This window comes from Malaclemys terrapin, chromosome 1, assembly GCF_027887155.1.
Source record: "Malaclemys terrapin pileata isolate rMalTer1 chromosome 1, rMalTer1.hap1, whole genome shotgun sequence".
Lineage (NCBI taxonomy): Eukaryota > Metazoa > Chordata > Testudines > Emydidae > Malaclemys > Malaclemys terrapin.
Window position 1 is genome coordinate 161,957,423 of NC_071505.1, and position 53,937 is coordinate 162,011,359.

At 43.2% G+C, this 53,937-nt stretch overlaps 1 protein-coding gene and 1 long non-coding RNA gene across 2 annotated transcripts; one reads left to right on the forward strand and one right to left on the reverse strand.

The window, feature by feature from the left end:
• Positions 1-13,366: 13,366 nt before the first annotated feature.
• PLCXD2 (phosphatidylinositol specific phospholipase C X domain containing 2) lies at positions 13,367-42,447 on the forward strand. The gene is made up of 4 exons (XM_054045668.1): positions 13,367-13,888; positions 32,128-32,588; positions 34,052-34,293; positions 41,560-42,447. Exons 1-4 carry the CDS (start codon positions 13,804-13,806, stop codon positions 41,720-41,722), a joined length of 951 nt encoding a protein of 316 aa, XP_053901643.1. The 5' UTR covers positions 13,367-13,803; the 3' UTR covers positions 41,723-42,447.
• LOC128846521 (uncharacterized) lies at positions 32,496-53,258 on the reverse strand. Its single transcript, XR_008446792.1, has 3 exons — positions 53,153-53,258; positions 36,366-36,508; positions 32,496-33,122 (listed from the first exon to the last, which is right to left on the reverse strand). It is a non-coding gene; the product is annotated as an uncharacterized LOC128846521 (long non-coding RNA).
• Positions 53,259-53,937: the final 679 nt, after the last annotated feature.

Sequence of the window (53,937 nt, forward strand, 5' to 3'; positions counted from 1 at the left end):
TAAAATGCAACCTGCACAGCAAAAACAGTAATAATTAGATGTTGCAGTTTGCTACTTGTATTTGTCTGTATTTACTTTTGTACGTATATGATTTAGGTACATCTAGGTCATGCCCTAGATATTGTTCTTCCAAAAAATGTGTGCCACATAGGTTTAAGATCACCGTACTTTGAAGCCATGCAGCTAGGTATTTATGTTAATGTATTTGTTTACTTCCTTTCAAAAGAATAAAAAAATTGAATGTTTGAAGAATAGAAAAAAGACAAGAATCTCTGTTTAGCTAGAGACAATAAAGATAAGTGCAAAGTAATTCATTTAGGAAGGAAAAATCAAATGCACAACCACAAAATGGGAAAGAACTGGCTAAGTGATGGTACTGCTGAAAAGGATCTGGAGGTTACAGTGGATCACAAATATAATGAGTCAACAATGTGATGCAGATGTGGAAAAGGCTAATATCACTCTGGGATGTATTACCAGGAGTGTCCTATGTAAGACACAGGAGGTAGTTGTCTCACTCCAGTTGACATTGGTGAGGCCTCAATGGGAGTGTTGTGTCCAGTTCTGGGTGCTACACGTTAGGAAAGATGTGGACAAATTAGAGAGAGGCCAGAGGAGAGCAAGAAAAATGATAAGTTTTAGAAAACCTGACCTTCGCGGAAAAAAAACCTGGGCATGTTTAGTCTTTAGAAAAGAAGAGTGAGGGGGTGACCTGATAAGTCTTCAAATGTGTTAAGGACCATTATAAGGAGAACTTTGATTAATTGTTCTCCATGTCCACTGAAGGCAGGACAAAAAGTAATGGGCTTAATCTACAACAAGGGAGATTTCAGTTAGCTATTAGGATCAACTTTTTACCTATAAGGATTGGAGGTTTTTAAGAACAGGTAGGACAAGTGCCTTTTGGGGATGGTCTACTTGGTCCTGCCTCAATTCAGGGGGCTGGACTTCATGACCTCTCGAGGTCCTACAGTCCTACATTTCTATGGTTCTATGATGATTGTATCTTCAGTATTTAGGGCCTCATCCAGCACCCACTAAAGCCAATGGGAGTCTTTCCAGACTTTAATAGAGTTCGGCTGGACCTTCATTACAGTTGCCACTGCCAGGGCCGGCTCCAGCTTTTTTGCCGCTCCGAGCGAAAAAAAAGAAAAGAAAAAGGGCCTTGAACGCTGGTGCCTAAAGCCGCCCTGGCCACTGCCATTGTATCTCATTGCTGTGCTTAACAAGACTAGATATTTTTCCCTGATCTCATTATATTACTGAAAGCCACCTGTTGGGAAGCCTTCCAGCCTTCTGTCATGTAGAGCACACAAAAAATATATTTCCCAAACCTTTCAGTTGTTTCCACAGATCAGATAGGGACTTTTGTGTGAGACAGCTGAGAGCTTAGAGGACAATCTGGCTATTGTACAAATGATCCCAACAAGTGTTAATCCTCTTTTAATACCTTCTGCATCACTCTAAATTATATGCCTCTCAAATGGATTTCAGCGTGACATCTAAAAGGCACCTTTTTTTACTGTAGGTAAATTTAGACTTGGATTGTTGGTTTAAAAGGCACCTCTATTATTTGTAACATGTTCTTTGTCTTGTAAATCATTTAAACTTATTTTTTCTCAGGCTGCCTGGAAGCAGCTTGTGGGAGAATGCAATCTGGTCGAGAATCCCAGAGTTGGATTAATAAGTGTAATGGTTGCTGCTAATTAACATTATCTCCTGAAGAAATAGCCCATCTTAACATAGATCTAGAAAGTAACTTTCTATTTTAGCTAACACTTTCTTGTTCCAACAGTGTCTTAAAGCCTTTGTTTAGAAATTACTTTTGCTAAACAAATCCTAAAGAGCACATTGTACTGAATCTCTTATGAGGCCTTTTCCAGAATTTAAGCCTTCATTTATCAGAGCAAGCAAACAGACATTGGAAAGAGTCACGTGTACTGAAACCACAGGAGGAGGCGCATTGAAAAGAGAAATCAAATTGGTGTTTGGTCGGGAAAAATACTTAAGTTAATGTGGACTGTGACTCACTCATTGAGTTTTGTGACTTCCAAGAGCCTTATGGGCAGTGACCCAAGAACAGGTTTGCCTATGAGTTCTGCAGAGGAATGTTATTAGCTAAATGATATAGAAATATGTTCTAATATAGTTTTTAAAAAATCACACCGTATTTAAAATTATTCCTTTAGGGACTGATCCAAAGCCTTTGAAAATCAATGCCAGTCTTAATGTTGATTTAAAGAATATAGGATTAGGCCTTTAATCACAAGTCCTCCATCATCCGGTGTCTCTCTCTGGTTGTTGATTCTCCGAGGCAGATTCATCCTAATAAGAATTTAACCAATGGAAAAAAAAATCCTCTTTGTGTCTTGTTGGTTTACTAATTTTCAATAGGAGTTCTTTCTCCATGGAAACTGATCACAGCATGAAGTATAACTGGAAACATTCTCATCTGGTGTAAATCCTGTATTTAAAGGGAAAGCACTGTCATGTAGTTGAATCCCAAACATTAGGTTTTGGTTGAAAGAAAGGAAAATAAAGGATGTACACTTAATACAATTAAATAAATAGAAGTAGAGAGCATGAATGCAAAAAAAAAAAAAAAAAAAAAAGTGCCTATACAAAAAACCAAGATTGTTATTGACATTCACAATTGCCTTTGCAAATAATTGAGTTTCTGTGATAGTCACAGTATTTTTCTGTTTTGATATGTAACAGGGACTGAACGCAGTAACTTGGTCTACTGTAATTGAAGAAGCAATATTTTAAAAAAATCAATGGTGTCTGCTATGCATTATGAAGGACTGTATCTGATATTCTTAAATATGAAATAATAATTCCATTGCACTCAGTGGTGAAAATGGTAATGAACAATTTAAAAGACTTCAGTATACTTATATGAATTGCTGAATCCTGCTTTTTTTCTTTTAAAGGGTAGCAGTGTCCCTTTAAATCACTGGGATGATGCAGAAGCCAGTTGAATAATCATTTTTGATCTATTATCTGATGATAAATGCATGTAAAGATTTGGAATTAACATAGTGCTGTGGAGTTAGGACTAACATGTAAATCTTGAAAAACGATGACTGAAAGCCCTAATAGCAGCTATTCATTTCATTGAGTAATGGGATGTGTGTTATAATGTTAGTGTGACAGAAAACAATGAGGGTAGGGTTGCAGTAGCTCAGGGGTAGGCAACCTATGGCATGCGTGCCGCCTTCGGCACGCGAACTGATTTTCAGTGGCAGTCACACTGCCCGGGTCCTGGTCACCGGTCTGGGGGCTCTGCATTTTAATTTAATTTTAAATGAAGCTTCTAAACATTTTGAAACCTTATTTACTCTACATACAATAATAGTTTAGTTATATATTACAGACTTATAGAAAGAGACCTTCTAAAAACTTTAATATATATTACTGGCACGCGAAACCTTAAATTAGAGTGAATAAATGAAGGTTCGGCACACCACTTCTGAAAGGTTGCTGACCCCTGCAGTAGCTCTTCCATTAGAAACCCTTATTTTCAGTAGCTGATAGACTTTGAATTTTTCATACTTTTGGCTTAAATTTTTCACACTTGGTGTCAACCTGGGGGTGAATTTTACTTTTATTTTATTTTTTTATTATTTATTTATTTACTTATTATTTTATTATTTTTTCTGAAAACTTGAGTACAAACCATTCACTTTTTTTTTGTTAGGCAATGGTGAAAAACATACATTCCCGTTACTCTGAATTAGCCCCAGCCTGATGACCTTCAGTGTATGCTGCAAAGCTAATCTTTTTACCAGGCATTTGGGGTGAATTGTCGGAGAGAGAGAGAGAGAGGAATGGAGGTTTAAGCTTTTAAGTTGCCTGGCTTGCTGGTGATGTAGAGTTGTACTGCCACCCTTTGCGGGCACTAACCTATGTCTAGGGTCGCCAGCTCAATGGGGATAGGTATCCTTTTTTTAGCTTTTGTGTACATCTCAATTCAAGCACTAAAGCCCTGATAATCTGTGGCACACTGGATATAAATTCTGTCAGGAGGCCACCCTGGTTTCTGTTGCACACAGTGCAGCTGAACGAAAATTCCATAGCAGCTACAGAAAAAATAAAAAATCCAGGTTTTTACTGAACTTTCTGCAAAAATGGCTAGTGCAAATCAGTACAATATCCCTAGTAATGTTTGTTTAGGCATCAGTCCTGCCAACACTTAAACATGAGTTTAACTTTAAGCACTTAAAGTCAGTGAGACTAAGTTAAGCATGTGTAAGTGTGTTTGCAGGACTGGTCCTTGGAAGATGATGATGATTAGTTTTTTAACTCTGGCCTAAATTTATAAATGTCACTACTGCAGGTTTTTGTATTGAGCACATGCAATTAAATTTAGAAGTCTTCTGGGGCGGAGGGAGCTAGCAATTTTGGCAAGGGAATAGGTCACGTTGGGCTCTGGGCATCTGGAACAGTGTGGGAGGTTTGGTAAGATGGTCTATCTTAGGCCCTGTCTACACTGGCAAGTTTCTGTGCAGTAAAGCAGCTTTCTGCGTTGTAACTCCCGAGGTGTACATATTGACAAGCCACTTTGGCCTGGTCTACGCTGAGGGGAAGGAGGGGGATTGATCTAAGTTATGCAACTTTAGCTACGTGAATAATATAGCTGAAGTCAACGTACTTAGATCTACTTACCGCGGTGTCTTCACTGTGGTAAGTCAACGACTGATGCTCTCCCATTGACTCTGCCTGCACCTCTTGCCCTGGTGGAGTACTGGAGTTGTCGGGAGAACGCTCGGCGGTCGATTTATCATGTCTAGACTAGACACGATAAATCGACCCCCGCTGGCTCAATCGCTGCCCGTCGATCCAGCGGGTAATATAGACAAGCCTGTTGTTGAACTGCTCCTTGCTTCTGTCAAGTTGCCCTGTGTATGGCTTCATAAGCCAGAGCATTAAGGGGTAGGCGGGGTCTCCCAGGATCACAATGGGCATTTCGAGTTCCTCGCTACCCCCTCCGTCTTCCCACAACTCTTAGCGGCAAAAGAGAAAGAGGTTCTCTGTGGGATAGCTGCCCAGAGTGCACCTCTCTGAATACCGTTGCAAGTGCCGCAAGTGTGAACACACTATTGGATAGGCAGCTGACAGTGTGAACACACAAAAGCAGTTTCCCTTCAGCGCTCTGAATAGCGCTGTAACTCCCGGGACTGTAGCTCTGCCAGTATAGACATACCCTTACTCCCCTTAGCCTCTCATGTTAGTTGGTTTGTACTGTTATTCCTTTACTCTCCCTTGGTGTGGAAATTGCACCAATTTCTACTCAATTGTACTGACTAGCTGACACCTGGAGGTGTGATTTACAACTTGAGGAGAAATATCTGCACTAGCTCTGGTCAAGCTAGGACACCAGAAACAGAATGCAGTTGCGGCAGCGTGAGGAGCTAGCCACCCTGGCTGCATACCTATCTGAGACTTTAGGCATGTACTCCGGGCAGCTAGCCCCTCCTGCTGCTTGCACTGCTATAGCTACACTCTATTTTTAGCATGCTAGTATGAGTATGTGTCTCCTTGAGCTGGAAATTATACCCCTAGCTTGAAATGTAGCTGTACCCTAAATATTACCCTATATCTTAATGTCTGTGGACAAAGGGGAAGAGTAAATTGACAGCTGCAATCTTACTGTTCACATTTCCTGATTTATGAATGAATGCTGCAGTAATGTAAGTACTGATTCTGCTGTCATTTTGCTGTATGTTGGGGTAACTCCACTGAATAGAATTACAACAGTGTGAGTAAGATCTGATTCAGGGACATAGCTTTTTTGTGGATACAGATGGAATCCAGTGTATGTGTTCATATGCACGCACACACAACAGGTGTGCTGTATGAGCAAGCATACAAGAGGCTGTAATGTGATAATTGCAGGCCTTGAGGGCATGCAGAAATTCACACTGGCTCAGTGGATTTTAAATTTCATGGCAGTGCAAATCTAGAATTCCTATTTGGTGCCAGTTGGGGTAAGATTACATCTGACTTCTTGCCAGCAAGTTAAAGTAGTATGGGCTGGATGAATGGACTGTAAGGTGGACAGAAAGCTGGCTAAATTGTCAGGCTCAATGGGTAGTGATCAATGGCTCCATGTTTAGTTGGCAGCCGGTATCAAGCAGAGTGCCCCAAGGATTGGACCTGGGGCCGGTTTTGTTCAATATCTTCATTAATGATCTGGAGGATGGCGTGGACTGCACCCTTAGCAAGTTTGCAGATGACACTAAACAGGGAGGAGTCGTAGATACGCTGGAGGGTAGGGATAGGATACAGATGTGACGGGTTGGATCACAGAAACCCCCTTGGGAGCTGCCACCTAATGTGCCAAGACTACCTCTGCTCCAGTTTTCCCTGCCAGCTCAGGACTCCAGCACCCTGTCTTGCTGAGCCAGACACTTCTGTCTGCTCCAACAAAGACCCAGGGTTTGAATTACTTGCCCCAAAGCTGCAGGTTTACCTGCAAACAGCTCACAGAAGTGTGCTTGTCTTTAGCACTCAGATGTCCAACTCCCAATGGGGTCTAAACCCAAATAAATCCGTTTTACCCTGTATAAAGCTTATGCAGGGTAAACTCAAAAATTGTTCGCCCTCTATAATACTGATAGAGAGATATGCACAGTTGTTTGCTCCCCCAGGTATTAATACATACTCTGAGTTAATTAATAAGTAAAAAGTGATTTTATTAAATACGGAAAGTAGGATTTAAGTGGTTCCAAGTAGTAACAGACAGAATAAAGTAAGTCACCAAGCAAAATAAAATAAAATGTGCAAATCTATGTCTAATCAAACTGAATACAGATAATCTCACCCTCAGAGATGCTTCAGTAAGTTTTTTCCTCAGACTGGACATCTTCCAGGCCTGGGCACAATTCTTTCCCCTGGTACAACTCTTGTTCCAGCTTAGGTGGCTCTCCTCCCTCTGTTCTCTTCCACCCATTTATATATCTTTTGCATAGGGCAGGAATCCTTTGTCCCTCTGGGTTTCCACACCCCCCTCACTGGAAAAACACCAGGTTAAAGATGGATTCCTGTTCAGGTGACATGATCACATGTCACTGCAAGACTTCATTACCCACTTGCCAGCACACACAGGTATACAGGAAGACTTACAGGTAAAACACAGCCATTTGCAGACAATAGTCCTAGTTAATGGGAGTCATCAAGATTCCAAACCACCATTAATGGCCCACACTTTACATAATTACAATAGGCCCTCAGAGTTATAGTTCATATTTCTAGTTTCAGATACAAGAGCAGTACATTTATACAAATGGGATGATCACACTCAGTAGATTATAAGCTTCGTAATGATACCTCACAAGAGATCTTTTGCATGAAGCATATCCCAGTTACATTATATTCACTTATTAATTTTTTATAAAACCATATAGACTGCACAACGTCACACCCTCCTTCTGAACTTACTGCCAGAGACTTGGACACTGACCATGGCGGAGGCAGTATACCTAAAATTTGTTTTTGGGCTCCCCTATGGGGCAGACACTCCTGTATCCCCCAAAAGGGAAAGAGACCCTGATCCAGCTGTAGGCTCACAGCTACCAGCTATGACAGACCTTTCGCTGGCCAGCAAAATCCCCCCCCCCCCTTTAACTCAGGTTGGGTTTGCTTCCAGCTAGAGTCCTTGGGGTTTGTTCCCACCGCAGCAGTCACCAGCACCCTAACTTCCAGCTCCAGGATACATGTCTCTGTGTACCTCTTCCAATCCATTACAGCCAGTTCATGCTTCTGGGTCTTAATTGCTTCGTCTCTTAAGTCCAGGCTGGTGGGCAGCTTTTTCTTTTTCCAGGTCAGCCTGGAAATTATTAAATTTTTATAAAACCTTATAGACTGCACAACACCACAACAGAAGGACCTAGACAAATTAGAGGATTGGGCCAAAAGAAATCTGATGAGGTTCAACAAGGACAAGTGCAGAGTCCTGCACTTAGGACAGAAGAATCCAATGCACTGCTACAGACTAGGGACCGAATGGCTAGGCAGCAGTTCTGCAGAAAAGGACCTAGGGGTTACAGTGAACGAGAAGCTGGATATGAGTCGACAGTGTGCCCTTGTTGCCAAGAAGGCTAACGGCATTTTGGGCTGTATAACTAGGGGCACTGCCAGCAGATTGAGGGATGTGATCATTCCCTTCTATTCGAAATTGGTGAGGCCTCATCTGGAGCACTGTGTCCAGTTTTGGGCCCCACACTACAAGAAGGGTGTGGAAAAATGGGAAAGTGTCCAGCGGAGGGCAACAAAAATGATTAGGGGTCTGGGACACATGACTTATGAGGAGAGGCTGAGGGAACTGGGATTGTTTAGTCTGCAGAAGAGAAGAATGAGGGGGAATTTGATAGCTGCTTTCAACTACCTGAAAGGGGGGGGTTCCAAAGAGGATGGATCTAAACTGTTCTCAGTGGTACCAGATGACAGAACAAGGAGTAATGGTCTCAAGTTGCAGTGGGGGAGGTTTAGGCTGGATATTAGGAAAAACTTTTTCACTAGAAGGATGGTGAAGCACTGGAATGGGTTACCTAGGGAGGTGGTGGAATCTCCTGAGAGGTTTTTAAGGTCAGTCTTGACAAAGCCCTGGCTGGGTTGATTTAGTTGGGGATTGGTCCTGCATTGAGCAGGGGGTTGGACTAGATGACCTCCTGAGGTCCCTTCCAACCCTGATATTCTATGATTCTATGACTCTGCTGAATCCTCCCTGATTTGATCACCACTTCCTCTTTGGCCCAGCCCATGCCCAGAGACCGATGGATCTTGTTCCAGTTCTGTTGTTGAGCCAATGCAGAAGAGGAACCAAAGTGTTGCTTATTCCTATTGCTATACTGTCTGGACATTATTTGACCAGTTGTGGGGCAGCGCTGTGTGGGGTCAGCTTTTTTTCCACATGCAACTGTTTCCCTTGCTGTTTGACATTGCAATAGCAGAATGGTCAGAAAAACATGCAGATGTTAAAATGTACTACATAAGAATGACTTATTTTTATTTAGGCTGCAGCTACCATTGGGGCAGAAGGAGGAATCAAACAGTAAGGGGAAGCAGGCACGTTGTGCACTACTTTACTAAGAGACCAAATAATAGTAACGATCACTGTGAAACTTCTATAAAACAAGTTTCTAAGTTGTGTAAAACACAACTTTGATCCAGGAAGTAAAGGTCCTGCTTTCTACTGATGCCTGATTAGGCCCATTTTTACAAGCCGGCTTTGCAGGAGAAGCGTTTGGGACTCTGAACTGTGGGATCTGACTTCTATTTTGTTCCTGCTGTTTGCACAGAATAAGAAAACAAAATCCTACAACATACTTGCTCGAGCATCTGGGTCCTGCTGCATGAGGAGTTAAATCTGTCAGATTTGCCAAATGTGCATCTCTATGCAGATTTCCAAATATGCATAGAGCAATAAATAAGTATATAAAAAGGCAGAGATGAAGCAGAATGCAAGTACTTCACAAAGACAGGCACCTGGCTGACCGCCAAGATGCCATGACCAGCACCAATGAAAAAAATGTAATCCTTGGGGTTCAGATTTCAGAATTCAGGCTACGTGAGGCCTTTTAGGAGCCTCTGTGGCAACACGTAAGACTACGACGAAGAAATGGTGACAGATCTCAAAAGCTACTAGCTTTAAGTGGAGGAACTGCAGGATTGGCCTAGTGTCTGGAATATAGAGAATGTGAAGCATTATGTAAGTATTTTTAAGTGAACCTCAACTCCCTCCCATGATGATGGGTAGGTACACACTATATCAGTGATACAGACACAGAAAATGGTGACTTGTCTGAGGTCACACAGCAGTGGGATGGTAGAAAAGGCATTAGAATCAACAATCGGTGAATTCCAGACTGTGCTTGTTCCCTGGAGGCTATGCTGCTTCCCATTTGACAAAAGGATAATTTCTTGAGGGGAGAGCAAGAGTCTACTTCGATGACTTGTACAGTGAGGAATAATACAATATTTCGGATTTGCCTCTTGTTTTGGAAATAGTTTGCTTTATCACAGTCCCAAGAGAGTCTCTGGGAGGACAGCCAGGAAGGGTATCTAAGACATGTGGCAAGAACTCCATTGGATCTGAAAATGAGAGAGCCAACCGGGATGGCTAACAAGAAAGATATTTCTTTGTTACCTGGCTTATACAGCACAATACTCTAACACAGATTCATATTAACAGCTGCTAAGAAAATTGCTAAGGATTTAAATTTAGCATGTACTTTAACTGATTGCACTATGATCTGAGTTATCTGGAGGTATGTTTTATTGTGCCCACAGAAACGACAGCTTTCTTGAAGTCTGAAAAGATTTATTGTGGCTGAGGCGGGGCTTGAAATGGACATGGAGGCCTTTGTGACCATATAAGCCTTGTTTTCATTATTAAAAATGTATGCTGTTAGTAAACAATTATGAAGAGTTGAGTTTGCCAGCACAGTGCTGCTCATGACTTTGGCACTGTAGACAGTGTTGTCAGCTAGTTGTGTTGCATGATACTAAACACAGGTTAGCCTACTCTATGCTGACCTCAGAGTCCTTATCAGTATCATGCGAGTTGATTCAACTTTGCACAGTTGTGTTGTAACCATATAAAATTTTGTACTGAGGACAAGCCAATAGAAATTATATAAAATGATTTGCTATGTGCTTTTTCTTATAGGTGTACGGGGAGACTTTGGCAAATGAGTAAAGTGCCTGAAACCACTATGGCTTATTGTTAAAGACAGCCTAGTCAGAAAGCTGTTAAAAGCAAATCTCAGCTTGACCAAGGCAGGAGGGGAAGGGGTTTTGGGGTGCCACGGAAGGGGCAGCTTGACCACCCGTCCTTCCTGATAAGAATTGTGTTGAAGTTGCTGATACATGCATTTTAAAAGAGCAGGAATATCTATTGGGGTCTCAGAGCTGCAGACTCTGGAAAAACCCACACCTGGTTAATCAATAATCAGAAGGGGAAACCGCTCTTGCTTGAAACCGCTTACTTGACAAGTTTTCTTTAAGGGACATGTCATTGTATTACTAATGTATAAATAAGGGGAAAAGCTTGAGATAGGTGGGACTTGTTTGGGGACTGGTCTCTCCCTCTGGATGCATCTTGTGTTCCCCAGCGGCAGACGGGCTGCCGCTGTGTCACTCGAAAGCCACACTCAGCTTTGGTAATTATCAAGGTTTGGGGGTGTTTTACTAATCTTGTTGCAGACGTGTGTAAGTGCTTGAGACTAGTAAAGTTCAGCTTTAAGTGAAAGCACTCTTGTGTTGTCCTGTTTGTGCCAGCCATCTATCGCTCGGACGGCCGTGTCTCCCCTGATTTATTTCCTGACACCTCCTCGCACAGAGTAAAAGTTACCAAGAGCTTTGGGTTGAAAGAACCCTGGGTAACAATAGGTTTCCCATTCCCCTGCCCAGCTGTGTAGCAGGTGAGTGTGGTTTGAGAGAGGCTCTGAAAATGAAAAGTGTGGAAGGCAATGTTATTGAGTGTGGGGCTGCCTGTAGCCAACTCTGATCTTAAGGATGCGGGTACTGCTTTGTGAGGGCTCTGGCTGCATTAAATAACTGTTGTGTGTAAGACAGTGTGGTCTTGCCTTATTCATTCCCATTCTCCTGAAGTTACAAAATGATAGTCCAAACAGCCCTATTACTGCACATATGTACCAATGTACCTGTTTGATATCTGAATATAGTACATTTGAATTTTATATGAGATGGACTATTTCCTGCCTAGTAAGTTGATCTATGCACATTTATTCCATCTTTGTTAGGTTTTTGGACTCCTCAGATAGTTTGAGTGGGTTTCATTGTTGAATATTCAGAGGATAATAACTGTGCGGGGGGGAGGGGGATGATGATAAAGGGATGAAGCTTTTGGTGAATGATGGACCAAAGGCCCTTGGCATATAGTACCTGTAAGTGATTCTGATCCTGATGTCCGTATCAATAGGTATTTACATTATGGCAGCCTGTGGCTATACCTACCCTGGATTGGGAAATTTAATTCCAAAAGCAATGTAAAACTGTGTCAGATGCTCTTCCATGAGCTAGATGGATATGCTCACTTCAGTTTGTATCTTGAATGTGTCTGCATCTATTTCACTATTTAAAAGAAGGATTAATACTTTATTATTTGAAACTGCAATGAAAGTACAATTTGACATGGGACCATGTAATTTGTTTTCCCTTGTTATGATGAGAGCTGGGCAAGATTTTCTATCCTGCAAAAATTTGAGATTCCAAATATTTTTTCTTTCTGCAGTGGGATGAAAGAGAGCCCTCTTGCAGTTTGTAATGAAAAATGAGAGTTGGAGGGAGGAAGAACCAACCCACCCCTGAATAGCCAATCGCTCAGGGTTAGGCCGTTCATTTGGGAGGTTGGTAGGGTGACCTGATGTCCCGATTTTATAGAGACAGTCCCAATTTTGGGGTCTTTTTCTTATATAGGCTCCTATTACCCCCAACGCCCTGTCCTAATTTTTCACACTTGCTGTCTGGTCACCTTAGAGGTTGGAGATCCAGACTCAAATCCCTGCTTCACGTCAGGGAACTGAGCTTGAGTCTCTATCCTTCCTCCTACTACCCTCTGTGAGTGCTCTAATCACTGGGTATTGACCAGGGCTGTAATCCCTATTATTTTTGAGAGCAAAAGGGTGTCCTTCAGGATGCATAAGTCCCAGAATGTATTCCAGCCCCTACCTTGTGGCATTGACTATTTGGTGTTTCTCTGACTCTCCTGTTGGAGCTGTTCCACTTTGTATAAACAACCAAACAGAGCCTGACTCTTTAGCCCAGTGGCTGTGTCACTCAATCAGGCACACAAGGGATTTGAAACTCCTTCTCCCACACCCCTGGGGAGTGTCCTAATCATGGGCTATTCTTGGGGGGAGTGGAAGGAAGGGGTTATTTTTTTGTTCTTTCTTTTTTACCAGAAATGCCAGCCTGTACCTGAGAAACATTTCCCCTCGCCCTCAAAAAGAAAAAGATGGATTGAAATTGCTCCATTCACACACCGTTGCAGTATTGACAAATAAAGCATTTTCTTATGACCACCCGCAGGACCGCTCTGCTCACGTCTCAGGTTTTCCTAGGTTTGGAGATTTCTTACCAACGTGGTTTTTATTAGATATGAAGTTGTGCTGTCAGAGCCACCTTCCCCCCGTTCTTCCTTAAAGCCCTTGCTTGTACTTGTTGGTTGATCTACAAGCGGTTCTTTTAAAAAGGAGAGGGGGGGCTGCCACCCAGTCTCAGGCCCTCCTGCCGCAGTCGGAAACCGAGCCAGCTGCTGGGCGGAGGCAAATCTCGCCCCTGGTGTTCAGTCTGACCTTGACAAATCGCCTCTAACTTGTCCTGCAAATCTGATCTCTGCGCAGCTAGAGGGCAGCGGGGCTGCTCGCGCCTTCTCCCTGGTGCTGGGCGGGGGCTCGAAGCTGCAGCCCGGCGTGCCCTGGGCAGAGCCAGAGGATGTTTTCCAACGGGGCTGGGCGCTGGCAGCGGGCCCAGCGGCTTTATACCTAACCCCGGCGAGGAGCAGAGCACCTGTTACATAAGCCGGGAGCGGGCCCCTCTCCAGGCGGGGGGGCGCGGGCAGGGCATGTCCGCCGGGCTCCTCTGCCCTCTCGGGGGGCGCGGTACCAAGCTGCGCGCAGCCAGGGCGGCTGAGGGAATTGGTGCCCACGCGGCGGCAAGAGCCGGACGCTGCCCGGGGAGAGGCGAAGGGCGGGCGGCCCCGCGGGAGCTGATGGCTGGCAGCAGGCGAGCCCCGCGGTAGCCGCGAGCACGCAGCCCCGGCGAAGCGGCGGGAGGATGGCAGAGGGCAGCAACGCGGACTGGATGGGCTGCCTCGCCCCCGCCCTCAGCACCTTCCCGCTGGCCCATCTGGCCATCCCAGGTAACGCGTCCTTCTGCGCGCCTGGCTCGCCGCCGCCGGCCGGCGCTGGGAGCCAGGGGAGCTCGGCGCGGGGACGAGCCCCGCGGTGCAGTCAGGGGCGTGAGGTGCCCCGGGAGGGACAGCGCGCGGGTTAAGGCCACCAGAGTTGCCCCTTCCCCCAGTCAGGAACGTGCCCATGTCCCGCGCTAGCCAGCCAGGGGATGCTGCCCCTTGGACAGGGCATTCGGTCCTGTGGCGGGGCGGGTTGCTCTGGGGCGCGCTCGGTGCTGCACAGGGGGTGACCAGGAGAAAAGGCAGCGCGGAGGAGGGAGCCCATTGCCGGGGGTGCTAGCCCGAGACTGGCTGGGAACTGCTCAGCGCAAGTGGTTCGGGGTCGGCTGTTCCTCTCGGAACAGGTTAAAAGAAATACTTTGCAAAGCTCGGGGCTGGGCGCTGGGAGGGACCGTGTGAACGCACCTGCGGATTGGTGGAGGGGGGCTGATTGTTTGGGAGGCTGACCCCAAGACAAAGCCCCTGTTTTTATCACCCAGGTCTAGGAGATGTGAGTTCCCCCAAATTACCTTCTCTAGACTTGGCTGGGGGTTGTTTCTGTTTGTTTGGTTTTTTATTTGGTTTGGTTTGAAACAACCATACCCAGTGTTGGTTGCCACTTACTGCAAAGTGTGTGGTTAGCTAGGGTAAAATTTAATTTCCGGGGTTATTTTACCACTTTCTGCTCTGGGGTCAGCTGTTCACCAGCTGAGGTCAAGAAACATTCTCTCCTCCCACTCACCTCTATGGTGTATTATTACACAAGTAAGTAAATTTATTGAGGAGGGAGTGACCTTCCCTCAGAAGCATCCAGCACTGGCTACTGGTGGAGCCAGGATGCCAGACTAGATGAATCATTGTTCTGCTCTGGTAATGCCTGTGTCTGAACACCTTCCGGAACTCAGGAACTCCTAATCTATGAGATCAATTGACTGACGTTCAATCTGGGATCTATGTCTCATCTATAGGTAGTAAAACAAGAATGAAGCAGTCTAGCACTTGAGTCTTTCTACTGAAAGCTATATAGGAATTATGGAGACCACTGTGCCATCAAGTCCAGTACATATTGCTGATCATAGCCCGTACCACCTGTTTCAGAGGATTGTCATACAGTAACATTGGCGTTTACTCCAATCCCCCCCAATAGTTAGAAGTTGGTTTATGCCCCGAAGCATGAGTTTGTATCCCTTGCAATGTTATTTGTTGTTCTGACATTTATTATGACAATTCTGGGATATTCTTGTTATCCAAGTAAAATGTACTATGTGCGGGTGGGATTAGGGGGGTGGGGGAAGAAAACTACAGTAATTTGCAGGAAAACACTAAATCTCCCCTCAGTTTATCAGAAATAGAATTTCAGCAATATAAAGCAAGTTTTTCTGTTTTAAATAAAGGTTTTACTACTTAACTTTAAAAAAACAACAAGGAGTCTGGTGGCACCTTAAAGACTAACAGATTTATTTGGGCATAAGCTTTCGAAGAAGTGAGGTTTTTACCCACGAAAGCTTATGCCCAAATAAATCTGTTAGTCTTTAAGGTACCACCAGACTCCTTGTTGTTTTTGTAGATACAGACTAACACGGCTACCCCCCTGATACTTAAATTTAAGTGAGGGATAAAAAGAGATTTGATGTCTATTATAACAGGAGTTATATTTTTACATGGTTTAAGCAAGATTTGTGGTTTTTTTTTCTTTTGGAGGTAAAAATTGTGTCTGAATTCTGTTTGTGTGTGTGTGTGTGTGTCTATATATACACACTAACTGACTTTTTAAAAAGTAGCATGGGGAATCTGTCTCTCTGGTGGGATTTGCGGGATCTTTGGTTTTTGCAGAAGGGTGCAGGATAAAAATGCAAGAAACATTGTGAGCATGGGTGGGAGTGGGTATTGCAGGGTGGGACAGGAATGGGATTTAAAAAAAATAGTCCTGTGCGGGGCTCTGGTCGGATCCTGTGAAAATTCAGTGAGATTTGGCAGGAGGCAAGCTTCCTTAAACTGTTTCAGAAATCTCAGACTGACCTTAGTCCCTTCTAGTTTTGTGAAGAGTTCATGAGTCAATCCTGGCTTTCTTCAAATTTATCAGTCATTCGTAAGTACTGGCCAGACACTTGGCCCAAATAACTTTAGGCTTACATGTGAGGTCATACAACATTTGCTTCCACTATTCATATTGTGTGTTTGGCTGCCTAAGTCACAAGTTAGTATTTCTGTTCCCGAATGACCTGAAAGCTTTTAAAACAGGAGAACAACTAATAATTTACTTTTCTGAAGTATTTTTCAAATGAATTAATCATTCATGCTAAAAATAATGAAACCTGGAATTGAAAAACATTTTCATTGATGCTTGGTGGCTGTGCAAATACTTCTGAATGACAAGTAATATAACCCCATCTGTCACAGCGAACTAGAGCTTAGACTTTTATGTAAACAACAGTGCATCTGTCATCTTCCTAGCCTTTGACCAACTCTAGTCCAAGTGAGAGATGTAGGTGGCTCCTGTTTGTAAAACAGAAAGAAAAAAATCGAGAAAGAAACCACAGCAAACACCACATTCAGGAACTAAACCTTTCTAGTACTGGCAATGTCTAAAATGGAGTCCAAATATTTAATCAAGTCAGGTTTTGTAAAGGTGAATGCTAGTATTGATATCCGTCTCAGATATGGGAACAGGTGTGAATTTCAAACAGAGATTCAAGCTCTGGAAGAACTGGTATTTATCTGTACTGCCTTCCCTTTCTTCTCCCATACTCTAATCCCTTTAATGTTACTTTTGAAATATATTTCTCATGTTGCTAGGTAGGGCTGGAAGCAGGCTGCGGTGATACTTAATTATTAATGCTTATGCAGTTCTTAGCCATGGGCAATACTGATGAGTAATGTAAAAATCATCCCTACTGCATATATTAATTAGTCATTCAATATGAATGCTTTATAGTAGAGACTACTTATGTTGTTCTGTAGAGAAAAGGTCACAATGTAATTGTAAGTCAGCTCACTATTTTTATATTCAGCAGATTCAAGTATAGTGGCCATTAAAATATTGTCTCTTATGCCTATTTTACAGTTGCACAGTCTCATTGTACTTAATAATCCAGTTCTTATGTAGCACTTTTCATCTGTAGATGCCACAGCACTTTACAGAGCGGATCAGTATCATCATCCCCATTTTACAGAGGGAGAAACTGAGGTTCAAGGAAGGGAAGTGACTTGTCCAAGGTCACCCAGCAGGCCAATGGCAGAGCCAGGAATTGAGCCCAAGTCCCCTGAGACACAGTCCAGTGCTCTATCCACTAGGCTGCACTGGTTATGGAGAGCCTTTCAGCAACATTTGTTACCTGCAAACATCAGCTGTGAAGATTTTAGTGGTAACTGCTGTAGATTGTTCCTTATGATATTTCATTTTTGGACTCTGCTCAAGTGCAGCACTGCCAAGTTCCTTGCAATAGTCTCCTAAAGCCATCATAATTTCCCCGGTATGCATGTTGTGGCAAATACATTGACGTTCTAGACATTTTCATGGGAAGCTACTGGGACATGAGGCACCCTAACTGCAACTCCCGTGAAGCACCAGAGCACCTCAGCTAGATGCAGTTCACTGATGAACTGGCCCCAAACAAAACATTTTGGTTCATGACTGTCACGATGTGTCATTTTACCAAAAACCTCCAAACAAAATATTTTGACACTTCCAAATCCATATTCTCTGGAATTTTCTATTCCACAAATGTTTTCCCCCAAATTTTCACCCCAGTAACTGACAAAAACAAACTTAGACGTTTCTCAGGAGACAGAAATTCTAATTTTCAACCAGCTGTAGCAGCGGTAATATGCGATAATAATACTAACAACAATAAAGATGCTGCTTAGATGTGTTTGGCACATGTGCCTGCTAAAGGTTGCAGGCAGGATGTGCACCTGCTGGGCTATTCAGTGTGTTGGATATATCGTAACTGTCTATTAATTTCAGTCAAGTGTTGTGAATAGATATTGGCAGCATGGTAGTTGCAGCAGAGGAACCAGAAAAGTTAATGATGGTAGGCTTGGAAACCCCAACATGCTGTACGTTTCCTGATCATAAGACAGACTTTCTGTCTTTCTTGCAACCTTCACATTGTGGATTTGGTGATGAAAGCTGACAGCTAGACACAGTTGCCTGTCATGTAGCCTGTGAATACAGAAGACAGGGAGGGAGTGTGAAGGGAAGGGAAGAGTGGAAAATGCAAATGGACAGCAGCACTCAACACATTGTTTGTTTTGTTTGTTTTCCATTTCCATCCTACCAAACTTTTGTATGAAATAGAGTATTGGTGTAATCAATGATAAAGCAGCCTGTAAAGGAGCCAAGGCAAGTCAACAGCAGCATGTAAGAAAAGGATCACTTCATGGATCAGCATTCCAGGAGTTTACAACAATGATTGGGTTCATTAAGGAATATTGACTAAGGACCATGACATGGAGGGAGGCTTTATTAATCTAAATGAGAAATACACATTTCTGCTCCATGTGGTGCTGATGAGGAATAGCTGCCTTGGAAGAGTAACTCTCCTTTTTGGAGAGATAGGGACAAGGGTCTCTGACTATATAAGGATTTGGACCTGTTGAGCTCTTGTTTAGTATGTTCAAAATAATGTTGCATTTTTTCACAGAATCATGACATTTATTTAGCAAAAGAGACTCCATTGTTTGGGACTTTTCAAACCAGACAGGACAAAATGCTGGAAAATGTCTGTGGGAAACAAACCTGCATAGACTTGGAGTGGGCTAGATAACTGAAAGATCTAAGCACCTTCAACATATATTAAAAATAAAATCATTCCATTAAAAAATAAATTAGTTTCTAACCAGAACAACAAACCAAACAACCAATACCCTAGAAAGAAATCAAGCCAAACAGTAAAGTCCAGGGCTGTTCATGGAGTATATGCTACCAGTAACCCTATGATTTTAAATCAAGGGGGTACCTAATTTGAGTGTATTTGCTCTTCCCCTCTCTGCCCCCAAACATCCTAGCTTTTGGGACTGCTTGTATTCAGCATTTTAGAGACGGTAGATGGAAAATTTCTACAAGAACAAGGGGATGTTTAATTAAACTGATAGCTGGAACATTCAAAATGTATAAAAATAAATACTTTTACACACAACACACAGTTAGACAGTGGAGCTCAATTCTCAGGTACTTGACAGTATTCAAAAAAGGATTAGACATTTATACAGAACACACAATATCCAGAGTTTTAACAATAAATACTATCTTTAAAAATAGAAGAGGTTTAAGGTGGATTAACCCTGTTGCTTCAGGGCATGAGACAGCCTCTAGCTATTGAGTGGGCTAGGAAGAAACATTCCCTGGGTACGGGTTATTGCCTGGTTCTGCCTCTGAAGCAGCTGGTAATGGTAATTACATTTTGGAAATGGACCAGCAGTTTGATTCAGTATGGCAATTCCTATATTGATTTAACCTGCAATCAAGGTAGAACGGACCTTTGAGACATTTGAATCCAGATGTGGATTTTGACCTATGCTGCACAGCTTAGCTGTGTTCACCTCTGGAGTTTCGCTTTAGGCTCTTCTCTTGCTTTTACTAAATACGGAATAGATCTGAAAACCATAAGCATCAAGAATAAAATGTAGCACAGTCTAGTATCATCCAGACAGAGGTGTGAGATTCCCCGTTATAGTTCATTCCAAGGAAGATACCACAATACCTTTTGTAGAGAGAGAGAAAAAAATTCAGCCATAGATTAATTAACTCACCATTTTTAATCTATTTTGTGTTATACTTAAGTGGGCTCATTTTGCTGAAAAAAATTATTAATTTCATTAAACTAATTCCCTTGAAAATAAGCCCATTTTAGTAAAAAATGCATCTAGTCCACACGAAGATGGGTTCAAAATTGGCGTTTTTGAAGGTAAACGTGAACACAAAATATAAAAGGGTATTGTACTGCTCAGAACGAAGTGGCAAATGTTTCAGTGCAAATATATAAATTAAAAAAAAAGTTTTGTACAATTCTGTCCCCTTCTACCGCCTCCTAACAAAAATAATTTAACTTTTGTCTTTATTGGTATTCTTATTTTCTCCATTATAAATGTGAGATGTATCTGACAAAGTTTTGCTTGTGCTACATTAGTATTCACTGAGCTACTATTCTAGCACAGTAAATAAATCTCCTTTTTAAAGAATTTGCTGAGAATATCTAATCATTGATGAGTTGTTCATTTTACAAAATTCAAAGCAACAGTGGGCATGATTTATGGTGGTTGCACTTCCAATGAATTGTTTTTCTAAACAATTTCTCCAATATCACAGTTCAGATCTGACATCCTGGCTGCAGCCTAGGATCTTTGTTGGTATCTGTGGAATGGTTTAGCTGGATGTAGCCTTGCTTCCCAGTTTCATCAGACTGACACAATTCTTTTTATTAGGACAGGCTGAACTTTCTGTTTATTCCCTGACGCTCAAGTACTCTCTCCCCCTGCAGTCCCAAACACTTACTCAGATCATGATAAGCTGCTGTGTCCCCATTGTTCAAGGAGCCAGCAAAGCAAGCTAGCAGATGTTCACTTGAAACATTATTGAGTGGTTGGTTAGTCCAGTCTTCCGCACATTGGATCATGGTAATGAGCAAAAGCATTGACTATTTCATTCCTTAGATTAGGGGGATTCATTGGGTTTGGGTGATACCTTAGACTAGAGAATGAAGCACTAAGGCATTAACTTTGTCCTAGCTAGTATGTTTTGGCTCAGAAGCATTCACAGCAGGTAGACTTGATTTCACAGAAATTACAAATGGAAAAGACCTATTGTGCCCTTAGCCCAAGTCCCACTGTGATTATTAACTGCAATATCTTTTTCTATTGCACTGGTAGAATTTTAGCCTAAAAATTACATTCCTGATAATTATTTACCTGCTTTCTGAATCAAATTGTGGCTTCTCTAGCAGGGATGCTGTAAAGGAGCACTCACCTCTTGAGTGCCTCCTAGCAACGGGGGGCAGTACCACAGTCCTCCTCTCGCCCATGGTGCTCCCTGCAGGCTGCCAGCCAATCTTTGTGGGTTTTCAGTGGCTTGGCCTTTTGGCCAACTCACAAAGTCCAAGTGAACACCTTCCAGGCTATTAAAGAGTCCATAGATTCATAGATTCTAGGACTGGAAGGGACCTCGAGAGGTCATCGAGTCCAGTCCCCTGCCCTCATGGCAGGACCAAATACTGTCTAGACCATCCCTGATAGACATTTATCTAACCTACTCTTAAATATCTCCAGAGAGGGAGATTCCACAACCTCCCTAGGCAATTTATTCCAGTGTTTAACCACCCTTGACAGTTAGGAACTTTTTCCTAATGTCCAACCTAAACCTCCCTTGCTGCAGTTTAAGACCATTGCTTCTTGTTCTATCCTTAGAGGCTAAGGGGAACAAGTTTTTTCCCTCCTCCTTATGACACCCTTTTAGATACCTGAAAACTGCTATTATCTCTCATCTCAGTCTTCTCTTTTCCAAACTAAACAAACCCAATTCTTTCAGCCTTCCTTCATAGGTCATGTTCTCAAGACCTTTAATCGTTCTTGTTGCTCTTCTCTGGACCCTCTTCCAATTTCTCCACATTTTTCTGGAAATGCGGTGCCCAACACTGGACACAATACTCCAGTTGAGGCCTAATCAGCGCAGAGTAGATCGGAAGAATGACTTCTTGTGTCTTGCTCACAACACACCTGTTAATACATCCCAGAATCATGTTTGCTTTTTTTGCAACAGCGTCATACTGTTGACTCATATTTAGCTTGTGGTCCACTATAACCCCAAAGACTGATACTAGGATTTATGCAGCACCTGGAGACTGGTAACGAGTGCTGTTCAAAGGGCTGAGAGAGACAGATCCTAAGAAGCAATATTTTTAGTCAAACTTGATTGCTGAAGGTAGCCTCCAAATTTCATTTCAGGTGCATTGTGGGAGGCCAGGCTAAGATTAGCGGGCAAGGATAGAACCTAACACACTCGGATTTCAATTCCTGATTAGGACTATAGGCAGGGTTGGAATCTTTAGACAGATGCCACTACATAAATAATTACACATACAAAGATACATTAAAAGAACATTGCTAAGATTGCAAAGTCAAGCACTCAAAAGGTAGGAGATAGCCAAATTAAGGTCACTTATGCAACCTTATCTTGCCACCATTCCTCCCTCCATGTGTACGTATGCTTTATGATAGTCTTTAAGTGCCAGTTTCCTTGCTCAACCAGTCCCAGCCCTTCTGTCCACCCCCCACCAGTTTCCAGCCTCCCCTGCTCTCCAGGCTCCTCTTTCCAGTCTCTTTGCCCAGCTACTTAGTCAGTTTCTCTCTCCCCATCTCCAGTTCCAGTGTCACCAGACTGCTTGTCCAACTCTACTCCCTGCCTCCTCTGCATTCTAATCATGTGATTTCCTCCTCCAAGCTGCCTGGATATCTGCAGGGGGATCATTGAGAATACCAGAGAACGAGGTCCCTGCTCATAGGTCCAGTGCCTGGGCCCAACTTAGAGCAGCCATTACCTGGACAATCTGACTTCACCCCTGTACTAGCCTTGGATTGGAGGAAACATGCTCAATCGCTCTGCGGGAATAGCACATGCTCAGTCCACCCACACAACAGAGTTGTGAGCTGATGGAGCATGTTCAGTGAGAGATTTTAGCTGCTAGAATCCATCTCTAATGAGCATGTGATTTTTCAAAGGCTTATAACCTGGCCCAGTTTGAGGAGATTTTCACAGGGAGGGCAAAAGGCATATCCCTGTCAAAAAGGTCATCTCCTGCCAAATTTCAGGCCTTGCTCCAAAGCATGGAGGTGTTGTTCCCAAGTTGTTAAAAGAAAAAGTTGCTGGAATCTTTTAACATGCACACTATGTATTTTTCCCTAGCTACGTTCTGAGAAATGGCTGAACAATTTTGGCTGAAATTTTCCAAAAAATGTTCAAGCTGATGTAGACAACCCAGCCCCAACAATTAAAGTGTGGCCTTATGAAGGGTCTTACAATGGGGAAAGTGTCAAGCAACCTTAATAAGTAATATTACCAGCCCCAGGTATAATAAAGTAAGTATCTATTACACAGAACATGAAGGGGTGTACTTTGGTTTATTGAATTCACAAGAAGCTGTTAAAGGAAAATAGTTCCAAATTCTGAATGTATGAAATCATGAAAAAGAGGTCACAGTTGCATATGCTGCTCACAGAATGAGATGTGCATGACATACCTGAAATGGGTGCAACTGTATACAAATATTTCAGCACCTCCCAAAGGTGGATGTAGCCAAGATTATTTTGATGCATGTGTAATTGATGACCAAAATTGCCTGGGTGGCTTGTGTCTTAACTGGCTAAGTTAAATGAAAGTGTTAGTTAAGAGGAAGCCAGGTTAAATTTTTAGGGTAAGAACTTGGAGACAGGTGATTTGGGTTCTGTCTGTGAGACCTGGGGCAAGTCACTTTCTCTGTATCAGTTTCCCATCTTCATTTATGACACCTTTTGTGCCCCATGAAAATTTGGCCCCCAAAGAGAAGTAGGTGGCCTTCACCCTGTGGCCACCTACAAGGTGCACCTACAAGGTGCAAGGAGGGAGCAACTTGAAACTGTAGCAGGTCTCTGTAGAGGTCCTGATGGAATAGGCTGCTGACTGAGGGGATAATGTCATTGAATCAGTGCATAGACAGCTGAGCTGACCATCTGTTGGGTTAAAGTTTGGACTCGTGTGACAGGTGAGGCATATGAGATTGAAAAAAAAGATCAAAAATAGAGGATGTAAGGCTAACTTCTTAAATCCCCATTCCTTGGCTTCCTGCCCAACTCAGTGGACATTCACCAAGCAATGATGCATCATCCACTAGAGGAAAATAATCTCTCAGCAGTGATGAAAACCTGATCTGAAATGCTGGATACCAGCTTCTGATTAGTAGGTCTTAAAAAGAACCTTTCCTGGTAGCTAGGTTATTCCATAACTGCTTACTGTGGGGTTTCTTGCACTTCTCTCTATTAGCAGCTGATACTGACTGCAGTTGGAGACCGGTTATTGGACTAACTGGGCCATTAGTCTGTTTGAGCGTGGCAATTCCTGTGTTGATGAGACCATTTCTGAGTATAAATTAGAGTGTTGAGCTACACAGATTACATGAAGCATTGAAAAATAGGGTAGAAAAACTAATAAGACAAAAAACGCATGCTCATGAGAATGTAGTCAGTGAAAGCAAGGATCTCTGGATCATAACATCATCTCCAACTTGTGAGTGATGGACACTGCTTTGGTCTAATTGGAAATCTGAGGCAGGAGGACAGCATTGTTGCTACTAGGAAACTTACTAGGTGTAAGAAGTCCCCCTGCTAGAAATGAAAAAAAAAAAAAGTTCAATGCTTCTGCTTTCTCCCACCCTTCTTTTCAATTCTGCTTTTATTCTTTTTGGAGGGCAGTGGCAAGATGTTATACTAGCTCTTCCTCTCTTTCTCTGGGGAGTATCATAGTAAGGAGAGGCTGTTTTCCCTAGGCTTTGTGGTGTAGTACCTCCCCAGTAGGCTATCACAAAGTGGCAGAACAGCCTGGAAAGAACTGTGGAACTTCTTAGTGGTGTTATGTATCTGAGGTAGGGCAGACTCTGCCATGCCTGATCACAGCCCGCTGACCCTCACTGTGTCAGAGCACAATGTTGGATCAGTGCAATGTCTCTTCAGACATGTCCCTTTCCACTGAACAGTGTGGTGACTCTGGACAAAATGAATACAGACCAGAGGGTCTCACAAGAGGATGAAAACCTACATCAACCAGCTCAGAAGTAAGTCTTTGAAAAATCTCCCCTGTGCAAATACACCGCTTCTAAGTAGTCCAGTGTTCCCTCCCATAGGTCCTTAACTGTGTCTTAGCCTCTGCAGCAACGCATGTCACATATTGCCCAGACACCCGCTGTCTTGGGATGAACTCAGGCCCCTTGCTCTAAGACCTAACTCCTCTTAATAAATAGTCAGAAGCAGAAACCCTCCAGCCAAAATCTCTGCTGGCAACATGGGTCACAAGAGCCATTGACTGACTCCTGGCAATGGTGCCACTCAGGAATCCCAAAAACAAGTGTCAGAACTTGGTGGCTCTTTCAGATATCCTATTGCAATTTATGTAAAGACAAGGTCATCCCCAGAACATTACAGGCTTTCCTCATGAAAGTAAATTCTGCTTTCCCTATGTCTCTCTGGAAATAATTCTTCCTTGTGTTCAGCATCTCAGGACCCCAAAAAGAGACTTAACTGCAAGGTGAATGGGCATTCACAGCACCTTCCTAGGGAGAAGAGTTAATTCCATCACAAATTAATCTTCCCACCTTCTTTTTCATTCCAACTTCGGTGCTTACTGTTCATTATTTCCCACCACGGAGTAGGGGGAGATGTGACAATCCAGTGTGGAAATCCTGTAGTTTCCTGGTATTTCCACTATTCTAACTGGGAGTCAGGAAGTCATTGGATTTCTCACTTCACTTCCCCTGTGGGACAATCCGCCCAATCTGCTGTGAGTTAAAAGTTACTATTACTTGGCTTAAGTATTTCTAAATCATTGAATGAACTGGGCTGGGGGGCACAAGTGAGTGACATTGGTTGACCTTAATGTTCCCTAGCAATAATGTTGAGCTGTCTCTGAGTTCCATGCAGGCGAAGGCACAGCCCAGAGCTCATGAACAGGGGAAGATATTAATCACACTGGTACCAAATATTCCATTTTCTCCTGTTGCAATGAAAAGAACTGTGACACTGGAGAGGCAAGTGGAGTTTTTTCAAACTCTGGCCTAGGCTAACAAGATACAGATTCTGTGTTTTTTCAAGGAGGATCCAGGGCCAAACATACTCCAAGATTCAAGTCCTCTGTTCACTCACCAAATAGGTACAATGGTGTAAGTTTTTTGCAAACCACTTCCCTACTGAACATCAGTCCAGGTTCAAGGTCGTGTAGCCTCCATATCCTGCTCCGCTCCACTGAGATAGCCAGTTGTGGTGGTCGTTTTCATGATGCTGACAGCAATACACTAAGTTCTAGACCAGGATCACCAAATCAATTTGGCACAGGCCATCCAACAGCTGACAGCCAATAACAGTGGACTGGATTTGAGGTGGTGCAGTAGAAAAGAACGTTAACATACGAGTATTGTGTCTTCAACTATTTCTTCAACACCATTCTCCCCCTCCCCCCTAATTATAATACCCCTATGCCTGATACTGAAATTACAAGTTTCTAGAAAGCTTTAAAATAGTAGGCTTTGTGTTCCCCCTGTTTAATTGCTATATTATAATTAACTAAGGAATTTTGTTAGAATACTATTAAAAAATGGACATGCTTATCTAGGTAGTTCATATGGATCATATAGTTAATCATGGCTAACTCTCTCCCCCCCCCCCCCCCCTTGCCTGGTAACAAGCAAGTCAAATGTGCTATTCAATGTGGGTTAGTAGAGATGTTTTCAGATGCTAATCTTTTGATTAGAAAATCTGGATTGTTAATGACCTGTATCCAGAAGCCTTCAGGGTTTGTCAGAGGTGCTTCTATCTCATTCAATGTACCTCATGGCTGGTACAAAGTAGCGCTTACCTTTGCGAAATAGCAGAATATTATTCTTTCCTTGGCTGCTTCTCAGGTAGCTTTTCTGTGATGCTCCCAGATCTGTTACTTTTGAAGCCTGATTGGTGTATTTCCAGATGCTTTTGTTTTTTATTGTGTTTTGTGCTGAATCTATATTTTCTTGATTATAAATGGCAAATGTATTTTAGGTGGAGAGAAAATCTTGCTCTAAGAAGTTTGGCGTCACTGCAGCTAAGGTAATCCTGAGGTGTAATGCCAGAGTCCACAATTGACATTTTAATGCTGTTAATATGCCGGTGCCATTTGTGGACCCAGCCAGCTACCCACTGAAACATTACACATAAAGTTCTTTAATTTTCAGTAATCATATCTTGTATGTCAGCAATGAGAAAAATCTTTCCACTGATCCAGTCCATTTCCCTGAAAATGCAGCACTGTTCCCCTTCACTATTGTCTGGTGTTTAAGTCCTACCTGGTTCTAAAAGTCCTAAGAAAAGGGGTTTCCCCCACTTATTTAGACTAGTCCACAGCCTAATATATCTCACTGCCAGGAAAACTAGATTCGTAGAGATGATGTTAGATATGCTTTTGTCTAAGAAAGGGTATTTTTATATCTATTTCAGTGTGTAGACAATATATTTTGTACTTGAAATTTGTTTTACATTGAAAGATTTCAAATCCTTTTGCACACACGGTAAGCTTCACAACATCCTGTTAGGGTAAAGTACAGATTAGTTAAATGACACGCAGGAAGTCATTAATAGAATAGGACCCAGAATTCTTGCTTCCAGACACCATGTTCTAACCATTATACAATGTTCTCTTATTATCATCTTTATGTAGTAACAAGAAAAAGGAATAATTAAAGTCCAGTTCTTGATAACCCACACAAAACAGTGAAAATAAAAATTAAGTCCAAGACCAAATAATGCCAAATTTTTTTAATGTAACTGCATTCGCTTGATTTGACTAATTAATTTGATCCTGTGATTCTAAAGAACATGAAAAACGTGAAGAATTGGCAATTTAGAAATAGTTACAGATGTGAAGGTAAAAAGCTGCTTCTTAACAACTGAAACAAAGAAAATAGAACAAAAACATTCTTGAATAATGAAAGATAATAAAGGCAATAGATTTAACACACAATTAACTTGGGAATTGGCATAGTGGAAGTGAAAAAGGGTTCATGAATGTACAGTTGCACTTGCTAGGGTAAAATTACAAGAGCTATCTATCATAGTAACAATCTGGTGTCAGGAAGGAATTTGAATGCCAGGGCAGACAGGGGAGAGGGTATAGCTTTCCCTGACGTATCCAACCTTTGCTGGTGGAGAGATGGGATACTGGACTAGAGAGACCATTAAATGGTTTGTTCCAGGGTTGTATTTCATAACCTATGCATTCGTATGATTCCAAATTAAGTCTTGACATCTAGGGGTATTTGGCAGTGAGGCTCACATTGAAGCTGCAGCACCAAAGCAGTTCTAATATTGTTGTAATCGGAATACTAACTAACAACATCTGGTGTCACAAAACGCTTCACAAGGAGAGTATTTCCCCAGTACAGTACAGTGGAGAAGGTAGTGAATTGAGATTCAGGAGGCCTGGGTTCTGTTCCACTATGCTTCTGGTCCTCAGAAAGACTTTGGGCAAGTCTTAAAATTCATTAATTTTATTATGTATAAAATAATTTATACTCGAGGGTCTTTTATCCACAGTCTCAAAACATTTACTAACATTCATTAAGTCATAGATATAGGGACTTTTAATGTAGCAACATGAAAGAGCTTCTTCTCCAGTTCACTAAGAATCCAGTCTCTAAAGCGTGTATGGAAAAATCATAAAAAAGTTTTAAATATTTCCTATACTGATTTGTTTAAATTGTGAATATACTTGCCAGCCCTCAACAAATTTCCCTTGTTTAGTAATACGTTTGTAGGCGTACATGAATGCTTGCACTGGACTGGATTGGATTCGATGCTCCTGTGCTTTATGACTCCATTTTTACACCTCCATCTGTCTAAAGCCACATGCATGAAGGTAGATTGGAAAACACAATTCTGAGTATCAGAGGGGTAGTCGTGTTAGTCTGAATCTGTAAAAAGCAACAGAGGGTCCTGTGGCACCTTTGAGACTAACAGAAGTACTGGGAGCATAAGCTTTCGTGGGTAAGAACCTCACTTCTTCAGATGCAAGAAGAAGTGAGGTTCTTACCCACGAAAGCTTATGCTCCCTATACTTCTGTTAGTCTCAAAGGTGCCACAGGACCCTCTGTTGCTTTTTACAAAATTCTGATGCCATTACTTATCTCTAGTTCTGGGAAACACTCCTTTGTCTTGTACTAGTTTCATTTATCCTGTTAAATGCCGCAATCTGCAATGGGATGAGGGTCTTGTAACTATTAAATATATGATCAGACTTGTGGGGAACAACCTTTCACTCTTCAGGGGAAGCAAAGCAAAATAGCTTTGTTTTCTTGAAACTGCAAAATTATGACGTGCCTCTCTTCTCCCTTATTCCACCACTCTGATTGGGGAAGGAGAGATTCTTCCCCCTCTCACACACGTGCCTGTGTGTGGAGTTACACAATGGAGGGGAACCTCTCATGCTTATTACTGTTGGCGTGCTTTGGAATCTTGCTAACTGATGTTTGACTTGTGAACAGCTTATGCTTCCACATGGATTTAAAAACCCTAACAAGGTAATCCTGTTGAGATCATAATCTCATTTACAGCTCTGATGCTGCAGCATGACAGGAAACATATTAGTCTTCAAGTGAGCGCGCACACATACACACACAAGAGATGCTTGTCTAATAAATAGGGCACATGAGGTGTCTTTTAAAAAACAAATTTCGAACCTTAATTAGATTTTTACAGAGTACAGATAGAGAGGAGGGAAAAAAAGAATCGGACAAGGAGATTATGTAGTAGTATTCACGGAGGTGACAGGGGAATTGCTGGATTTTCAGGGAGGGGAGAGATGGGAGGCAAGGAGATGTTGGCACCTGTAATATGCTAGAATATTATGTAGTCTGGTGGAGTCAGTGTATGCTTCCTATATTTCAGCAAAGTTGACAGGAACTGAGGGAGCTAGCATTGCCGGGCAGCATCCCCTGAGATTCAGACTGGCAGTAGGAGCAGGGCTATTTAGATGTAGCTTGCTCCTTCAATTCCTGCCCTAAGAGCAGGAATCCTTATCTTTTCCAGGGAAATGGTTAGTGGGTCAAGCCCAGCAGAGAAGCTGCAAGCTGTTAATTGGGAGAGTAGAAGGAGCCAGGGAGCGGAGAGGCTAGAACCACTTAGTTGTTTTCCTGGATGGGACTGCAGAGGAAGGATTGTGTCTGCAAAGCCCTAACATATTGGCCAGGATGGAGCTCCCTGGGATGGATGTTGGAAATCTAGCTAAACCTGGAGTCTTGGCAGGCAGACTTCTATCCCCAGATCTGCTTAATGTTGCCTCTGACAGGGGACTCCAGGGTCTCCTCTAAGTACTATGTTCTTGGCCTCACCTCCCCTCAAAGTTACTGCTCCAATTAAGATCGTCCTTCCTGCCCTTGGGTGCTTCGCACTGCCATCAAGTCAGGACTTCTTCAGGGGCTCCCAGCTGCTCTTCTCTTGTATGTCCTGCAAGCAGTAACTAGGGAGACATAATCCACAATGGGTTTTTCTTGCTTTCTTTCTTACTAGGTTATTTTTTATACCTTTTTATTAGACTTGTGAGGGGTGGAGCTTTATTTATGAGCATTATTTTGTGGTTAGGTGCATGATTTCCCTGCCAGATTCTGTCATGTGTCCATAATGCTGACACCCTGTGTCACGGGCACATGACCATCTCTCCTGCAGAGACTGGGTGGGGCAATGGGATGATGGCTCAGGTTGTCAGGTGACTGACGATGAGAGAGGGAATCTTTCATTTCTTAGTCACCTTCCTGCATTTTTACAAGGTTAGTAGTGACCTAAAGTCATTGTCAGTAAAAAGCCTGTGCAATGACCTGTTTGAAATGAGTTTGCTCTCAGTCCTGTTCCTGGAATAGAGGTATCCACAAATACAAAACAAAACAATATCATTACAACGGACACTACCTGCTACCTGGTTGTCAGTATCAGCAGAAAGGCCAGGGACTAGCTGAGCATGGAGATAGTTCAGTCATCTGATGCCTGGTCAGAGCTAAGACTCATTGGCAGTGCATTGCAAGGATTTTCACCCAACCACAGCCTGAAGTCTCTGTCCCATAGATTAACCAAGAGCTTTGGTGTCTTAGGTTGTTTCCCCACAGTCAAGTGTAATTTTAAGTAACCGTAGAGAGTTATGATAGTAAGGCAAGTGTTGTGGGGCGACGACTCACCGGTGTGGTGCCTCCTGCTGGCCGTCTCGGGAATTAGCTCTTTCCAGCCCAGCGCGCCCTCTGCAGGCCAGTGTCTCGCCTGCCGCTGGCCCCGTGTCCCTCCCAGACCCCAGTGCCCTTTGCCCCTCTGCTCACCACAGTCCCCCTTGCTTTGGGTCTTCCCTTCCAGGGGAACCCCCAACCCTCTATCCTCACCTTGCCTCAGTGGCTACTGCCAGTCACCATCTAGCCCCGCTCCCTGGGGCAGACTGCAGTCTGTAAATCACTCATCATCAGCAAGGGGGGTTAGGACCTGCTGCCTGTGCCTATCTCTGGGCTGCCCCTCTGCACCCCAGTACCTGTTTGTAGGCCTTTAACTAGGCCTGCAGCTGGGGTTTTTCTAGGCTGGAGCTCCCTAGCTCCTTCTGCCCTTCCCCAGCACTGCTCTACCCTAACAAGGCCTGCAGCCTGGGGTTTTACTAGGCTGGAGCTCCCTCTGCCCTTCCCCAGCACTGCTTCACCCTAGGTACCCTTCTCAGCTCTCAGGCAGTCAGGCCCTTCTCTCGCAGAAGCTAGAGAGAGACTCTTCCCAGCCTCTGGCCCTCAGCCGTCTTAAAGGGCCAGCTGTGGCCTGATTGGGGTGTGGCCCCAGCTGTGGCTACTTCCCCCAATCAGCCTAGGTTTTCCCCGCCACAGCCCTCTCCAGGGCTGCTTTTAACCCTTTCAGGGCCGGAGCGGAGTGACCACCCCTCTACAGCAAGGAATAAATACAGTATAAATAGAGAATCTTGGTTCATTCTAGGGCTCAGTGCTGAATTCATCAACAAGCACAAGACCAGTTTCAAACCCCTGTGCCACCACAGTGGAAGAACTGTGAAGGTAGCTTGCTTGTTTCTTCGATGGACAGAGGAGTATGAACACAGGAGAGGATAATGGGACAGAGGATTCTCCTTACTATGGCTATTTATTATTTATATTCTATTAGCATCTAAACTGCATTATGCTGGAAACTGCACAAACACATTTTAAGAGACAGTTGTAACCCTAAAAAACTCCCAGACATGAATAGATAAGACAAAGGAAGTGGTATTCCCATTTTACAGATGGGGAAACTGAGACTTAAAGATGAAGTGGCTTGCCCAAGGTAACACAAGAAGTCCTGTGTCAGAGCTAAGAGTTGACCCCAAATCTCCTGAATCCCAGTCCAGTGCCTTAACACTAGACCTTTGTGCCATACTAGGCACATGAAATATTATTTTCGATGCTATAACATTAAAATTACTATTTTTTTATCTCTAGGATCACATGATTCTTTCAGCTACTGGGTTGATGAGAAATCACCTGTCGGACCTGATCAAGCCACGGCAATCAAACGTTTGGCTAAAATTTCTTTTGTGAAAAAGCTGATGAAGAAATGGTCAGTGACTCAAAACCTGACCTTCAAAGAGCAGCTGGAAGGTGGGATCCGCTACTTTGATCTGCGCGTATCTTCCAAACCGGGAGAAGTGGGACAGGAGATCTATTTCATACATGGCTTGTTTGGCATCAAAGTATGGGACGGACTGATGGAGATAAACACCTTCCTCACACAGCACCCCAAAGAAGCCATCTTTTTGGATTTCAATCACTTCTATGCCATGGAAGACCAGCACCACATATACCTGATTAACAGGATCCGGGAAGCATTTGGATCAAAACTTTGCACAATGGAATATGTAGAAAATGTGACCTTGCAATATCTTTGGGAGAAGAGTCAACAGGTGGGGAAAGGACATGTAATGACTCTAAGCCCAAAATGTTACAATTCAAATTATAGAGAGTGTCTGTCTAGGGTTCCAAGCATATTATTATTAATTTTATTTTTTATATTATGGGGGCTTCTGGGGATCAGGGCCCTATTATGCAGGAATTCACAAATATGCAACAAAGATACAAGCTTGCATATGTAGTTGATCTTTTGTAAAATGTTGGCTTGGTGTTTGTGAGGACACGTCCTCCAGTAACTAGCCCACACAAAGAATTAAAAACTTTAATTCTATAGATAGCTAATGCATAGTCTCTTATCTCATCTATGTTTTAGGAGCAAACAGTCTGTGTTCTATCCATGTTAGTGCATGAGTGAGCTTTAGTTGATGACAATGGTGTCTGTTGATTGCAGCTCACTAATGCTCAGTCTTGAAGCAAAAGACTCCCAGTGCTTCCATTTAATTCCAAAACTAAAGTCGTGTGTGTGCAGTCATGCTTTGAGGAATTCCTCTGAACAAGTCCTCTTCAGTCTGCTTCCTGGATTCTACCTGATTAAAGCAAAGAGCCCCTTGTCAATTCAGATAATGAAAGGTGTTCTGTTTTAGATATAGCTAGCTCTCAATAAATCATGTGACACTTTGAAACAAACAGATTGGGATGTAACACTCAGTATCCAGATTTGTTAGAGATGGATCCAGATCTGAACTCAAGATCCATTTTCTTTAGAAACCTCTAAGATGTTCAGATCCAGATATAGAGGCAAACAGCACACGTCTGGCTTGAAACTCACTGATGGGCTGAACTAGAACACTGAATCCCAGTGTAATATTTAACTCTGGATCTGAAGACCTTTCCCAGATATTCATAGGACTCTCATAAACTGCTACTTCATATGACACCAGGAATAAAACTCCTATCTCAGCTCCAGAAGGCACAGTGCAGGTTACAGCAGACAATGAGATTGTCTTTGGTGTTCCATCCAGTAAATGGCAGTGGAACGCCAGTATATGAGCCAGCCCAATATATCACAACAAGTTAATTTGAATTGAGTTACACGGTATTTTAGTTCCGAACTTGCCACCATCCTTTTCCTGAGATAAAAGTAATTGTGGCAATGCTGTCTGACAAATATTAAGAGTAAGATTAGAGGAATGTTGTTTAAGTAAAACATCTTGGAATGTGATTTCAGTTTCATACTGTAAATTCTCCTTTTTCTCTAGTGACACTTGAAACGCTATGCAGTCCTGAATTTGCAACTAATCAAAATGATTTTCTCCTTTATGGCAATGCTCCAGTGAATTAATTGTATTCAGTGTACTAGTTTAAAGACAGGAAGCCAGATTCTCACCAGATTATACACATGTGTACTCAGACTTCAATGGGACTGCATGGATATACTTAAATGCAAAATTTGGTTCCAAAACATCATAATTCGATTTAATTTGCATTCTTTTCTATCTTTCTCTCCATTATTTAGGTTCTCATTTTCTACCACTACCCTCTGTATCAGGAATATCCCTTCCTGTGGCCAGGGAATAAAATGCCAGCACCTTGGGCAAACACAACGAACGTGCACAAGCTATTACAGTTCTTAGAGACCACTCTTGGGGAGCGGGCTCAACATGGAACTTTTCATGTTTCTCAAGCTATTCTCACACCCAGGGTCAAAACTATTGCACGGCACCTAATTCGTGGCCTAAAAAATACGCTTGTTCACAGGTAAGGATTTGTCTTGGTTCCACAGCTCCTTGTTTGTAACTTTTACCTTAAAGTTACAATGAATAAGCAAGTAACTACCAGGCCTGTGCTTGAATTATTAACAACATACAAGTAGCTGATCTTTCAGGATATATTGTTACTTATATTTGATGACTGCAAGCATCTCACTCCCTGCAGTTAAGCTAAAACATAAAATATCCCTTTATGTGTAAATATCCACAGAGAACATGTTGGTAGGGTTCAATTTAGGGTATTGATGAGATATCAGATAAGGCTCAGCCATCTTTATTAGTCAAAGACAATACAGCACAACACAAAAGGGAAAGGGTTAATACTTTACCAATTCAATCTGGGAAGTAGAGTCGCACAGCAGTCAATCTGCTCCAAAATTATGGACTTACTTCGCTCATATAATACCCTTGTTTACAACAAAAGTAGGGTACACCCAGTTCTTACCAGTTTCTTATCTTATTTTGAACTTAGTTTTCAGGTAACAAAGACATCACGCCAACCATCCTTATTCTTCAGTACCAGCACCTTGTGCAACTTGTTAGGCCTTAACAAGACATGCATCTTATCCCTGACAGCTCCCACATGTACCCAAGGACACAGTTCATACATGCTACTAATAAAATTTATTTTAGCATAAGTACAAAGGATGCTGGGGAAGTGCTTCATGGTTTATATATCAAGCATAAGTGCAAAGCCTTTTAGTCATGATATTGGCTGACAAAATGCAAGACCAAATTCATATTCTTTTGTGAGCAGAGAGCAATTTGAAGTGGTGACGCTAGAGAAAATAAGTCCCCTCAACTCCTCCTTAAAGTGAGGAGGAAAAACAAGCTTATCTCTTACATGAAAACCAGATTTCATTTTCTGTGGACTAAAATCTGCTCTGAGTTATATGCATACCAGCCCCAGTGACTTCCATAACACTTACACACTCATAGGACAAGATTTGACCTTCAATGTGTCTTGCTTCTCCAGACCAAAAAAAAAAAAAAAGAGAGAGAGAGATGAATAATAGGAGTTTATCCATAACTAAGACAACTAATAAAGGGCCTGATCCTGAAAATTGCTCCACCCTTGTAACTCATAATGACTTAAAGGGCAGGTGCAGGGCCCATCATTTCCCAGGATCTGACCCAAATGATTCTGCTGTGTGATATTAACGTTGTGTAGCCTATATTCCAAATCACGGAGTGAATAGTGATCCTTTTTGTGGTTTAAGGCCTGGAATCTTACTCCTTAGCTCTACTCGTACCATATAATCAACACTTGGATTTGTCAGGGCAACATACAGACTGGCATCCAGTCCCGTGCAGTTTGTAACAATGGTGCTAGCTGCTACTGTGAGTCTGATTGTCAAAATGGCCATATCACCTACTGAACTGGATATAAAACAATGAACTAGGCAGCACTGGAAACCAGTTAGCATGTGGCCTTTGATTTTCTGGAAAACTCATTGAATCTTCAGTCCCAAGTTAATAACAGCCAGATTCTAGATTTTTGGGGGGAAATCACTGTTTCTTCTAATGGTATTTATTGCTTTTTTCCTAAAACACCCTCCCCCCCCATCAATTAAAATAGGGAAAGAACAAGGTAAAAATTACTTAGAAAAGTTAGATGGCTTCAAGTCACCAGGGCCTGATGAAATACATCCTAGGAGCTAACTGAGGAGATATCTGAGCCATTAATGATTACCTTCGAAAATTCATGGAAGACAGGAGTGATTCCAGAGGACTGGAAGAGGCCAAATATTATGTCAATCTATAAAAAGGGGAACAATGGCAACCTGGGGCATTACAGATCAGTCACCTTAACTTCAGTATCAGAAAGATAATGGAACAAATAAGCAATCAAGCAAGCAAACACCTAGAAAATAATAAGGTGATAAGTAACAGCATGGATTTGTTAAGAATAAATAATGTCAACTCAACCTAATAGCTTTCTTTGACAGGGTAACAAGCCTAAGGCCTGGTCTACACTGGGGGGAGGGAGGTCGTTCTAAGTTACGCAACTTCAGCTTCGTGAATAACGTAGCTGAAGTCGACGTACTTAGCTCTACTTACCGCGGTGTCTTCACTACGGTGAGTCAACTGCTGTCACTCCCCCATCGACTCTGCCTGCGCCTCTCGCCAAGCAGGAGATGACGGGAGAGCGCTCAGGGATCGATTTATCGTGTCTCGATTGCTGCCCACTTATCCGACATACCCTAAGGGAGGAAGCAGAAGATGTGGTATGTCTTGACGTTTGTAAGGCTTTTGATACTGTCTCTCATGACCTTCTCATAAACAAACTAGGGAAATACAACCTAGATGGAGATACTATAAGGTGGGTGCATAATTGGTAGGAAAACCATACCCAGAAAGTAGTTATCAGTGGTTCACAGTCAAGCTGGATGGGCATATCAAGTGGGGTCATGCAGGGATCGGTCATGGGTCCAGTTCTGTTCAATACCTTCATAACTGATTTAGATCAGTGGTTCTCAAACTTTAGCAACCCGAGGATCCCCATTTTCATTTAAAAAAATTTGTGGACCCCCAAGCCCTTCTGCTTAGTCCCAGGCCCCACCCTCACTCCACCCCTTCCTCCAAGGCCACACTCCGCCCTACCTCTTCCCACACCCGCTCCACCCGTGCCCCTCCTCTTCCCTGCCTCTTTCTACCCTCTCTGCCGAGCACCCTCTGTCCCTGCTCCCCCACTCTCCCAGAATCTCCTGCATGCCCCTGAACAGCTGTTCCCTGGCCTGCAGGAGGTGCTGGGAGGAAGGGGGAGGAGTTGATCAGCAGGGCCAATGGACCCCCTGGAGTGCCCTTGCAGACCCCAGTTTGAGAAACGCTGATTTAGATAATGGCATAGAGAGTACACTTATGAAATCTGGAGATGATACTGAGCTGGGTGGGATTATAACTGTTTTGGAGAATAGGATTAAAATTCAAAATGTTCTGGACAAACTGGAGAAATGGTCTGAAGTAAGTAGGGTGAAATACAATAAGGACAAATGCAAAGTACTCCACCTGGGAAGGAACAATCAATTGCACACATACAAAATGGGAAATGACTGCTAGGAAGGAGTACTGTGGAAAGGGATCTGGGGGTCATAATGGATCACAAGCTAAATATAGTCAACAGTGTAACATTGTTGCAAAAAAAAGGTAAACATAATTCTGAAATGGATTAACAGGAGTGTTGTAAGCAAGACACGGGAAATAATTCTTCCGCTCTACTCCACACTGATACAGCCTTAACTGGAGTATTGTGCCCAGTTCTGGGTGCCACATTTCAGTAAAGAGGTGGACAAATTGGAGAAAGTCCAGAGAAGAGCAACAAACATGATTAACGGTCTAGAAAATGTGATCTATCGGGAAAGACTGAAAAAATTGGCTTTGTTCAGTCTGGAAAAGAAAAGATTGAGGGGGGACTTAGCAGTTTTCAAATACATAAAAGGTTGTTAGAAAGAGGAGAGAGAAAAATTGTTCTAGTTAACTTCTGTGGATAGGACAAGAAGCAATGGGCTTAAATTGCAGCAAGGGAGGTTTAGGTTGGACATTAGGAAAAACTTCCTAGCTCTCAGGGTGGTTAAGCACTGGAATAAATTGCCCAGGGAGGTTGTGGAATCGCCATGATTATAGGTATTTAAGAATAGGTTAGACAAACATCTGTCAGGGATGGTCTAGATCAGGGGTGGGCAAACTTTTTGGCCTGAGGGCCACATCTGGGAATAAAAATTGTATGGCGGGCCATGAATGCTCACAAAATTGGAGTTGCGGTGCGGGAGGGAGTGAGGGCTCTGGTTGGGGGTGTGGGCTCTGGGGTGGGGATGGGGGTGAGGAGTTTGGGGTGTAGGAGGGTGCTCTGGGCTGGTATTGAGGGGTTTGGAGGGCGGGAGGGGGATAAGGGCTGGAGCAGAGGGTTGGGGCATGGAAAGAGACTCAGGGATCAGGCTCTGAGCTGCGGTTACCTCAAGCGGTTCCCGAAAGCAGTAGCATGTCTCTTTTCCAGCTCTCACGCATGGAGTGGCCTACTAGCGCCAGAGCGGGGCCATGCGGGTGCTTCCGGGAGCTGTGTGGTGCGGTCCCCAACCTGATGCCCTGGCTGGAGTGCCTGGCAAGCCCCAGACCCCGCTCCCCAGTGGCAGCTCGCCGGCTGCCTTAAAATGTAGTTTGCCCATCCCTGGTCTAGATAAAACTTAGTCCTGCCTTGAGTTCAGGGGACTGGACTAGAAAACCTCTTGAGGCCCCTTCCAGCCCTACAATTCTGTGATTCAATTTTTTTTAAAAATCCTCCTCAAAGGCCCAGAGGGTCGGAATCTAAAATATCCACATAATAGAACTACTGAAGTTTCTATGGTTGAAGTTAGGATGTGGAGTTCCTGTCTCTTGCCTTTCCACAGAATTTAGTCTGATAGAATAATGTATAAGCCAAATAATGAAATAATGTTAGTATCCAAGTAATCTGACCCAAAGATTTTGAACTTCCTGTTTTCCAAGATTGCAGTTTGTTTTTTGTACATTAAACACTAGATGGTGCTAAAATGCTTTCTTTAAGAGTATGTGTAGCGTTGTTAGACCCAGGATATTAGAGAGCCAAGGTGGGTGAGGTAATATCTTTAAGATTAAGAAACCATTTTAAATTTGAATAGCTTTACTCCTGAAAACACATGACACTTAAAAAACCAAGGTGGGTGAGGTGATATCTTTTCTTTGACCAACCTTTGTTGGTGAGAGACTCAAGTTTTCGAACTTACACAGTGCTCTTCTTCAGGTCTCGGAAACTTACTCAGAGTGTCGCAAATACATACAAGGTGGAACATTTGAGAGCATAGTGATTGTCAGGTTTCACCCACATAGTTGCTACTGTGGCATTTAGTGCACTGGATGAGGTACACCACATGTTGTGATAGGCATGTGTAGGACCCATGGATCTTGAAAGGTGTGCTGTCTCTTGAATGAACTCACACAGGAAAATGATATAAGACAAAAACATCACATCACCTGTGGGTGAACACTTTTCACAAAAAGGACAAGCTTAAATTCATATTCATATTTCTTGACACTAAAAATCATGTTACAACAACCTATAACCCACTAACAACCCCCACCCAGCTGTTTCTCTTCCCTCCTTTTCCTCCCTATGTCTAGAGGGGTGTTAACTTCACCTTGAGTGGTCCCTTGAGTGTTAACTACTTGTACTAAACAATCTGTTCCATCCTCTATTTAGCTGTGACACTCTGGGTAAGTTTCCCAGACCTGAAGAAGAGCTCTGGCTTGGTCTACACTACATACTTAAGTTGGTATAACTGTGTCCCTCAGGGATGTGGAAATTCACACCCCTGAGCAACACAAGTTATACAGATTGAACTTCTGGTGTAGACAGCACGATGTCAACATGAGGGCTTCTCTCGGTGACATAGCTGCCACCTCTCAGGGAGGTGGAGTACTTGTGCTGATGGGAGAAAACCCCTCACCCTCATCATAGATAGTGTCTTTGCTAAGGCGTTGTCTACATTGGCACTTTCATTGTTAAAACTTTTGTTGCACAGGGGTGTGAAAAAACACTCCCTGAATGATAAAAAGTTTTAACAACTAAAGGTGCCGGTGTGGACTGGGGGTGGTGTGCACAGTGTAGACAACCTAAGTGATACAGCAGTGCAGCTGCATCGGTACAGCTGCGCCGCTGCAGTGCTGTATGTGTAGACAAGCCCTCTGTGTAAGCGCGAAAGCTTGTCTCTCTCACCAACAGAAGTTGGTCCAAGAAAAGATATCACCTCACCCACCTTTCTATTTTTTAAAGAAGCATGCGTTTTAAGGAATAAAGCTCTACACATTTAAAATTGTTTCTTAATCTTAACTGAAGATACTTAATAGAGAGAAAACTTAATTGCATGGATACAATATGGTTCTTCTACGGTATATATTAAATGTGCAATATTATAAGAATGTGTCAAAACTCACATGACCATTCTCATCCTCAAAACGCTTCACAAACATCAATGCATTAATTTTCAAGGCATTTCCAGGAGCTTTAATAATGTTCATATGGAGCAAATCCCTCCTTAAAATTAGTTACTTCCATGAGGTCTTCCAACAGTAATTCAAATATTAACATTTGTTCCAACAATAATTCAAATACAGAGCCATAATGTGTCATCAGGTTTAAAGCACAACTTTCTAAGGAAGTCACTGAGAAGTTCTGCTTAAACACTGAAGGCTTGAAACGACATACAGTTAAAATCAGAGTCCAAATACTTCACAAATTAAAGCCTGCTTGCACCCTCATGCTCAGTGTTTATACACAGTTGAATGGGAACTGCCTGTTCTATACATTCAAATTTGGCTGTACAATTTTGTATAGACCTTTGCCTTCTGATTCTGATAATGCTGGCCCTAAACATGAGTATTAAACCATTTTGCATTAAGTTCTAACTAATAGAGAAGAAACATTTGAAATTATTTCACACAATGATTTACAAATGACTGGCTTTTCATGAGAATAACTACTCTTTTGCCTGTATCCCTTTCCTTTTGTTTACTGATGACTTCCTTTGTGGGTTGTTATTACTTTTATTCTTGGGATTGCTAGCTCCAAGGGGCAGACAGCTTGCCTTTCTATCTGCTTGTAAAACAACAGGCACACTATGGCACTCATAGGATTAGTTACTTCTGTCTCTGGCTCCTGTGGAAACCCCATTGCTGTAGTGTTAGAGGAGCACAAAAACCTCTGCAAACCCTTGGTTCAAGTTCTTTTCAAGGAATGACTGAAAAAAAATTCAGTTCTTAGTAATCCAAACCATTTCATCCATCCCTAATTACAATGATTGAAGTAATAACACAAGACCTAATTGCAATGACTTAAGCCTTCAGATCAGTATATACTCAGACAAAACAAGAACAAAGAAACCATTGCAGAACCTTAAATTCTGAGGTCCTAACTGTTCAGCGAATCATTAAGAATCCTATAGTATGTCTTGTAAGAGCAGCGGTTTCCACTGGTGACTTTGGCCAATATTTCTATTCCCCCCTCTCCATCCCCCAATACACACACCAAAAAAAAAAAATGGTTGTGCTGTTTTCTGCCACCCTTCTCCCCAGAGGTGGTTGCATTTTAAGGGTGCAGTATATATTTAGTTTGCTACTTTGGGGTTAAAGGATACTGTGCAAACATGCTGTTCATAGACAAACTGTTACATGTAGAGCAAAATCAAGGTGCTTCCATACCAGTGTGTTATATTGGTTAACATATTTATCCTTCTTTTTTCTTTAGGAACCTGCCTATGATTTTGAACTGGGTAAAGACACAGAAGCCAGGTGTTATGGGCGTTAACATAATTACATCAGACTTTGTGGAGCTGGTTGACTTTGCTGCCACGGTTATTGCATTAAACGACCTCCTTTTAGAAGAGCACCGAGCTGTGACTAAATCCTGACTGTTTTGTCTCTCACTCTAAGATCAGCGCTCATCCACTGAGATGAGGATTTGGAGTCTTTCGTACATGTCAACAGCTTTCAATGTAAATCTCAATTTAGGTGTTTTTGGTTTTGTTTTTTAACAAACAAAAACCTAGTTTCTGAGAAAAACGTGCTGAAAATCATTCACGTCAGGATCTATCGCTGCATGGATCTGACCTGAACACTAAGCAGTGTCTGAGTGCTGCTGACTCTGTTATGCACACATCTGCTGCAGTACAGCAATCTGTTGTCTGCCTGCCAGTAGGAGGCCGGACACTACAGCAGATGTAACCAATTGGCAGCAGTGTCTCCCCTGGCAACTAGACTCCCTGTGAGTGTGCATCCTGTGTGTTACTGAACCCCGGTGTCAGGCTAAGAATTGGTGTTGATCCTCAGGAGCAGTTCTACCAGACCAGCCAAAAGGGATCCTCCACCTGGCTACATAAGTCAGAGCTGTGCTGGTCTCAGCTAGCAGTTGCTATTGTATCTCTTATGTCGTACTGGAAGCTACCTCTGACTTTCTTAAAAAAAGAGCATCCCCATTGTTCAGAGGGAAGCTTTTATACTGTGTTCAGTGGTTTAAATAGAGATGGGCCCGAGGTGCGGAGATTGGATCTAAACTTATAACTCTCAGGGGCTTTTGACTCCAAGGTTTTGTTTTCGGTCTGGGACTTCCATTCGAGCAGGATGCAGATGCACTTTACTTAAGTTTGGGGGGGGGGGGGGAAATCAGTTGAGTTTTCTTGAAAGGTTGTGGGTGGGGGGGAAGCTCTGCACAAAAGGCTGCTATGTGCACATGTTAGTAACACAGCAGGCTTTGTTCATTGTATGTAGTTTTGAGACACAATGTAGCAAACTATAGAGTGAAGTTTAGTCAAAACTTTGGTGGTTTCATTCGTGTGGACCTTACCCCCTACCCCAATTTCGATTCACTTGGTTTTTCATTCCCTAGGCTTCATTTTGGGGGTAGGGGTGAAACTGGGACAATTGTTTCTTTTTTGTTTGGCATCTGGTCATTTTTCACATCATTTTGTGCCCAAACACTTGAACCTACTCAGGTTTGCTCAAAACCCACCCTAAAGTCACTGTGAGGTTTGTAGTCACTTGAGACTTTGAGTCCCTGATTTGAGTTTCAGTTTACTCTCTGGGAGGTAAATTGGGATGCAGGGAGTGGAGGGGTGGGAATAACTGGTAGAATTCTCCCAAGCTGCACCCACTTGTGATGGCAGAATAAGATGCTGCTCACAGATTGTGCCTATCCTCATTACATGATCATAGACTTTTTTTAATTGTTTGTTTTGGTCAGCAGCAAAATGTTGACAATTTATATTTTAAAATTATGTTTCAGCATTGACACTCCACTGATGAATTAGGGGAAGTTAACAGATTTGAGAGGAAATGTCTCAGGCTCTCTGTTGAGTCAGGCAGACACCACTGGATAAATTTGCACTCAGTTCATAATGTAAAGGTTATCTTTTGAGCCAGGAGGGCTAGAGACATTTTAAAATGAAGAATTAGATTCTAGAGGAACAGGGAAATGTGTTGGTTCACTGGCCCAATCTGTTCGTAATGAAAACTTTGCACAATTCAACTGAACATTGAGGGCTCTGTTAGCACACTTTATATTAAGAGTAACTACTTTCCATTGGCAGTAGACTAGAAACCCTAAGGTTTGGGCATTAAGTAGAGATGGGCAAAGCTTTCATTATGACCACAGTAGTACTATACTTATGCACAAAAAGTTGCTTCTTTCAAGACAAATCCAGACAAATAAAACAGCTGGGGGGTTGGGTAGTTCTCAACAGGAGTACACGTACCCCTAGGGGTATGCAGAGGTCTTCCAGGGGGTACATGAACTCCTCTAGATATTTGCCTAGTTTTACAACTGGCTACATAAAAAGCACTAGCAATGTCAGTACAAACTAAAATTTCATACAGACAATGACTTGTTCATACTGCTTTATTTACTATACACTGACATGTAAATACAATATTTATATTCCAATTTATTTATTTTATAATTATATGGTAAAAATGAGAAAGCAAGCAATTCTTCAATAATAGCGTGCTGTGACACATTTGTATTTTTATGTCTGATTTTGTAAGCAAGTAGTTTTTAAGTGAGGTGTAACTTAGGGGTTCGCAAAACAAATCAGACTCCTGAAAGGGGTACAGTAGTCTGGATAGGTTGACAACCACTGATCTACAGTTCAAAACATTGTGTAATTAGGCAACATCATAGCATGAAGAGGTTACTCTTTTGCATCGTGGATGTCCAGAATAAATTCAGCACTTCGATTATCCCATGAAGCTGATGCACTCTTACAGTCTTTCAGAGAGTTGTGCTTTACCCCCAAAATAACTGGGCAATTGGTGGCTCATCTGCTGTTCAGTCACCTTTCTACAAACTGCTGCTAGTGAACTAATTATCAGTGGGTTTAAGAATAACTGTTAAGACTTCAGTTTATTTTGTTTATAAGAAAAGTGATTGTTTTTACAAACAGTTAAAAAATAAATTATCAACCTAACCATCCCCTCAACTTCTGGATCCCTCACCCAGTCTGATAGTAGCTGCAGCTTTTTCCATGCTGTTTCTCCCATGATGGTGGCTCTATATTTAATATGCCAAACCACATAGAGGTCACTTGCTTTTGTTCTAAACTCAGAACTCTGCTAAGGTTCATCTAAAGGTTTGCAAACCTTCCACATGTGAACCTTGGCCAAGTTCTTAACAAACTTTAATATGATTTATCTGTTTGTGTTGCATGGTTTTAATTAGTACTGTTCAAAATGTTTTTCCAGCTAAACCTTTTTTATTAAAAACTGAAAGGTTGACTTTTTGTGTCTTCCCCCACCATCCACCATCACCATGCCTTTTTCCTTATTTTCTAGTGGAAAAAGGTGAGAGAAAATGGCGTAAATATATATATATAAAATATTTTTTTTTGAAAAAACGAAATCCACAAATTTAAGGTTTTGTTTAACTAAAACAATTGCACAAATAGTTCAAACAAAAGAAATATTTTGTTTCCTTTTAATGTTTTGCAGAAAATATATGTCTTTTGACCGGCCCTACTTTTAATGCCAAGCCATATGCAACATGATGGCTTCAATTGAGTTTCACTTAGAGATTTGAATTTTGCAGCTAGCCCAAATTCTCTAGTAGATCAAGTCAAAACCCCACAATCAGAGCAAACTTTGGGGTCTATACTTTGTGGCTTAGGCCCACTTCTAGATATAGAGATTGTCTGAGCACAGAAGTCAAAGCAAAACTCATGCAGTGTGAATACAAATGAAACAGGAATGAAGAAAATATTTGCATGATCACTAAATGACTGAATTACACACAGGCAGGGTTTATATTCTCAGAGTATTTCCCAGAGGCTCTTCTCCCCTCACCCCCCACTCTCCTCCCCATATGCTATAAAAACTCTATGGGGTCTGAAAATACTTAGCAGAGCTCTGGTCTGGACAGCTCTGGCTGAATTTAAGCCCTGCACACAGATATATGTATAGCCTTGTATTTGTATTAGTTCTTAATCTGCTAATCTGTTGTACTGTATGTACCTACCTCAAAAAAGAATTATCAGGCTTGGAAGGTAATATTTTTATAGCGTATTCAGAGTAATGGATCTGTGCTATTAGCTCTCCTAATGTATTTATTTAAATATAAAAGTGGATGGTGGGAACCCTTCTGTTTTGTTTTGTTTTTTCTTTATGTATTCAAGAAACTTTTGGATTTATCTCCTATTGGCTGCTCTGTGTTGACATACAGGGCTCGAAGCACTAGTGAGAGTGCAGGCATAAGGTTGGTGGCATGGCAAAAAGAAATTTTAAATGGAAAATTATTTGAATCCATGGTGATTGAAATGTCACTAATATCTGGCTTCTGTTTGGCCCTGTGTCAACGGATTGGGTGGTCTCAGCACAGTTCCCAGGGGACAGGTCCCCACGTGGTAAAACCCACTATCACAGCTGACAGTAAACCCTTGGCTGAACGCTGAGACTGCCTCCCTGGAAGTGGGTTGAGGCATGCTGGTGGGGCAGTGTGGGGGAAGCCTGTACGCCCATTGCCTGTGTTGTATATGTGTTTTAGTGGATATATAGCTGTCATGTACAGGGCTGCATCTTTTCTAATCCTGCATTTTTACAAAGCACTAAAATTCACTTGTAAAAAGGTAAAACATCTGCATGATCACAAGGGAACTGCTGTGAAAGCTGCCATCGTGATGACAGTATGGGTGTGGGTGCTCAGCGCAGAAAAGAAGCTCCACAAGGCTGTGTGTGCATGTTTATGTGGTTAAGTCTTGCATTAACTACCTTATTATTTCAATCACTTCATGCCCTGAATTGGGTTGTGAATGTTCATTGCAAACAATGGAGAGGCCGTGGCACAAAGGGACTGAATAGTGTTGTGTGTGACTTATTCTTCTATGTATAAAAAGTTGCATAGAATCTTACTGGCAGCTGTGTGGGGTATAATATTTCAATGAAATGCAGTTTTTAAAGAATAAGAATCTGTGTAACAAAACCATCAAAAGCAATGTACTTGTACATAGATAGACGTACTATTATCACTGTCTTCATGAGGTGAGACTTGTTAACTCAAAGTTTGTTAACTTGTTTATGACATAGGTCACCTCTCTCCTGGCATTTCCTGATGGTGCAGACCACCTCCCTGTTAACATGCCTGAAGCACTGACAGCATTTATGTATAAGGAAAAGAAATATTATGAAAGTATATATTTTAGGTTCTTCTTAAGGTGGGTCCACGGGTGGAAACAAGGAGAGTTAGTGCCATGGGATTAGCCAGCTTTTGCAAACCCAACAGTGTTCCATGGCCCACAATTTGGGAACAACTGCCCGAAATCATTTGTGGCTTTGTCACTCAGGGGTTACTCATAAAGACAGATACAATGTTAGTCACAGACAGTAGGCACCTGGGATGTCACAGCTCAGGCACTTTATTAATGTGTACATATTAGAGATGGGCCTGAGTAGCAAAGTTAAAGCATGTTTTGGATCCAGGATTTTGGTTAGGCGCATAATAGAGATTGGATCTGTGTCTGGATCCAAGATTGGATTTTCTTCCTGTCTAGTGTTGTCATGTATTTATTTTCTATACATATGTATGTTACAGGTAGGGACAGCCTATACATGTTGTAACAAACAGGTGAAGCTTTTGGATTGTTAGTGTGTAACTATAGGACATAAATACTTAGTTTGGTAATAGACTACAAATGAAAATTGATAGGAGAATGTGATGTGCGTGTATTAGAATCAGACTTGTCACCTTGCTAAACAGAATATGTATCTATTTCTATTTATTTTTACTGAGCCTCAGGTATCAGAATATGCGTTTACTCCTTCCCGTCCTAACTCAACCAAAGACTTTTACCAAGGGTTCAGTCCCCAAGGCAAAAGTTAGGGCAATTTTGAGTGGAGTTTTTAGCAGGAACAGATGAACTGATTTGGACAAAATAAGAAATAAACTAAAACTTTACCCAAAATCTGAAATGAGTTAAAACTTTTTTTGTTGGATTTTTTTTTTGGAAGGGGAAGAAAGAGAAGGAAATTCTCATTTCTGCCTTTTCTGGTTCGGGTGAGAAGTGAAATACTGTACCGTAATCTGGCAATCAAAACCTGAAAGTGTTGCAAATCTGAGAAACTTTTGTGCTTGTGAGATTCCCAGCCCTATTTTCAGACAAAAGAAATGTGAATAAGATTATTAAATGCTTACACCACTTAGTCCTGCCTCCTTTCCAGGCTTCCATTTCCCCTTATTTAAGCCCCCTTCTGTTGCATGGTAGTTATTTACAGAATTTGGCTGTTGACAAGAGGGTTGTGTTAACTTCTGTCTCAAATTAGTCATCACTAGGGGGCATGTAGGAGCAATGAAAAATTTGTTTCTCTTCAGAGACTCAGCCTCGCGTCTGTGATGCTCCATGAAGGATCAAGGAAGTGGGCAGCTATATTCACTGAGCAATTGGGCCTTCTTGCAAATTCTGATTTACTTAAAAAAAACAAAGAAAAAAAAAGGCAGCACATGATACATGCTATCACGATTGGTCAAACAGAAATGAAGGTTTTCCCCATAAATCTAGAGCATAGTATATAGCAGGGATTGGCAACCTTTTGCACGCGGTTTGCCAGGGTAAGCACCCTGGTGGGCTGGACTGGTTTGTTTACCTGCCACGTCCGCAGGTTTGGCCAATTGCGGCTCCCACTGCCTGAGGTTCGCCGCTCCAGGCTAATGCGGGCGGTGGGAAGCGACGGCCAGCATGTCCCTCGGCCCGCGCCACTTCCCGCAGCCCCCATTGCCTGGGACGGCGAACCGCAGCCAGTGGGAGCCGCGATCGGCCGAACCTGCGAATGCTGCAGGTAAACAAACCAGTCCAGCCCACCAGGGTGCTTACCCTGGTGGGCCGCGTGCCAAAGGTTGCCGATCCCTGCTATATAGAATTGTGTACTTTAATATCTTCCAGTGATGCCCTAGGACTATTAGCTTCCTATTTTAGGCCCCTACCACACTGAGAAAGAAGAGATTTGGAGAGGGGGAGGCATACACTTATTTAGCTATCCACACATATTCCCATACTTTGACAGAAAATATAGATCCTAGGGACCAGAACAGTAACATAAACTTCAAAACAATCTAATGAAATTGTGTACTGTATTTTATCCACTGTCATTGTGCTTCTCTTATTTATTGTCAGCCTTCTGATATATTTCTTTGCTGTCTGCGTCTCACTGACATTGAACTGCAACATTTTCTTTCTTATGAAAACAATATATTATAGAACACTCAAGTATTGTTTGTGTCTAACTTGGATACTTTTGGCAGAGCCTGGATTCTGCTTGGTGTAAAATGCATTTTCTAGTCATATTTTTTAATATATTTTGTGTTTATCTTCCAAGAAACAATAATTATTTCCTTCTTTTCTTCTGTGAGTGTTTTATGCAATTTCTCTTCCCCTTCTTTTTTGGCACTGTGGACCTTACCCATCTGCCTAATTCAATCATGTCTGTTGTAAAACCATAAATGCCTCATTTTAACTGAGCAAATAAATTTTGGGCTGACATCTGTTTCTTTTTTCTTTTTTTTTCTTTTTTTTTTTTAATTTTACTCAAGAAAAAAAAGTTGTTGAATTGGAGGTTTTACCCTGAAAATAAATACACAACTTTGGTAACTTCATCTTGTTAATAATCTTACTGTGTGGCCAGTGCAGTTATTATTCTGAGACACAAGAGATCCAGCTTTGAATCAATTTTCTGAGTGTTGGTTGCTTTGTTTGGTGTTTTTCGTTTTGAGGTTTTTTGTTTTTTTTTTTGCACGGAATGATATAAAGATTTTAGTTTCCTAGCTTCCTTTTATACAAAATATTAATGTAAGTGTAGCAGGGTGGATACCTGCTCCTTCCTGGAAGGGTCTGAGATAGCCCAGGGAGCAGGCAGCGTGAAGGCTGAGCTGACTGGGGGAAGTGGCTGCAGCTGGGGCCATGCCCCAATCAGGCCTCAGCTGGCCCTATATAAGAGGCTGGGAGCCAGGAGCTCAGTAGAGTCTCTCTCTGTGTTCAGGGAGAGAAGGGCCTGGCTGCAGGGACCCTAGACATAGGGTACCTGTAGTGGAGCAGGGCTGCAGAGAGGCTGAGGAGCTCCAGCCTGGATAGCCCCAGGCTGCGGCCTGTTAGGAGGCCAAGGGGTACTGGGGATTGCAGAGGGCAGCCCAGGGCTAGTCCAAAGCAGCAGGTCCAAACCCCCCTTTCCAGTGATGAAGTCACTGCAGTCTGCCCCAGGGAGCAGGGGTTAGTTGGTGACTGGCAGTGGCCTAGTGCTGAGGCAAGGTGGGGATAGTGGGTGGGGGTTCCCCAGGGAGGGGAGACCCAGATCTGTGGGGTACTGCCAAGGGGCACTGGGTCCTGGAAGGGACACGGGAGCCAGAGAAGAGGACAAGGCAGATCACCGGCCTGCAGAGGGCGCTCCAGGGGCTGGTGAGCTAATTCCCTGGACGACCAGCAGGAGGTGCCACAGGGGTGAGTCCGGACCTCTACATATGGTGGAGAATGCGGGCATAGGCTGTTCACTCCTGACACAAGGGGCATGGCGAGGACAGCAGGACTATTGCCTGGACTGGGGAGAATGATGGATCCTGGATACACTGGGGTATACTATAGGGAGACCCCAGGTGTTGTCCCTGGGTGGGTCCCGGTGTCAGCGTCCCCGAAGAAGGGGGCTGACGTTCTACAGGGAATCCGGGAAACCCAGGAGCGTTTATGGGCGGCACAGGAGGCCCTCCATGGACAAATGGTCCAGCTGGTAAGGGAGCAGCGGGCCTTGGCACAACTCCTTTGCCAGGAGTTCCAAAGAAGCCGCGGAGGGCGTAGGCAGTGGAGCACCAAGGCCAGGAAGCCGGAGATAGGGCGTAGGACTTGCTATGCCTGCAGAATAACTGGACATGTGAGAGTGACTTGTCTTTACTGGGATGGGGGCAGGCAGCCTCACCCAGGATGGGGGAAGGGGCAAGCCCCGATAAAAGGCCACCTGGCAAAGGAAGGCAGGCAGCAAAAGAGGTGTTGGGCCTGTTGACGGCAGGGGCACCTATGGAGGAAGTGCCCTGCCCAGAAGAGCATGGCCCAGGGCAGCCCAAGAAGGGATGGCCCTGAGAAGGACCAAACAGGGAAGTCCCGGGCAGCCCAGAGGTGGGAAGCCTGCTGGGGCTGCTGGGAACCAGGCCATGTAAAGAGGCACTGCCCCCTCAGAGGGACTGAGGGTCAACTGGTGGAGGTGCCCGTAGGCCCAGTGAGACCAAACATGGCCAAGGCGGTGACTGGGACAGAGGGGACCCCACAAGAGGTTGGGACTCAGCCCATCGCCACGCTAGTTATGAACAGAGAGACCCAGATGGACTGGGTCCTGCAGGAGGCCTGGACCCAGGTGGTCATAGAAAGGGTCGCAGTAGGCACCCAGACCCTCAGGGAAGAGGGCCCGGGGGAGTCTGGCCTGCATGCATGGCTGGAGGCTACAGAGCGAGCCTTGCACGAGGCTCAAGCGAGTGGGGTGGACCTCGCTAAGGAATATGCGGCCGTTGTGGAAGAGGACGTCCGCTTGCGGAAGCAGCTGGAGGACTCAAAGAAGAAGTGGGCGGCTCTGGAGGTGCATGGGCGACTGATCCAGGCCAGGAGACACCCCTACCCCTAGGGGTGGTGATCTTGAGGGGTGTGTGTGTGTAGCAGGGTGGACACCTGCTCCTGCCTGGAAGGGTCTGAGATAGCCCAGGGAGCAGGCAGCGTGAAGGCTGAGCTGACTGGGGGAAGTGGCTGCAGCTGGGGCCATGCCCCAATCAGGCCTCAGCTGACCCTATATAAGAGGCTGGGAGCCAGGAGCTCAGTAGAGTCTCTCTCTGCGTTCAGGGAGAGAAGGGTCTGGCTGCAGGGAGCTAGACATAGGGTACCTGTAGTGGAGCAGGGCTGGGGAAAGGCTGAGGAGCTGGGGAGCTCCAGCCTGGATAGCCCCAGGCTGCGGCCTGTTAGGAGGCCAAGGGGTACTGGGGGTTGCAGAGGGCAGCCCAGGGCTAGTCCAAGGCAGCAGGTCCTTGCCAGTGATGAGTGGCCTATACTGCAGTCTGCCCCAGGGAGCGGGGGCTAGTTGGTGACTGGCAGTGGCCTAGTGCTGAGGCAAGGTGGGGATAGTGGGTGGAGGTTCCCCAGGGAGGGGAGACCCAGATCTGTGGGGTACTGCCAGGGGGCAGCATCCCAGTAATAGGGGCACTGGGTCCTAGGAGGGACATGGGAGCCAGAGAAGAGGACAAGGCGGATCACCGGCCTGCAGAGGGCGCTCCAGGGGCTGGTGAGCTAATTCCCTGGACGACCAGCAGGAGGCACCACAGGGGTGAGTCTGGACCTCTACAGTAAGATAAACAGAAAACAACCCAAGTGATTTCAGAGGCCTGTGTATTAGATGTGCTGTACCACATTATCTACCAGTAATTTGCTGGTCATTATTGAAAGCCCAATACTTTCTGGCCTGTGGGGGTGGTGGGGGGCATGGGCATTTACCTGCTCAATCTTTGGTTAACATGTGCTTACTTTTACAATAACCATTTTCAATTAAATTTGGGTCTTAGAAAGAATTATATGCCAATGCATGTGTTTGGAATTGAAGCAGGATCATTTTTCCCATTTGGCTTCTTGGTTAAAGATTCAGTAGCTTCAGCTGCTGGAGCATGGGTAAGAAAACACCATGCTCATACTCCAGTTGAAAATGAGATGATAATGACTTTGAAATTTGGGCCCTGCTTGATCTGAAGGAGCCCCCTGCTGATACCGTCTGTGATCGTTTTAGGGTTTGTCTACACTGGCAGTTTACAATGCTGCAACTTTCTTGCTAAGGGATGTGAAAAAACACCCCCCTGAGTGCAGCAAGTTACAGCACTGGAAAGCACCAGTGTAAATAGTGCACCAGTGCTGGGAGCCATGCTGGTGGAGGTGGGTTTTTTGGAGCATTGGGAGAGCTCTCTCCCAGTGCTCTACCATGACTACACAAGCTACGTTGCCAGTGTAGACTAGCCCTTAGTGATCTAGATTCTGCTCACCCATTCTGAACTTGTGGGAGGTATTCAGTGTGTGGAATAAACCAGCTTCCCCACAAGTTTATTTTCAGTATCTGCAGATGTCTGCCAGAAGCTGGGAGTGGACAATGGGATGGATCACTTGATGATTGCCTGTTCCATTCATTCCTTCTGAAGCACCTGGCACTGGCCACTACTGGAAGACAGGATACTGGGCTAGATGTACCACTGGTCTGACCCAGTGTGGCCATTCTTATGTTCGAGATACTTTACCAGTAGCTTGCAGTTTCAGGATTTTAATAAAACTAAGAATATAGAAGATGGAGAGTGGGGGGGAAGGGATTAAATGACTGGGGAATAAAAAAGTATTATTATCTAGAGCCTATTACCTTGTGGTAAGTGGTTACAGTCCAGGCTGGGTTAATAGTGACTGAATAGATTGCTACAGAGGCCTGTCTGAAATGAGCTGGAGGGAGGGGCATTCTTAACCTAATTTTCACTGAATGGATGCCCATGTCAAGTAAGATCACCATGTATAGCATTAGCCACTGCTAAGCAGAGAGGTCAGTCACTGAATAGCCCATGGCAACTTAATTATCCTTTCGTTCCTAAAGGTGTTCCTCCAGAATGGGTTTTTGAGGCACACTGGTGGGAAGAACTTGCCCTACAGATGCCTGTACCTCTTCTGTGGATGAACAGTAGACATGGCTTTCTGTGCCAGTCAGATTGGCACAGTTCAGCAGCTCTAAATTCACACACATGTCAGAAAAATATAGATAAACTTTACTAAGAATATAACAAACCTACAAAAAATTTTTGTTCTGTAACAAATTATATTTACCTTGAAGGAGAGGATTTTGCTGTTGCCATAAACCTGTGGTTGGCTGTTTAAACATGACCACATTCCTGAATTACACATGGCTGAAATACTTGCCACTTAAGATAGGCTGCAGCACACAGGTCTTAGCTGGGGCGGGTAAACACTTTCATGTTGTCTGAAGGAAAGCCAACTTGAAACCTGGGGTGTGATTGCCAGCTGTTCTCGTTCCACATGTAGCCTGGAGGTAAGAAAAATATTGGAAATCTCTGAAGTTGAGTAACACTTACTGTTAGTGATTCTTCCACTTGCAGTCAGGTGACAGAGAGGTCAACCATTCACATAAGACTGGGCTTTTTGACTGAAACCTAACCTAGAGCTGAAAAGGAGTAATTGGGAGCAGACGTCTCATCTTGCCAAGGTCCAAAGTGAAGGGCAGCACAGGGGAAAAAAAGTAAAGCAAGTGGCTTTAATACCATGTGGGATTCAGTTACCTAATCTAGACCTGCATATGCTTATCAGTTACCTGAGTTTCATGAACATGCATTTCTGCTCCACACTATGTGTAACAAAGTGTGTCTGTGGCAAATAGAGGTGAACTTGTATCTATATTCAGGAACAGTTGAGAATAATGATTGGGATATTCAAAAAGTTACTGGCTCATAGAGTTGTTCTAAAAGAAGGTTGATTTCAAATTTAATTATCTCATGCTCTGAAATTAGAGGTTTACCTTATACGTAAAGCTGCGTGTTAGAGTGGTAAGAGCAGAGGACTGGGAGTCAGGGCTCCTGGCTTCTGTCCCGTGACCT

Bases quoted from the DNA above. Each gene is read 5' to 3' on its own strand.
- PLCXD2 (XM_054045668.1), top strand. From the start codon at position 13,804: ATGGCAGAGGGCAGCAACGCGGACTGGATGGGCTGCCTCGCCCCCGCC. The intron at 32,589-34,051 runs GTGGGGAAAGGA...TCCATTATTTAG, and splicing joins TTTGGGAGAAGAGTCAACAG to GTTCTCATTTTCTACCACTA. The intron at 34,294-41,559 runs GTAAGGATTTGT...TTTTTTCTTTAG, and splicing joins AAAAATACGCTTGTTCACAG to GAACCTGCCTATGATTTTGA.